This window comes from Carcharodon carcharias, chromosome 15 (genome assembly GCF_017639515.1).
Source record: "Carcharodon carcharias isolate sCarCar2 chromosome 15, sCarCar2.pri, whole genome shotgun sequence".
In the NCBI taxonomy this organism is placed as follows: Eukaryota; Metazoa; Chordata; class Chondrichthyes; order Lamniformes; family Lamnidae; genus Carcharodon; species Carcharodon carcharias.
In genome coordinates, this window is record NC_054481.1 from 110776385 (window position 1) to 110848473 (window position 72089).

At 44.3% G+C, this 72089-nt stretch overlaps 2 protein-coding genes across 4 annotated transcripts; one reads left to right on the forward strand and one right to left on the reverse strand.

The window, feature by feature from the left end:
* Positions 1-11082: 11082 nt before the first annotated feature.
* Positions 11083-42556, forward strand: slc45a1 (solute carrier family 45 member 1). 3 transcript variants are annotated; one of them, XM_041206590.1, is made up of 8 exons: positions 11083-11542; positions 12387-12479; positions 13310-13534; positions 16160-16863; positions 22395-22548; positions 23629-23805; positions 40500-40705; positions 42257-42556. In XM_041206590.1, the coding sequence occupies exons 1-8, from the start codon at positions 11146-11148 to the stop codon at positions 42518-42520; spliced, it is 2220 nt and encodes a 739-aa protein (XP_041062524.1). In that variant the 5' UTR covers positions 11083-11145; the 3' UTR covers positions 42521-42556. The 3 variants fall into 3 exon arrangements, with proteins under 3 accessions (XP_041062524.1, XP_041062525.1, XP_041062526.1); XM_041206591.1 differs by lacking the exon at positions 12387-12479 and having other exon boundaries at positions 22395-22572; XM_041206592.1 differs by lacking the exon at positions 12387-12479.
* Positions 42557-51801: 9245 nt separating this feature from the next.
* On the reverse strand, positions 51802-56785 carry si:ch211-222l21.1 (parathymosin). Its single transcript, XM_041207471.1, has 5 exons — positions 56588-56785; positions 54270-54344; positions 53517-53592; positions 53124-53224; positions 51802-52660 (listed from the first exon to the last, which is right to left on the reverse strand). The coding sequence occupies exons 1-5, from the start codon at positions 56630-56632 to the stop codon at positions 52592-52594; spliced, it is 366 nt and encodes a 121-aa protein (XP_041063405.1). The 5' UTR covers positions 56633-56785; the 3' UTR covers positions 51802-52591.
* Positions 56786-72089: the final 15304 nt, after the last annotated feature.

Consider the following 72089-nt stretch of genomic DNA (forward strand, 5'->3'; position numbering starts at 1 on the left):
AATGCACAGCACCTCATCCTTTATGTCCTACGGATGATGCGCTTGAGCGTGCCCAAGATTCTGTGCACTTGCCTCTGAGTTCCCCTCGAAGTTCAGGTCACCAGGTGCATACCTTTTAAAGGCAGTAGTGAAGCATGCTGTTCTGAAGTCACGCTGATGTGGGCGGTAAATTTCACTTGAGAGGATGATTCCAGCGAGCAGGGCTTATAATTAGATGCAAATGTATTAAAACGGAGTTCCCAACATTTGGCGGGAAATGTGGCCCGCCATTGAGTGCAGTGGACGATTGCAAACTGGTTTCACAACGGCATAAAGCCGATTTTTGGCCTTCTGGCCATATTGTACCGCCCGCCCATCATGTCACCTGACGCAATGGGGCCATAAAATTACAGCTTTTGTGTCACAGGCAAACTTGGATAACTGGCTCTCTATTGCATTATCTAAGTCATTAATAAATAGGGTGATTTTTTTTTTTTTATTCATTCATGGGATATGGGTGTCACTGGCAAAGCCATTTATTGCTCATCCCTCATTGCCTTGAAAGGGAGTGGCAAGCATTTTTCTTGAACTATTGCAGGCTGCATGGTAAAGGTACTGTTAGGTCGGGAATTCTGGGACTTTGACCTAACAACAATGAACAAGTGCTAAGGCATTTCCAAGTCAGGATGGTGTTTGACTTAGAAGGAAGCTTGGAGGTGGCGGTGTTCCCAACTGCCTGCTGCGTTGTCCTTCTAGGTGGTGGTGTTCGTGGATTTTGGAAATTCTGGAAATTCTATCAGGGAAAAAAAAATAGTTGAGGCCTCAACACAGATCCTTGTAGGTCAGACTAGAACTAGGGGACACAGTTTAAAATTAAGGGGTCTCCCATTTAATGAAGAGAAATTTTTTCTCTCAGAGGATCATGAGTCTGTGGAAGTCTCTGTCTTCCCCAGAGAGCGGTGGAGGCAGGGTCATTGAATATTTTTAAGGCTGAGTTAGATAGATTCCTGACTGACAAAGGAGTCAAAGGGCATAGGGGGTAGGAAGGAAAAGGGAGTTGAGGTGACAATCAGATCAGCCATGATCTTATTGAATGGTGGAGCAGGCTTGAGGGGCCAAATGGTCTGCTCCTGCTCCTAATGTGTTCGTTCATATGAATGACAGCACCAGTCACTTCCTTCCAATTCAAGAACATGCTCATTATTGCCCCTTAAAAGTTTTTGGTCACCTATTGTAATATCTCTTTATGCAGCTCTGTGTCCAATTTTGCTTGAGAACTCTCCTATGAAGCACCTTGGGACCAGGATTTTCCCCTCGGCGATTTAGGGCGGGGCCCGCTCGCCGAGGGGTAAATGACCCCTGACGTCATCCCAGTCCCTTTTATATATTCATGAAGGCGGGCAGACAGCGAAACCAGCTGCCCGCCCGCTGACCTGTCAGTGGCTAATTAAGGCCATTGACAGGCTGTTTAACCTTATTAAACATCCTGCCCGGCCAACCTGAAGGCTGGCGGGCAAGCCAGGAGCCCCAGCGGGCTGCAGATTATTAATGAAACTTCATCCACTGGCGGGATGAAGTTTCATGTTTTTTTTAAAAATTTAATAAATTTTATGTGTTTATTATTAACATGTCCCATCTCATGTGACATTGTCACATGAGGGGGGCATATTAATAACTTTAATATTTCTCTTTTTAGAGTTTACTTACCTTTCATTAAACTCCCTGAGCCAGGACTTTGCCTCCGGGAGCAGTGCATGCGCGAAAGAGCGTACTTTGACAGATGGGGATTTTCTCCACCCCCTGCACAGGAAGTCGGGCAGGCCACTGGGCGGGCCTTAATTGGCCCGCCTGCTCAAAATGGCGGCACGCCCTGTTTCGGTGGCGGGGTTCGGCTGTCCGCCCGCCAGCCAAGGGCTAAATTCTGCCCTGGGTCATTTTACTACTTCAAAGGCACTAACTAAATGCATGATGTTGTGTATTTAATTTGTACCATTCAGCATCAACTCCATTTTCCATTATATAGAAATACTAATTCAAATAACATAATGCCAGTTGCTTCCTTTTGCAGCATCTACTGTTGTCCTTTCCCATTTATCAAATGAATACAGCTTCCTGAAACTGAAAAATCTGCATTCAATGTCATATTTTTAATGAAATTTCCTCATTTAGCAGATGGCAACATACTGCTGAAACTGCGCTTTGCTGTAGGGTGAATCTCAGTTCAAAGGTCCAATGGTCACCACTTTAAAATTGGATCAGATTTCCCTGCTTAACAAACAACAGTTAAAGCTAAAATTACGAAAGTACAAGGAAAAGTCAATAACAATGTTGCAATTGTTGCGGTGGTGTGTTACAGTTCATTCAGAATGTCCATATTTCTGTGGCAACATACACTTTCAGCTGTGGCAACATACACTTTCAGATGCACGTTGTAGTCTGGAACCAGGGATAATAATGGTAGAGGCGCCAACATTCTTTCCATCACATGGCTGAACAGGAACCTCTCCCACTCTTCCCACCTGCCAACAGCATATATTGGAAGGATTTGCGGGATGATAGCCTGTTTGGCCACGTTACATGCCTTCCTTGGTCATCAAGTCCTGTAGTGGGAGTCAAACCTGCAGCTTCTAGCTCACAGGCAGGGACACTGCCCGCTGTGCTACAAGACCTCCACACATAAACAAAATGAGCAAACAAATTAACAAATTGACAGCTACTTAAAGGGGCACTGTAACAAAAGACAAAACTTCAAAGGAAACTTAATAAATCAAATTATAATGTGTTTCTGGGGATGATGATGCACTCCAGCTCCCGCAGCATCCACTGGTCATGGAAAGCCTCAGTGTGTCAGTGGACACCGCATGCTCCTTCTCCAGGGGCACCCGGGCGTGAACATAACTGTGAAATAGGGGCAGACAGTCAGGTCTAATGACTCTCTCCATGGCCCTCTGCCTGGACCTGTTAATGGCCAACTTGGCTAGGCACAGGAGCAGTCCAGCGAGGAATCTGTCCGATCGGCCCACCCTGCACCGCACCAGGTGGCCAAAGATCAGAAGCGTGGGGCTGAAGTGCAATCAGAACCTGAGGAACAGAATCTTCAGATAATCAAAAAGGGGCTGCAACCTCTGACAATCTATATACACATGGAATACGGACTCCTCATGGCCACAGAAAATACAGGTGATCTGGGAGCCCATGAAACATCTTAACCTATGGTTGCAAGGGACTGCAGCGTGCAACACCGCCCACGCCAAATCCCCAATGTAAAGAGAAGGACTCCCACACAGACAGCCCTCCAATGGGGGCCTCCCCACCTCCTCCAGACTGCAGGACAAATGCCAGGGCATGCCCAGATGGTTGACTAGGGTGAGGAGGTGAAGAGGAAACCTCTCCATGCAGAATGAAAAAGCACAGAGGAATTTCTGTGAGACGGCTCAAACAGTGGGGCCAAGGTTCCTGAGGGAGCTTTTGGACACAGAGGCAAAGAGAAATTCCGTCCGAATGGTGGTCAGTTCAGACAGAAGTCCACTGCTCGCTTAAACCTCCAATGTTTTTTTTATTCATTCATGGGATGTGGGCATCGTTGGCTAGGGCAGCATTTATTGGCCGTCCCTAATTGAGAAGGTGGTGGTGAGCTGCCTTCTTGAACTGCTGCAGTATATGTGGTGTTGATACACCCACAGTTTTGTTAGGGAGGGTGCTCCAGGCTTTTGACCCAGCAGTAGTGAAGGAATGGTAATATATTTCCAAGTTAGGATGGTGAGTGACATGGAGGGGAACTTCCAGGTGGTGGTGTTGCCATGTATCTGCTGCTTTTGTCCTTCTAGGTAGTAGATGTCATGGATTTGGAAGGTGCTGTCTAAGGAGCCTTGGTGAGTTCCTGCAGTGCACACTGCTGCCACAGTACGCCGATGGTGCAGAGAGTGAATGTTTGTGGATGGGGTACCAATCAAGTGGGCTGCTTTGTCATGGATAGTGTCGAGCTTCTTGAGCGTTGTTGGAGCTGCACTCATCCAGGCAGGTGGAGAGCCCAAACACAAATGACATACCCACACTCCACACTCCTGACTTGTGTCTTGTAGATGGTGGACAGGCTTTGGGGAGTCAGGAGCTGAGTTACTCGCCGCAGGATTCCTAGCCTCTGACACAGTCCTGTAGGCAGGGTATTTATATGGCTAGTCCAGTTCAGTCTCTGGTCAATGGTAACCCCTGGGATGTTGATAGTGTGGGATTCAGCGATGGTAATGCCATTGAATGCCAAGGGGAAATGGTTAGATTCTCTTGTTGGAGGTGGTCATTGCCTGGCACTTGTGTGGTGTGAATGTTACTTGTCAGCCTAAGCCTGGATATTATTGATCTTGCTGCATTTGGATATGGACAGCTTCCGTATCTGAGGAGTCGCGAATGGTGATGAACGTTGTGCAATCACCAGCAAACATCCCCACTTCTGATCTTATGGTAGAAGGAAGGTCATTGACGAAGCAGCTGAAGGTAGTTGGGCCTCAGATGCTACCCTGAGGAACTAAGGAAATATTAGCATACTTCAAATCAATCTGATTAACTTTCCTTACACAGGCACAAACACAAATGACATACACAAGATACACATGCACATTCAAAACAAAGACGAGTACAGATACAAACACAGTCACGCAACACATATACACAAAATAACAACATGTTTGATACAGTGCCTTCCACATAGTAAAGCATTCCAAAGCACTTAAACAAAACATCCATAACATAGACACACACGCACACAAAGACACAGACACACACACACAACACAGACATACAACTACAAGAACCTAACACCTTTAACATAATGAAACCTCCCAAGGCAGTTCACAGGAGCATTGTAAAACAAAGTATGACACCAAGTCACAAATGGAAATATGACAGATGATGACCAAAAGCTTGGTCAAAGAGGTAGATTTTAAGGAGTGATTTAAGAGAGGAAAATGAGAAAGAGAGGTGGCAGGATGTCGGGAAAGTATTCCAGAGCTTGGAGCCTAGGCGACCGAAGGTGCGGCCACCAATGGTGGAGCAATTAAAATCAGGGATGCACAGGAGGCCAGAATTAGAGGAGCTCAGATATCTTGGAGGGTTGCGGGGCTAGAAGAGATTACAGATATAGGGAAGGGCAAGGCAATGGAAGGATCTGAAAGCAAAGGTGAGAATTTTAAAATCAAGATGTTGCTTGATCGGGAGCCAATGTAGTTAGCGATAACAGGAGTAATAGGGGAACAAGACTAGGTGTGAGTTAAGACACGGGCAGCAGAGTTTTGGATGACCTCAAGTTTATGGAGAGTAAAATATGTAGGAGACCAGCCAGGACTGCTGGTTGGAACAGTCAAGTCTAGAAGTAACAAAGACATTAGGGTTTCAGCAGCACATGAAATGAGACAGGGGTGAAGTCAGATGATGTTACGGAGGTAGAAATAGTTTTCGTGATGGCACAAATGTGAGGTCGAAAACTCACCTTGGGGTCTAATGTGACTGGCTTAATCTCAGACTGTTGCTAGGGAAAGGGAGGGAATCGGTAACCAGGGGATGAAGTTTGGAGTGGGGACCAAAAACAAAACTTCATGTGAAAATTAACATCGTGCCTTTGGATGATTTCACCAAAGGAAAGCATGTAAATGAGAAATAGGAGGGGCTAAGGTTAGATCATTGGGAACACCAGAAGTAACAGCAGCAGGAAGAGAAATCATTGCAAATGATTCTCTGGTTACAATTATCCTGGAATCCACAATGATCCTGGAATAGTGAGCAGTTTTAACAGATGAGAGTAGGATCCAATAGTGTTTTAAATGATCTATCCAGGTCTGGCAGTGAAAGGCTAAATCAGTTGTCTACGATATCCTTTCAAGTCTACAACCCTTGACTTCAGAGAGCGGAGATGAGGGCTGCACTGGGGAACAGCCAGACTGAGACAAATTAATGATTTTATTGGGGACTAGGGCATCAAAAGTGGAAACAAGGATTTGGCGAAGCAAATTCAGAAATGTTGTGGCAAACAGAGGGCCAAAGACTTGACAGTTGGGATTTTGCAGTGAAGTTGTAAGTGAAATGGAGGGTCGATTTTTTTTTTTCCCAGGCACAGATACAGAAAGGGATAGGATTGGGATGTGAAAAGGGGATGTGGTGGTGAGTGACACAGAAAAATGATCAGAGATGGCCTTAACTGTAATTCATATGATGCAACTAGCAAGAACATGCGAGATGACAAAGTCAAGGGGTGGCCAAGAGTAGAGGCTAGGGATTTTAAATGGAGGGAGAGACTTAGAAAGGAAAGATACACAACACAGACACACACAGCATAGCCACACCCAAAACGGACACAGAAAACACAGACACAGCATAGATACACACACAAAACAGACAATATATGCACAACACAGATACTTGCAGCACAGATACACAGAACATAGACACACAGAAAACAGACACAGCATAGATACACACATAAAACAGACAATACAAACACAACACTGACATATAATAATCTAGAGAACATGGAGTTTGATAGAGAGGAAAAGATTGATGAGGATGGAGAAAGTGACAGAGAAGGAGTGGTCATAGGGACGGCGAGTTATGGGAGGAGAATCTGTTGAGGAGGGAGGGGTGGTCAAGTGGGAGGCAGTGATGGGGAGGGAGGCAGTGATGTGTGGGGGAGGGAAGGAGTGATAGCGTTGAGGGGGTATTGGGGAGGGCAGTTGATAGGGTTGAAGACTGGAGTGGAGAGGACAGGGAAAATAATTCTCTCTCACTGACTAAAATTCCCATCTGCTCTATCTTGATAATAGTCCCATCGACCACATGGTCACAGGACCTCATCCCTTTGGGGTTCCTCCTGCCTCCCCCCTGCACTCCTCTCAAGGCCACCTCCACCATCACTATCCCTGCTCCTGTCCACTCACACTTCACACACCACTCTCTCCATGCCCATTTCTCGAGGCAGCTACTCTGTTACTTACTGTCACATCCCCTCACTGACCCCAACCATGCCTTTCACCCCTCCTGCCCCCCTCCCCCTTTTGTTTCTTTCACTTGCTGCTGCTCTTTGCTGAACAAGTTTTCCCCATTTTAATTCTGTTCCAAAAAACAGTCATATTGGACTCAAAATGTTAACTCTGTTTCTCTCTCCCTAGACGCTGCCAGACCTGCTGAGTTTTTCCAGCACTTTCTGTTTCTTATTTTTAATTCTGCGGGCCTTGAATGCTGGGGTTTGCTCTCAGCTCTGCGATTGGTAGATTTGGGATCTATTATCCACACACAGGCTTTGTAACAAGGAAGCTTTGGGTCTGGACTCTGCATTCCCATTGGTCGATAAGGCTGCACCTGCCTCTTTGCTGGTACTGGTCCAGTGTCAGTGCCTGGGGCTGTCTCCAGGAGCTCTCACTGCACTGTGATGGCATAATGCAGGAGGGGGAGACAGAGAGAGAGAGAGATGGAGAGACAATGAGTGACTGAAGAAAGGAAACATGCAGGAGGAGGAGGAGCAGGCTAGAACTCCCCACCCCAGGAACAGGAGCAACCTAGCCGGAGGTAATTACAGCCAATCTCAGACTGAGCTTTTGTGCGCAGGCTGTTGAGAAACATGAGCAGCTTAAGCTGGTGAGGAGGATGGGTGATGGGGTTCCTGTTACTGTACAGCTTGCCTCTCCCTGTCACATGCTGAGACTGCTGTAGGATGAGGGAGGCTGCTTGGCGGAGGGGCTTTTGTTAACCTTGGGTATTTTGCAGCTGCCTTTTATTCAAAGCAAATAAATCAGAATATTGAAACAATGAAAGAGTGTGGGGATCTGTCAGGAGTGATCAAAGACACCAAGAGCAATCTGAGGGCGACTGCAAAAAACGGGAAGTAAATCAAGGTGTGAAATGCTGCTGTTTAAGGATTTACAATATTAAATTACATGAATTATTACAGGGAGATTTTGTTTTAATCAGGGAGAATAATTGATGCTATCAATTGTACTGTGAATTCTCAGCAACAATAAATTATTTTGTTTTAAAGGCACAGCTTAAATTGAAAGAGTTTTGCAGATTGCGTGTGACGTGCTAATGCAGCAGCGTCGCTGTGATAGAGGATCTATAGAGCTGCTCCATCGTGGCCTACTCTCCCTTCTCTGTCTCCGGTATCCCTCACACAGGGTAATAGCAGCAATGTGTCAGCTCTTTCCCGGGCAGTCAGCTGTGGAAACTGTTATTTTAGGCCTCATCTAAAGCATCGTGTTATTGGGCTCCTGGTTCTTTGCTGGTGATGTGTCAGGTGCAGGACTATAAACAATCTGAATGTTCAAACTAAACAAATGAGACTGAAAATATACAGCATTGGCACAATACAGATAGTTAAAGCAATGTGGCTTTTATGTGCATACGGATCATAACCAGCACATCTATCTATCATAAAAATCCCTTGTGTATCTGTGTAAGAGGGTGCACGGGTATGTGTGAGATTGAGATTAAGTGAATTTGTGACTGTGAATGTGCTTGTGAACATGAGTGTGACTAATTGTACATGTGAGAGTGTGTTAGTGTAAGAGAGTGAATGAGGGAATTCAAGTGTGTGTGTGTGAACAAGAGAATGTAAATGTGAATGACTGTGTGGGATAGTGTGTTTCCTGAGTGTATTCTCTGATCAGAGCTGTAACAAGTTCAGAGAGCAGCTCTGTTTCCTTATTTATTGCCCTCCTCCTTCCTCTCACTCCCTCACACTCCCCTCTGCTCCACGCTTACCCACCGCACTCCCTTCTCCCCTCTCCACTGGCCTCCCTCTGCTCCACACTATCCCCACACCCCTCCCTTCACACTGCCCTCTCCGCTATATGCCCTCTGCTCTGCACTCCCTCCCACACCCCCTCTCCCCTGTACTCCCTCTGCGCCACACTCCCGTACTGCACTCCCCTCGCCCCACAGTGCTCTCTGCACTCCCCTCTCCTCTGTACTCCGTCTTCTCTGCATTCCCGACACTCCCCTATACTCCCCTCTACTCCACATTCTCCCACTGCACACCCCTCCCCCACACTACCCTCTCTCCTGTACTCCCTCTGCTCTGCATTGACCCACACTCCCCGCCCCCTGCAGCCCCTCTCCACTGTACTCCGTCTGCTCCGCATTCACCCCCACACTTCCCTCTCCCCTGTATTCCATCTGCTCTGCATTCCCCCAGCAATCCCTTCCCCCACATTCTTCTCTGCTGTCCCCATACTTTCCCCACTCCGCACTCCCCCATCGCACAGCCCTCTTCCCTGTACTCCATCTGCTCTGCACTCCCCCCAACACTACCCTCTCCCCCGTACTCCCTCTGCTCTGCACTCCTCCACCAAACTTCCCTCTTCCTCATACTCCTTCTGCTCCACACTACACCCTGCACTCCCCTCCCCCCACACACCCCTCTCCCCTGTACTCCCTCTATTCTGCACTCCACCTGCACTCCCCTCCCCCCGCACTCCACCCACACTCCCCTCTCCCTTGTACTCCCCTGTTCCACATTCCCCTCCACCACCCCCTCCCTCACCCAGTCATATTTGCAGTTTGCAGTCATTTTCTGTTCACTTGAAGTCTATAGTCAGTCTCCAGGTCCTCATCAGAGATTGAGTCTGGTTCTTTTTTTTAACCTGCACCTGAATGACCTCCTTCTGTCACAGATTCCCACATCTCATTGGCAGATCCACCTGGGATCACAGAAAGGCCCCCAGATTGGGTATTTTGGTCTCTATGAAGTTGAGACTTCACGCTAAAGATGTATGCAAGCTGATCTCAGTCCAACTGATGCGATACAATTGTCCTAGTTTGGGAGCATGGGACAGTGTTAGTCCATCTTTTGTCCCTGGCTCACTGTAGAATGATCTCAGTGGAATCCTTAATGGAGTCTGGATCAGACTCCTACATTCAACAGTCAGCTGGAGAAGCGCAAAGGGTCCACACCTGAAAGAGTAACTTTCTCTCTTCACAGATGCTGCCTCACTAGCTGAATGTTTCCAGCATCTGCAGTATTTCCATTTGTGTATGGAGAAGAACAGCTTTCCTTTTTTTAATTTGGGGAGTAGTGGGGTGAAAAATGTCTCTGTTCAGTAACATTCCTATTAAACCATTAATCGAGTAAATTTTCCCTTCTTCTTTTGCCTTGATGACGGAGGGATCTTATCATCCAGGGAGCACCTTGGTGCTGTTATTGTGCTAACTGAGCATCCTGGAGCTGAATTAATAGTGGTGGGACCTTGTCTGGGGCCAGGAGAGCTTCACAGGATCTCCCTAGTGACATCAGATTCAATAACACCTCCAGGAGCAACAAACTCCCAATCATGTCACTAACAATCCTTGCTTAACCTGAACAAAATTGAAGAGGATTATTGGACACAGATCCTCTGCCACCTGCAGTGACTCCAGAGCTAAGTGCACTGCCATGTCAGTGGCTGAGACAAACAAACAGCAGTCCTCAACTTTGATTCTAAATCTCTGCTGGGGCAACACAGGTGGGGCTTTAATCTGCCACAGCATCTCTGAGGTAGGGAAGGAGTATGAGAGTTCTATGAGAGTCCCTGTGCCTGATCCCTGTGCAATGCTCTAGAATTAAATAGACTTTACAGCATGGATTCAGGCCTTTCAGTCCAAGATCTATGCCAGTGTATATGCTCCACGCTAACCTACTCTCATCTACTTCATCTCAGCATATTCTTTATTCCTCCCTCCCTCATGTGTTTATCCAACTTCCCCTTCAATTAACCCATGCTATTTGCCTTAACATGTGATGGCGAATTCTGCATCCTAACTACTCTCCAGCTAAAGACATTTCTCTGGAATTTCCAAATGAATTTATTAGTGACTATCTTATATTTACGGCCCATAACTTGGACTTCCCCAAAATGGAAACATTTTCTTTATGCCTGCCTATCAAATCCTTTGTCATTTTAAAGGTCTCTATTGGCTCACTCCTTGGTCTTCTCTTCTCCAGAGAAGCTGGAAAGTGCATGTTGGAGGGAGTTCCCCTCTCCAAATTCCCCAAATCTGCAGGACTGTATCATTGATTATGTGAACTATCAGGTGATGTAGTCTGGATTGTTAATCAGTTGCTTGTGAATGGATTACCATGTACATAACCCAGTTTTCTGTCTTTCCTCTGTAGAAAGAAGTTAATCGGAGGGAAGGTACCAGGGCAACATGATGACCTCCCCAAACACAACCACGCCCAGCGATGTCCTCTTTCCAAATCCAACTTCTCAGCCAAACTGGTGCCCCCCCACTTGCACCTTCCCCCATTCCACCGCCCAACATATTAGTCACCGTGCCAACAATTACAAGCGGCATCCCAAGAGAAGGAAGTTAATCCGGCCTTCTCCCCCTCCTCCTCCCAATACTCCCATTCCCATCGAGCTCATTGATTTCAGTGAGATCCCGCCACGACATTCCTTCTTGGAACTGCTTTTCAATGGGTGTATTCTGTTTGGGATTGAGTTCAGCTATGCAATGGAAACAGCCTATGTCACTCCTATCCTCCTACAAATGGGCTTACCAGATGAACTGTACAGCATGGTTTGGTTCATCAGTCCCATATTAGGTACAGTACATTTCTTCAATGTATATTCAGAGGTTGCTATGTGTAGTTAGAGACTGGGGCCTAGCCCTGATATTGGGTTGGCCACAGATGGAGGAACACGTGACTGTATCTGGACAAATGCTGTGTACTGAGGAGGCAACTTGTCCTCTAAAAAGAAAGACTTGTGGTACCAAGGAGTGACAAATCCCCAGGATCAGATAGTTTACATCTCAGGGTTTTAAAGGAAGTAGGTGAGAACATTGCAAGTGCCCTAACTAATAATCTTCCAAAGTTCACTCAATTCAGTAGCCATTCCTTTAGATTAGAAAAGTACAGATGTCAATCTGCTATTTAAGAAAGGTGAAAGAGGGAAACCTGTGAATTATAGACCAGTTAATCTAACATCTGTTGGGAAATTGCTAGAGTCTAGAATTAAGGACAAGATGCCTGAACGTTTTGAATATTTTCAGCTGATCAGAGAAAGAAAGGGAGAGAGAGAGAACTTGGATTTGTAAAGGGTAGGCCATGACTGATGAATCTACTTGAATTTTGGAGATGTCTGAAATAGTGGACAGGGGAATGGCTATGGATGTTATCTATATTGACTTCTACAAGATGTTTAATGAAGTCTGCTATAATAGACTGTTAGTTAAAGTTGAAGCTCATGGAATCAAAGGCAATTTATTGACCTGGTTAGGAAATTGGCTGAATGGCAGGAGACAGAGAGTAGGGACAATGGGCAGATACTCTCATTGACAGAATGCGGCTAGTGGTTCCATGCAAGGATCAGTGTTGGGGGAGTTGTGGGGGTTAGGGGTATTTGCAGGAGGGTCTCATTCTCACACCTGGTTGTTTGTGGTTGCAGGTTTCTTGGTTCAGCCTGTGTTAGGTGCCTGGAGCGACAGCTGTTCCTCTCGCTTTGGCCGGCGCAGACCCTTCATACTGGTTCTGGCAATTGGTGAGTTACAGGGAATTGGAAACTCTCAGAAGTACCTCAGTCCGAAGGAAAGGTTCATGGTTTTGGTCTGGGCTTCTGAAGTGGCCAAATGGATGCTATGGAAGGAATCAAGAGATTTGAGTGCATTATTGGTTCTCGGAGATGTAGGATTCAAGACCCGGGAACACTAGGAGAACATTAGGAGTGAGGACGGATGTTGGGGAACTTTCTCATTCAGAGGTTAATTGAGTAGGGAATAAATTACCAGGGGAGAATTTATATCAGACAGTAAATGGGGCTGAGGCAATTTGATATGGTTCTAGAGGGAGAAAGTATTGAGGGAAATGGGGAGAATGTGGGTAGGTATTGTTGAGGGATATGATAAGTTGGTAATGCTGCTTTGTGTTAAATGAGAAGGGTTTTGGTCTGTTTCTCTTGTGATGCCTGTTGTTCCTGCTTCAATTTTATTCTGAACATGCTGGTCCATTTCCAGTTTTGATCCTGGTTTGATTCCAGATTCTGGTTTGTTTCTGTTCCAAGTCTAATGTGAGTTTGATCCTGTTTCCAAGTTTGATCCAAATTTGATTTTGTATTGGGTTTGATTCTGTTCTGAGGTTGAGCCTGTTGTCAAGTTTGATCCGGGTTTGATTCTGTTCCTGGGGTTATCCAGGTTTAATTCCGTGTCTGTGTTTAATTTTGTATCCAAGTTTTTCCGTCTTTGATTCAGTTCCAGGTTTGATTCTGTTTTGGGGTTTAATCCTGGTCCTGGTTTGGTCCTGTTATCATGTTGTTCTGTTCTGGGTTTGTTTCTGCTCTGGATTTGATCCTGTTTCCATGTTGTTCTGCTCCAGGTGCACTGATTGGCCTCTCGTTGCTACTCAATGGTCAGGACATTGGTCTTGCTGTTGCTGACACAGTGACTAACCACAAATGGGGCATCATTCTGACTATCTGTGGTGTTGTATTAATGGATTTCAGTGCCGACTCAGCAGACAACCCGAGCCACGCCTACATGATGGATGTCTGCTGCCCAGAGGATCAGGATCGAGGCTTGAATATCCACGCTCTACTGGCAGGTGCATCTTGATTCATTATCATCATCTTGGTTGCTTCATGAGCTTAATGCGCCTCAGTCAGAGTCTGGGGTCCGTCCAGAGACTGGGGTTCAATCAGACTCTATTCCAGTATGACATTTCTATTTCTTGCACCAGCCCTTCAATTAACACTGACCTGGCCCTTCCCCATTCCCCTGTCTTTCCCCAGTCTCCTATCCTTCCCCTGTCTACTACCCTCCACATATATGGAGTGTGGCATCAAGGGGCCCTAGCAAAATGGAAGTCAGTGGGAATCAGGGGAAAAACTCTATAATGGTTGGAGTCATAGCTAGCAAAAGGGAAGGTGATTATGGTTGTTAGAAACCAATCATCTCAGCCCCAGGACATCACTGATGATGTCCTAGGCCTAATTTTCTTCACCTGCTTCATCACCTTCTCTCCAACATAAGGTTAGAATTGAGGATGTTCATTAATGACTGCACAATGTTCAGTACCATTTGTGACTCCTCAGATACTGAAGCAGTGGGCTGAATAATATGCTCCCAAATTGGGAGCATTAGACACTTCACTGAGTGAATATGGGGCATGATGAAGTTGGGCTCCGTTTCTGTATTCATCATCATGCTGGCTTGCAATAATATGGTAGGTGGGCGGGTCAAAAAGTCAGAAACTCAACCGCATTATTCAAATGGAAATTGAGAAGGCAATTAAGGTCAGTAATGATCGAACTCACAGCAATAATACATTGTGAAGACAATAATATGCCTTCAGGGTGAGAATCATGACAGGTGGGGAATCCATTTTTTGATGGATAAGCTTTTTTGGGTGGGTTTTCAAACTGCAGCTGAGACCAGTTAACACATCAGTGACTACAGGAACTGCTCACGTGAATGAGCAGAGGAACCTTTTGGAATTGTTTCATCAGGAGGACTCTGATTCAGAGGGCTGCATTTGCTAGCAAGCACACTGGAACAAGATTGCTCATACTGCTGCCTTACTCATCCTGGCTGACCTCATGAGGTCACTGAGTCCTTTGTGGCACTTGGACCAAATCCTTCTCACCATTCCCACACTGTTGACCTCTTGGGCCACCTCCTCCCACACAGCACGTGTCTGGCTGGGCTTCCTCCTCTTGCCAGTGGTTGGCATGAACTGGTCACATAAAAATGAACTGCACGCAGGAGGGCACCAAAGGAGGCCTCACTGAATCTGGAGGCTGGTTTGACCCTTCTCTCCTCTCGCTCTGATGGCACTAACCATTTATGTATGGAAACATATAACAAATGTACAACTCCTCAATTCCAAAGGATGGGAGACTTGCTGATTTTTTAAATTTCTGCCACCTATGAAGTTTGACATGGATTGCAGAGATTAGTTACAATTTAAGTGCAATTACCTGACCAGACTGGAAAATGCACAAATCTTACCTCTGTATAGTTAATTCACTAGATTGATTATCTGATGGGTCACCTGACACTGTCCCATGCCAAGAGGGAAAGTGCCGACTGTGACCTTGTTCCAGGTCACAGCGTGCAGCCTCTGAGACCAGGCATCTCACTCTCCAGCAGTCATTGGGCGAGATGGAGCTCTACAACCCGCCCTTGCTGCTAATTGGCAGCAATTAATGCATTATCAGGCACACACTGACGGCAGGCCCAGAAGTCAGAACACCAGTGACTTCTGCGTGCGGATCCCGCCGCCGACGTGCGAACATATTATTCTGCCCAGTGTGTTTGCATGCAGCAAGACCTGGACAACATTCAGGCTTGGGCTAATAATTGGCAACTAACACTCGTGCCATATGTGCCAGGCAATGGCCATCTCCAACAAGAGAATATAACCATCTCTCTTGGATGCCCAATTGCATTACCATCACTGAATCTCACACCATCAATATCCTGGGGATTACTATTGACCAGAAACTTAACTGATGCAGCCATATAAATATTGTGGCTACAAGAGCAGGTAAGAGGCTAGGAATTCAGGTGTGAGTAAACACCTCCCCAAATTCTTTCCACCATCTAAAAGCCACAAGCCAGGAATGTGATGGAATACTCTCCACTTGCCTGGATGAGTGCATCTCCAACAATATTCAAAAAGTTTGACACCATCCAGGACAAAGCAGCCCACTTGATTAGCACCCCTTCCACCATCTTGATTATTCAATCTCATTCAAGCAGCACACAGTGGCATCAGTGTGTACCATCTGCAAAATGCATTGTAGCAACTTGCCAAGGTTCTTTCAACAGCACCTTCCAAAGCTGCAACCTCTTCCACCCAGAGGAACAAGGGCAGCAGAAGGATTGGAACACTACCACCTGCAAGTCCCCCTCCCAGGCACACACAATCCTGACTTGGAATTAAATCGCTGTTCTGTATCTATACCAGATGAACTGCAGCGATTCACCACCACTTTCTCAAAGGCAATTAGGGGTGGGCAATAAATGGTGGCCTTGTGAACGATGCCTACAATGCAAGAATGAATAAAAAGAACATCCCCTACCCTCTATTTACCCCATGCTTCCACTTGCCCCTGCTCTTCGCTTTCCCTTGCTTCCGTTCAGTTTTATGTGGTGTTACTGGGACCTGGAATGATATTTGCCCAAATGCTTTGCTGCATTATATTTTTCTTTTAAATCTATCCAGGTCTGGGAGGTGGATTTGGTTACATCATTGGTGGGATCAAGTGGGACCGGACAAATTTTGGAAAAGTGTTAGGAGGTCAGCTTCGGGTTGTCTACATTTTCACTGCAATAACACTGACCATAACTACCATCCTGACACTGACCAGTATCCCAGAAAAGCGGCTGAACACACAGGGCAAAAGGAAGAAAGTGATGAAGAGCCCCAGCCTTGCTCTACCTCCCTCTCCACCAATGGTTCTCGAAGAAGGTGGAGGCCAGACTGCCAGTCAAAATGCCACGCGGATGTACACCAGCATGACTAGTCCCATTTCCCCACTGAGCCCCCTGACCCCCAAGTACGGGAGTTTTATGAGCCGCGACAGCTCTCTGACTGGGATTAATGAGTTTGCCTCATCCTATGGGACCTCTTATATTGACACTGTCCTCATCGACTGCTACACAGGGGCCAATGACCAGTACATCAGCTTTCCCAGACACACACTGAGCGCCAGTCTCCCCCGGATACCCGATGCAGTGGAAAATGAGGAAATGGGGTCCTCAGTGGTCAGTGAGAATACAGGGAGCCTGCAGGTTGCTTCGCTCGATGCCACGAGAAACCCAGCATCAGGAATTCTCAAAAGACCTGAAACTTTGAGCATTCCAAACAATTACCTTGGAAACGGTGGTGACAACAATCGGAGGAGGACAGTAACCTTCAGTCAACAGGTACAAACACTTCAGAGGGACAAACAGCAGTGAGGGGAGCAAACTGCACAGTGAGTGGGGAGAATCAGCCCAGTGAGGCCAAACTGCACAGTGAGGGGGCAAACAACTCAATGATGGGCAGAATCATTTAAGAGTTATCTTACAGGAATAATAATCCAAAGAACATTAGTTCAAATTCCACCAGGGGAGTTTGAGAAGTTTGGTTTAAAAAAAACCTGGAAAAAAAAGCCAGTGTCAGTAAAAATGACCACAAAGCTGTAAGGTCCTAACTGATTCACCAATGTTCTTTAGGGAAAGAAAGCTGCTATCCTTACTCAGTCTGAGCCTATATGTGACTTCAGTCCCACACCAACATTGTTGATTCTTAACTCCCCACTAAAGTGGTTACTTGGTCATATCAAACCATGAGTGGGTTAGTTAGGCCAAGACATTACTGGTCTTTAGCCAAAGAGACCACCACCTCAGTCAGACTGCTTTTAGTCAAGAAATTCCAGACCATTTTTGGTGCAGAAACAAAACAATCTGACTGTAGTAGGGCACCTGAGCTGGAGTTGGTTCTGCCTGAGTAATTTTCAGGCATGCTGAGGGAAGGAATAGGATCTTCCCTCATGATGTGAGACAGCTAGGATGCTGGCTCCTTCTGGAAACCTTGCCAGATCCAAGCAGCGTACAATCAATGGAAAGCACACCTGGTCCATCCCAGGAAAGCTTGTCATCTAACAGTCCTGGGAAAGTCCTACGCCATCTGGAAAGCAGCAGGGCTCCCCTCTATGGAATTTGGGAATCCCTGTGGGTCAGCTTCTGGGAGTATCATAAAAGGCACAAACATCTATCCCTGAGGTTGGGGGATCATTGCTGGTTCAGAGTTGCTGCAGTATCCTAATTTGAATGTCTGTGCTCTCTCACTGTTTCAGACCCTGAGCTCAGGCTCCATCAGACCTAGAATGTTCCAATCCAACTTTACCTTCAGTTTATCACCCTTCTTCTGTTCTGTAAACATTTTGTGATTCTACCACAGTCTGATTTACCTATTTGTGATCTCTCATCCCTAATGCAACTCAAATCTACACACTCAAGCATAATCAGTGCCAGTGCCTTTCCAATCCGGCTGTGGAACATGACAACAGAAAGTTGAAGATTCTACAAGCAGGAGAGTTCAAACGTGCACAATCAGCCCATTGAGCACCACTTACCAAGTATCAGTAAAATACTGAAAATCACAGTTTCAGTCACAAAAATGAAGAAGGCTACTTTCAGCAGCCTCCTCTGCCTCTTCCCTGTCACAGATTTTGCATTCTCTAACACAGATGATATATTTTACATATAATATAGTTTTAAAACAGTTGAATTGGTCATTATCACATTGCTGTTTCTGAACTTTCTGTGTGCAAATTGGCTGTTGTCTTTTCTGCATTACAACAGTGACTGCACTTCTAAAATAATTCATTTCTTGTACTGCGTGTTAGAACTTCCTGCGTTTGTGAAAGGCACTATATACATGAAAGTTTTTCTCTAAGGCGGAGTCTATTGTTAAGAAAAACCCAAAAGAAACAAAGGGAAGATTCCCAGTTCATTTGGATAGCAGTAAGTTTCTACTAACTGGCTGCTCATAGTAATGTGTGCTCCTTAAAGACATGCAAGCGATACTGTAACTGAAATTAAGGAAATGGCAGACATGCTGCATAATCACTTTTTATCAGTCTTTATAAAGAGGGAAGAGGAATAACTACCAGGGAGATGAAGAAACCGAGGCGCTGTGCAAGTCTGGTGAAACCCCTACTTTGTATGTGTTTGGATATCAGAGAGGGAGAGGTTGGGGCATGACTGTGGTAGCCCATGAAGGACAGGTAACTCACTGTCTAGGTACTTGGATGAGATAACAGAGACTAAAATCTTTAAAAGATTTAGCATTTCACAGACTGGGCTGGAGCTCCTTAGACATTTATCTGTTTTAAGTGTTTTTCAGATTACCAAGCCCCTTGAGTACAACAATCTTTATGCACAATTCACATGTTACTTAAATGCCTGGCTTCTTATTGTTCTTTTGCTGGCACTATGCCAAGGCTGGAGTTTACCACAGTTTGATCACCAATCGGATAATGAAAAAACCATCCATATCTGCAACCTTTAGCCCTTGAAACAAAAGAGCTACATGTGTTGGTGTCAGTCCCTTTAAGATGATTGCAAAGCCTGCAAAGGTTCAAAAAGGTTTGAGGCTGTGTAAAGTATGGTGTCAGTGTGACATATACATAGTTTGGAGTATAATTCACTTTCAATGACTGCAAAATTATCAGTCTCAATCTCAGGGGCCACAAATTGGGAAATTGAAATGTTTCACAATGGTAACTGAGGACTAGAAGGTACAGCATAGAAGATGATTTGTTCTGTATCTAACCAGTGCTGTATCTGCCCTGGGAGTGTTAGAGAAATGGCCCATTTCTTAGCTATTAAAATTGTTCCTTGTAAGTGAGGGGCTCAAATTCTACAGGACAAGAATTAAAGTTCGGATCAACAGGGAATATGCAATAACATTTTTAGAGAAAAGTTATAGAGGAAATTGTGGAATATATTAACAGGGAAGGACAATGAAACAGAGAGTGTAGGTAGGTTCAGGAGACAGTTACTGTAGATGTGTGTCTAGAGGACGAAGCAATCAAGAAACTTTGAGTTGATGGGTATGTAGGGTTGAAGGATTAGTTGAGAGCCACAATGAGAGTCAGCAGCTTCAGGAGAAAGAAAAGCTTGTACCTAAATAGTACCTTTCACAACCACTGGATATCCTAAAGCACTTCATAGTCAAGTACTTCTGAAGCGTAGTCACTTTTATAAGGAATTCAGGCATGATAAATAAGTCTGTCAAATTGTAGCAAAGTGGAAAGGTTTATAAAGCATGAAATGTGACCTAACAACCTATGCAGTAATTAACACAGCTTAACAGTTTATACTTTCCTTTTCGGCTATTGACTAGATTCACCTTGTAAGCTTCTCAAACTTCTGTGGTTTCTTCAATCTTCTGTGAACTGCTCAGACATATGTAGTTCATTGATCCTGGGTAGGGGCAGTCCCTTCCCTTTGGATCTTTCTTCTCTCCGCTGCAATGAACATGGTTTCGACCTCCTTTCTTATACTCTAGACAGTTAATTAGTCCCCTCCTCCGCAAACCATTTGAGTCAATTGACCAGTTACCAGGGCACATAATTGATATTTAATTGGTCCCTAGCATCCAATGTTAACTGTTGATCTACCTTGAGCCACTTGGTGATGGGTTACTGTGACTCGGCAGGTGGCAAGGAATGTCTCAGCAAAGCCTGGGAGAACACACAGGCCGGGGCTGGCCTCGGCCTCATTGGCTCAGCCTATCATATTGGTGCATTGCCACCTACAGATGTTGTTGAAGCAGTGCAGAGAACAGCCAATGGCACATTAACTATGGCTGCAATTTTTGGAGTGACCACTTGCCTAACTGCGCAAATCTGAAAAATAGAAAATGATCCACTGAATTATTTCATTGGAGGTTGTACTTCAGGAGTCTTTCTCAGAGTGAGAGCTCACAGCTATATGACTGGTACCTTAGCCTGCCTTGGCCTTGGCGTAATTGCAGCTCTCACGAAGATGGGAAAGATGGAGGGTTGGCCTTTAGCAGGACCTCCAAAATTTGACAACAGCTCAAGCAGTGCAAACTATTGTAATATAGTGCATCCAGTCCAAAAAAACAAATATATTTCTAAGTAAGAGAAATCACACACATCCAGACACCTTATCAGTTATATACTAGTTTTGACTAGTTTAGTAGTTGCATGCATTTACAAACATATATGCAAACTAAGGTTACAAAGGTTCAAACAGACCCAGATTTTTGTCCTCGGGTTGGATGTGTAGAGTTGGGAAATGTCCCCCTATGGTTGACCCAGCCTTTAAAAATGTCCACCCACAGGTCGGATTTTCAGTTGGGGGATGTGGGCTGAAATAGGAGTCGGGGCAGGAAACCCTGGAGTGTGGAGGCTGCTGGGTGTGGAGGTGGGCTGTGCAGAAGGCAAAGGAGCCCTCCAACCCTCACCCCCCCTCCACACACTCCCTACACCCCATCCATGCCAACCTATGCCAATCCATGCACCCCACTTACCCACCCCATGATCCCTCAAAACCCCTATGCCAACTCATGCCCCTTACCCAACCCCATGGCACCTCATACCACCATGTGAACAGTGCCAACTCATGCCCTCCACCCACCACTCTTTGCCCTTACCCCCTCCATGCCAACTCACCTCATATCCTTGGACACTTCCTTGACAGCTTTGACAGCTAGACAGCTCTTTAACAGTTCTTTGACAACTGGACCATTCCAAAGAGTTTGTGCATAAGAATACATAATCATGTTCACTTTTAACAATCCCAAGGGTGCCTTACCTCTCCCAAAGGGGTCCCCGTACCCAACCAAAGGAGTACCATACATCTCCAAAGGTGTACCCTGGCTACCCAAAGGAATCCAGCAAGTTCAGACCTTCTCTTCTTACCTGTTCTAATCCGCACACTTCGTGTTTCACCCTCTTGGCCTAACAAAATCCCACTTCAGTGGAGGCAGCTGATGATTTAAATGGTCAGCTGCCTCTGAGAATTATGCATGCACGAACCCTGGCTTGACTCCACTCCCGCCTCCGCAAAGATGGGAAATGCCGGTTTGAGGTGGGACTTAGATATTTCGGCCATTTCTGGGATTTTCGTCACAATGGAGAGACTGTCCCTCATGGCAAAAATCTGGACCTTAGCATCTAAGCTGTTGTACTTCAGGTTATACAGACATGTGCTGCATAAACTTGAATACATGGTTTAATTCCCTTACAAAGCATGATTTTCTCATACACTATTCTACTGTAGGGAAACACAGCAGCTCATTTGCACATAGCAAGCTCTCACAAACAACAATGCAATAATGACCAGATAAACTTTTTTTGTGATATTGATTGAGGGATAAGTACTGAGTTTGGGACTCCTATCTCAGAAAAGACAGTGACCACATTAAAAGAGGTCCACATCCCAATGTTTGGGTACTAGTGCACAATTACCAATGCTCTTCTAATAATAATATGGGATTTTTAACTTACACCTGAGAATGCAGACAGGGTCCCAGTTTAATGTATGATCTGAAATATGACACCTCTGACAGTGAAGTAGTCTGCCAGTACTGCACTGGAGTGTCAGCCTAGATTGCTGTGCTCAAATCCTGGTGGTACGAGTGCTAACAACTGAACCAAGGATGGTTTCTGAATCCTAGTGAGTGTCAGCACCTTCAGGAGAGGAAGGGAGCTGAACCCCAGTGAAAATCAGCACCTTCAGGAGAGAAGGGGGGCCTGAACACCAGTGAGAGTCAGCACCTTCAGGAGAGGAGGGGAGCTGAACCCCTGTGACAGTCAGCACCAGGAAAGGAAGGCAGATAACTGAAAAGGTACAGAACTGCAGAATGAACTGACAAACTCCTATGTAGAGAGGTTGATGTGCTCAGATTGCAGTGACTGAGTTTAATTTTGTTGCAGGTTGCGAATATCTTGCTGAATGGAGTGAAATACGAAACTGACTTGAATGGATCAGGAGAATTATCAGAAAGGCCTCTCTCCACATCCTCCTTGTTCTCATCAATCTGTCAGATGCCAAAACCGTTGCGGAATCTGTGTGTTAATCACTTCTTAGGTACAGTCTCTCACTGTCTGTTCAGTAGTCATTGAATGTCAGGCTGGTAAATTCTGAACTGGGAGGATGGGTAGGGACAGATGGGTGAAATAGGAGAGAGATCGAGCACATCCCACTAAGACAGCAATGACGTTGCCTCTCCCACAGCCCTGACCCAGCCCTACCCCAAATTCACAAATAACATTCTCTGTGACTGTGACCATGGTGCTCTATCCCTCCTCATCCTTCTCAACCTGTCTGCAGCCTTTGACATGGTCGACCACACCATCCTCCTCCAATGCTTCTCCTCCATTGTCCTACTCAATGAGACTGCCCTCGCCTTCTGTCTTTCTTACCCATCTGACCATAGCCAGAGTATCTCAAGCAATGGATTCCCTTCCTTTCCCTGCACTGTTAACTCTGGAGTCATGGTATCTATAAAGGTGGGTGCATGGGATATAAATTTAAGTTTGTTTTTGCAATCTCTGATCTGCTCATTGTATCTGTGACCAGCTGTAGTTCTGTAGTGCCACCACCAGGTGTCAAATGACTACAGGCAGCCTTCCTCCCTAAGACACTGCTCTGGGTCCCAACACCCAGCACCACTCTGACACCATCATCCACCAGTTTCTCACGCCCATGTTCTGCTGTGTGGTCGTTCTGTTCTGTATGGCACTGGTGATTGTGCAGCGGGACACAAACGTTGGGATGTGGACCTCCTTCAATGTGGACATTGTGTGGTTTGAGATAGGAGTCCCACACCCATTCCCACTGACCACTATTGCAAACGTAAAAATGCTGAGAAAGACTCTGAAGTCTCAGGAGAAATTGCTATATCATACTTAATTGGCAAAAGAACCAAATGTCTACACCGCACATTGTTGAGCTGGAAGCAGATTCAATTTTTTTTTAAATTTCGATAAATACTTGAAAGGGAGAAATTTGCTGGGCTATGGAGAAAAAGTAGAGGAATAAGACGAATTAAATTGTTCTTTCAAATAAGCACAATAGGTCAAATGGCCTTCTATGATATTGACTGTCTGGTCTCTAGTCCTACTCCTGTGCTTCGTGTCTGTTGCCTCATGTGTTCTGTCTCTGCAGGCTGGCTTTCCTTTGAAGGCATGCTGCTTTTTTACACTGACTTCATGGGGGAGGTGGTGTATGGAGGGGACCCCAAGGCCCCTCGTGACTCAGAAGCATTTCAGAACTACAACGCAGGAGTGAGTGTGGGCTGCTGGGGTATGTGCATCTACGCATTCAGCGCTGCGTTTTACTCAGGTAGGGCATTCGATATCCTGGTGTGTGGGACTCTGCTCCACACAGGTTCAACTGCCCGAGTATTTTCCATTGTTCTGCCAGTATAAGTGTGTTAAATTGATTTCTGGAGTACTCCATAGTTGAGTAGGGGTAAAAATGTCCATGCACTAAATCTCTGTACTGCACATCAATAGATGAATTAAACTGCAACACCACACCTCAATGCCTGGACATTCTATGCCATGACTCAATGACACTACTTTCTATACCATGACTCAATGACTAGACGTTCTTTACCAGGAATCAATGACTAGATGTTCTTTACCACGACTCAATGATTAGATGTTCTTTACCATGTCTCAATGGCTAAACGTTCTTTACCACAACTCAATTACTAAACGCTCTTTACCTCGACTCAATGACTAGACGTTCTTTACCACGACTCAATTACTAAACGCTCTTTACCTCGACTCAATGACTAGACGTTCTTTACCACGAATCAACGACTAGACGTTCTTTACCACGACTCAATGACTAGACGTTCTTTACCACGAATCAGTTACTAGATGTGCTTTACCCACGAATCAATGACTAGACGTTTTAAACAGCGATTCAATGACGGGACGTTCTTTACCACAAATCAATTACTAGATGTTCTTTACCATGAACCAATGACTAGACGTTCTTTACTATGAACCAATGACTAGATGTTCTTTACCACGACTCAATGACTAGCTGTTCTTTACCATGTCTCAATGGCTAGATGTTCTTTACCACGACTCAATTACTAAACGCTCTTTACCTCGACTCAATGACTAGATGTTCTTTACCATGAATCAGTAACTAGATGTTCTTTACAATGAATCAATGACTGAATGTTCTTTATCATGACTCAGTGACTAAATATTCAAAATCACGATTCACTGACTAGATGTTGTATACCAAGACATAATGACTCGACATTCTTTACCATGACTCAATGACTAGACATTCTTTACCACTACTCAATGATGAGACGTTCTATACAACGACTCAACGACTATATTCGAAGCCACCACTCAACAACTCAATGTTCTATACCACAACTCAGTGACTAGACTTTTTTTAATTACAACTTAGTGACTAGACGCTCTTAACCACAACTCAACAACCAGACATACTATACAATAACTCAAAGATTAGACATTCAATACCAGGACTCAATGGCACCACCTTCTTTACCACGACTCAATGACAAGATGTTCTTTACCAAAAATCAATGACTAGACGTTCTTTACCAGGAATCAATGACTAGATGTTCTTTACCACGACTCAATGACTAAACGTTATTTACCACGATTCAATGACTTGACGTTCTAAACCGTGACTCAATGACTTGATGATCTTTACCAGGACTCAATGACTAGACATTCTAAACTAGGACTCAATGACTGGATGTCCTTTACCGTGACTCAATCTTCTAAACCATGATTCACTGACTAGATGTTGAATACCAAGACACAATGACTCGGCATTCTTTACCACAACTCAATGACTAGATATTCTAAACCACTTCTCAATGTTTGAAGCCACCACTCAACAACGCAATGTTCTATACCACAATTTAGTGACTAGACTTTTTTTACTAGGACTCAGTGACTAGACGTTCTTTACCACAACTCAACAACCAGACATTCGATACAACGATTCAATGACTAGACATTCAATACCAAAACTCAATGGCTCGACTTTCTTTACCACGACTCAATGATTAAATGTTTTATACCATGACTCAATGACTAGAAATTCTTTATCACAAATCAATGACTCGATGTTCTTTACCATGACTCAGTGACTAGACGTTCTTTACCACGACTCAATGATAGACCTTCTAAACCGCGACTCAATGACTAGATTTTCTTTACCATGACTCAATGACTAGATGTTCTTTATCACAAATCAATGACTAGACATTCTTTACCACAACTCAATGACTAGATGTTCTTTATTACAAGTCAATGACTACACTTTCTTTATCATGAGTCAATGACTAGACGTTCTTAACCATGACTCAATGACTTGGCGTTCTTTACCACGACTCAATTAAAAGACATTCTAAACTGTCACTCAATGACTAGATGTTCTTTACCACATATCAATGACTAGATGCACTTTACCACAACTCAATGACTAGACATTCTTTACCACAACTCAATGACGAGACATTCTATACCACAACTCAACGACTTTATATTTGAAGCCACCACTCAACAACTCAACGTTCTGTACCACAACTTAGTGACTAGACTTTTTTTACTAGGACTCAGTGACTAGACGTTCTTTACCACAACTCAACAACCAGACATTCGATACAACGGTTCAATAACTAGACATTCAATACCAAGATTTAATGGCTCGACTTTCTTTACCTCAACTCAATGATTAGATGTTTTATACCAATGACTCAATGCCTAGAAGTTCTTTACCACAAATCAATTACTAGATGCTCTTTACCACGATTCAATGACTGGACATTCTTTACCACGTACCAATGAACTAAACATTTTACACCATGGCTCAATGACTAGACATTCTTTACACGTTTCAATGACTAGACATTCTTTACACGTTTCAATGACTAGACATTCTTTACACGTTTCAATGACTAGACATTCTTTACCACGAATCAATGACTAGATGCTCTTTACCGTGACTCAATGACTAGACACTCTTTACCACGACTCAATGACTAGATATTCTTTACCGTGACTCAATGACTAGACATTCTTTACTACGTTTCAATGGCTAGATTTTCTTTACCTTGACTCAATGACTAGATGTTCTTTATCATGAGTCAATGACTTGATGTTCTTAACCATGACACAATTAATAGTCGTTCTAAACCGTAACTCAATGACTAGACATTCTTTACCACATATCAATGACTAGATGTTCTTTACCAGGATTCAATGACTAGATGTTCTTCACTACAACTCAATGACAAGACATTCTAAACCGCAACTCAATGACTAGACGCTCTTTACCACGATTCAATGACTAGACATTCTAAACTAGGACTCAATGACTGGGAGTCATTTTCTGTGACTCAATGGCTAGACATTCTAAATGACGAGTCAATGACTAGACATTCTTTATCACAAATCAATCACTAGGCGTATGTTACCTCGTTACAATGACTAGGTGTTCTAGGCCATGAATCAATGATTTGACGTTCTATACCATGACTCAGTGACTAGACATTCTACACCATGACTGAATGACTAGACGTTCTAAACCACAATTCAATTACTAGATTTTCTTTACCATGACTCAATGACTAGGCGTTCTTTACCACGAATCAATGACTAGATATTCTTTACCGCGACTTAATGACTAGACATTCTTTACCACGTTTCAATGGCTAGATTTTCTTTACCATGACTCAATGACTAGACATTCTTTATCACGAGTCAATGACTTAACGTTCTTAACCATGACTCAGTGACTAGGTGTTCTTTACCATGACTCAATTAATATACGTTCTAAACCATGACTCAATGACTCGATGTTCTTTACCAAGAATCAATGACTAGACATTCTTTACCACATATAAATGACTAGATGTTCTTTACCAGGATTCAATGACTAGATATTCTTTACCACAACTCAATGACAAGACATTCTAAACCGCGACTCAATGACTAGACACTCTTTACCACAACTCAATGACTAGACATTCTAAACCAGGACTCAATGACTGGGTGTCCTTTACTGTGACTCAACGGCTAGACATTCTAAATGACGATGAATGACTAGACATTCTTTATCACGACCCAATGACCAGACATTCTATATCATAAATCAATCACTATGTTACCTCGACGCAATGATTAGGTGTTCTAGGCCATGAATCAATGACTGGATGCTCTTTACCACAAATCAATGACTAGATGTTCTTTACTACAATTCAATGAGAAGACGTTCTAAACCGCGACTCAATGGCTGGATGCTCTTTACCATGATTCAATGACTAGACGTTCTTTACCACAAGTCAATGACTTGATATTCTTAACCACGACTCAATGACTAGGCATTCTTTATCACAAATCAATGACTCGACATTCTTTACCACAATTCAGTGATTAAATATTCTGTCACTGAATATTTCAATGATTAGATGTCTTTTACTACAACTCAATGTCTAGATGTTATACGCTATGAACAATGACCAGACATACTAAACCATAACTCAATATGTTCTATACCATGACTCAATGACTAAATGTTGCATGCCACAACTCAATGACCAGGCATTCTATGCCATGACTCAATGCTAGACATTCTATACATGATGCAATGTTAGACATTCTATACCATGATTCAATAACTAGAAATACTAAACCACGACTCAACGATGTGACGTCCTAAACAATGACACAAAGATTTGATGTTCTTTACCATGTTTCAATAACTAAATGTTCTTTACCATGACTCAGTGACTAAATATTCTAACCCACGATTCACTGACTGGACGTTGCATACCAAGGCACAATGATTCGACATTCTTTACCACAACTCAATGACTAGATGTTCTAAGCCACGACTTAAGACTTCATATTCTATACCACAGCTCAGTGACTAGACGCTCTTTACCACGAATCAATGACTAGACATTCTAAACCATGACTTAACGATTAGATGCTCTTTATCATGACTAATTGAAGAGACATTCTTTATCACAAATCAATGACTAGATGTTTTTTACCACGACTCAATGTTCTAAGCCAGGACTCAATGACTGGATAAAGGCAAAATACTGCGGATGCTGGAAATCTAAAACAAAAACAAAAAATGCTGGAAAAACTCAGCAGATCTGACAGCATCTGTGGAGAGAAAGACAAGAGTTAACATTTCCTCCAAATAAAAGGTGTGGCTATGGGTACCTGCATGGGCCCCAGTTACGCCTGTCTCTTTATGGGGTATGTGGAACATTCCTTGTTCCAGTCCTACTCAGGCCCTCTCCCACAATTCTTTTTTTGGTACATCGTTAACTTTTGGTGCTGCTTCATGCTCTCATCTGGACCTGGAAAAGTTTATCAATTTTGCTTCCAATTTCCACCCCTCCATCACTTTCACATGGTCCATCTCCGACACTTCTCTTCCCTTCCTTGACCTCTCTGTCTCAATTTCTGGTGATAGACTGTCCACCAATATTCATTACAAGCCCACCAACTCCCACAGCTACCTCAACCATGCCCCGCTTCCTGTAAGGACTCCATCCCATTCTCTCAGTTCCTTCGCCTCTATCACATCTGTTCTGATGAGGCCACTTTCCAAAACAGCACTTCTAACATGTCTTCCTTCTTCCTCAACTGAGGTTTCCCACCCATGGTAGTTGACAGGGCCCTCAACTGTGTTGGACCCATCTCCCGCGCCATGGCCCTCATACCTTCCTCTCCCTCCCCGAACAATGATAGGGTCCTCTTTGTCCTCACTTTTCACCCCACCAGCCTCCACATTCAAAGGATCATACTCCGCCATTTCTGCCAACTCCAGCATGATGCCACCACCAAACACATCTACCCTTCACCCCCACTGTCAGCATTCTGTAGGGACCATTCCCTCCGGGATGCCCTGGCCCAATCCTCCTTCACCTCCAACACCTCAACCCCCTCCCACGGCATCTTCCCATGCAATCGCAGAAGGTACAACACCTGCCCCTATAACTTCCCCCTCCTCATCATGCAAGGGCCCAAACACTCCTTTCAAGTGAAGCAGTGCTTCACTTGCACTTCCCTCAATTTGGTGTACTGCATTTGCTGCTCCCAATGCGGTCTCCTCTACATTGGAGAAGCCAAACGCAGACTGGGTGACCGCTTTGCGGAATACCTTCGGTCTGTGCATAAGCATGACTCAGACCTTCCTGTCACTTGCCATTTCAACACACCATCCTGCTCTCGTGCCCACACGTCCTCCCTTGGCCTGCTGCAATGTTCCAGTGAAGCTCAACGCAAACTGAAGGAACAGCACCTCATGTTCCAAATAGGCACTTCCGGACTTAACGTTGAGTTCAACAACTTCAGACCATGAGCTCTGTCCTCCATTCTCACCCCATTTTTATCCCCTTTTTTCCAATGTTCATTTTTATTTATTTAATTTTTCCACTTATTTTAATTTATTTTCATTTTTATTCATTGTTTTATCCCCAACTTTTAGCCTATTTTCGATCTTTTTTCCGACCACTGTCCCCACCCTCCACCCCACCCCCACTAGGGCCATATGTCACTTGCTCATGTTGTTCTTTCCAGAGTGCTAACTCTTGTCCAGCTATTATCACATTCTGCTTTCCATCCTTAATGTCACCACTAGCACCTCCTTTAGCCAGTACCACCACCATCAACACCCCTTTGATCTTTTGTTTATGACACCTTTGGCAATCTCTCCTTAGCCTCCACCTATCGCTGGCCTTCTATCTAGCTTCACCTGCTCCAACCCCCTTAATCAGTATAAACTTCACCACATTTTTACTTCTCTTAGCTCTGAAGAAGAGTCATATGGACTTGAAACGTTAACTCTGTCTTTCTCTCCATAGATGCTGTCAGACCTACTGAGTTTTTCCAGCAATTTTTTTTTTGGTTAATGGTTGGATGTCCTCTACCGCTACTCAATGACTAGATATTCTAAATGATGACTCAATGACCAGATGTTCTATATCACAAATCAATCACTAGGCATATGTTACCACAACACAATGACTAGGCATCCTATGTCATGAATCAATGATTAGACGTTCTAAGCCACAGCTCAATGACTAGAAGTTCTATATCACGAATTAATGACTCGACATTCTTTACCACAAATCAATAACTAGCCATTCTATGCCACGAATCAACGACCAGATGTTATTTACCATGTCTCAATGACTAGATGTTCTTTACCATGATTCAATGACTAGACATTCTAAACCGTGACTCAATGACTAGACGCTCTTTACCGCAACTCAATGACTAGACGTTCTTTACCACAAATCAAAGACCAGATGTTTTAAACCACGGCTCAATGACTAGATGCTCTGGCGTCGTGTATTGTTGGTTGGGTGGCCATATTTATTGTGGGTTGGGTGGCCATATTTATTGTGGGCTGGGTGGCCTTGTTTATTGTGGGCTGGGTGGCCTTGTTTATTGTGGGCTGGGTGGCCTTGTTTATTGTGGGCTGGGTGGCCTTGTTTATTGTGGGTTGGGTGGCCTTGTTTATTGTGGGCTGGGTGGCCTTGTTTATTGTGAGCTGGGTGGCCTTGTTTATTGTGAGCTGGGCGGCCTTGGTAATTGAGGGCTGGGTGACCACGTTTATTGTGGGCTGGGTGACCACGTTTATTGTGGGCTGGGTGACCACGTTTATTGTGGGCTGGGTGACCACGTTTATTGTGGGCTGGGTGACCACGTTTATTGTGGGCTGGGTGACCACGTTTATTGTGGGCTGGGTGACCACGTTTATTGTGGGCTGGGTGACCACGTTTATTGTGGGCTGGGTGACCACGTTTATTGTGGGCTGGGTGACCACGTTTATTGTGGGCTGGGTGACCACGTTTATTGTGGGCTGGGTGACTATGTTTATTGTGGGCTGGGTGACCACGTTTATTGTGGGCTGGGTGACCACGTTTATTGTGGGCTGGGTGACCACGTTTATTGTGGGCTGGGTGACCACGTTTATTGTGGGCTGGGTGACCACGTTTATTGTGGGCTGGGTGACCACGTTTATTGTGGGCTGGGTGACCACGTTTATTGTGGGCTGGGTGACCACGTTTATTGTGGGCTGGGTGACCACGTTTATTGTGGGCTGGGTGACCACGTTTATTGTGGGCTGGGTGACCACGTTTATTGTGGGCTGGGTGACCACGTTTATTGTGGGCTGGGTGACCACGTTTATTGTGGGCTGGGTGACCACGTTTATTGTGGGCTGGGTGACCACGTTTATTGTGGGCTGGGTGACCACGTTTATTGTGGGCTGGGTGACCACGTTTATTGTGGGCTGGGTGACCACGTTTATTGTGGGCTGGGTGACCACGTTTATTGTGGGCTGGGTGACCACGTTTATTGTGGGTTGGGTGGCCTTGTTTATTGTGGGCTGGGTGAGCATGTTTGCTATGGGCTGGGTGAGCATGTTTGCTATGGGCTGGGTGAGCATGTTTGCTATGGGCTGGGTGAGCATGTTTGCTATGGGCTGGGTGAGCATGTTTGCTATGGGCTGGGTGAGCATGTTTGCTATGGGCTAGGTGACCATGTTTGCTATGGGCTAGGTGACCATGTTTGCTATGGGCTAGGTGGCCATTTTTATTGTGGGCTGGGTGGCCATTTTTATTGTGGGCTGGGTGGCCATATTGTCTGTGGGCTGGGTGGCATGTTTATTGTGGGTGAGATGGCCATGTTTACTGTGAGCTGGGCGGCCTTGTTTATTGTGGGTTGGGCGGCCATGTTTATTGTGGGCTGAGTGGCCCCTATTTATTATGGTTTGGGTGGCCCTGTTTGTTGCTGTTGGCTGGCCATTTTTATTGCTGGTTGGGTGGCTAATTTTATTGTGGGCGGGGTGGACATGTTTATTGTGGTTTGGGCAGCCATGTTTATTGTGGGCTGATTGACCATGTTTATTGTGGGCTGGGTGGCCAAGTTAATTGTGGGCTGGGTGGCCATGTTTATTGTGGCTGGGTGGCCATGTTTATAGTGGGCTGGGTGGCCATGTTTATAGTGGGCTGGGTGGCCATGTTTATAGTGGGCTGGGTGGCCATGTTTATAGTGGGCTGGGTGGCCATGTTTATAGTGGGCTGGGTGGCCATGTTTATAGTGGGCTGGGTGGCCATGTTTATAGTGGGCTGGGTGGCCATGTTTATAGTGGGCTGGGTGGCCATGTTTATAGTGGGCTGGGTGGCCATGTTTATAGTGGGCTGGGTGGCCATGTTTATAGTGGGCTGGGTGGCCATGTTTATAGTGGGCTGGGTGGCCATGTTTATAGTGGGCTGGGTGGCCATGTTTATAGTGGGCTGGGTGGCCATGTTTATAGTGGGCTGGGTGGCCATGTTTATAGTGGGCTGGGTGGCCATGTTTATAGTGGGCTGGGTGGCCATGTTTATAGTGGGCTGGGTGGCCATGTTTATAGTGGGCTGGGTGGCCATGTTTATAGTGGGCTGGGTGGCCATGTTTATAGTGGGCTGGGTGGCCATGTTTATAGTGGGCTGGGTGGCCATGTTTATAGTGGGCTGGGTGGCCATGTTTATTGTGGGCTAGGTGGCCATGTTTGCTATGGGCTAGGTGGCCATGTTTGCTATGGGCTAGGTGGCCATGTTTGCTATGGGCTAGGTGGCCATGTTTGCTATGGGCTAGGTGGCCATATTTATTGTGGGCTGGGTGAGCATGTTTGCTATGGGCTAGGTGACCATGTTTGCTATGGGCTAGATGGCCATTTTTATTGTGGGCTGGGTGGCCCTATTGTCTGTGGGCTGGGTGGCATGTTTATTGTGGGTGAGATGGCCATGTTTACTGTGAGCTGGGCGGCCTTGTTTATTGTGGGTTGGGCGGCCATGTTTATTGTGGGTTGAGTGGCCCCTATTTATTGTGGGCTTTGTGGCCCCTATTTATTGTGGTTTGGGTGGCCCTGTTTGTTGCTGTTGGCTGGCCATTTTTATTGCTGGTTGGGTGGCTAATTTTATAGTGGGCGGGGTGGACATGTTTATTGTGGTTTGGGCAGCCATGTTTATTGTGGGCTGATTGACCATGCTTATTATGCACCGTGTGGCCAAGTTAATTGTGGGCTGGGTGGCCAAGTTAATTGTGGGCTGGGTGGCCAAGTTAATTGTGGGCTGGGTGGCCATGTTTATTGTGGGCTGGGTGGCCATGTTTATTGTGGGCTGGGTGGCCATGTTTATTGTGGGCTGGGTGGCCATGTTTATTGTGGGCTGGGTGGCCATGTTTATTGTGGGCTGGGTGGCCATGTTTATTGTGGGCTGGGTGGCCATGTTTATTGTGGGCTGGGTGGCCATGTTTATTGTGGGCTGGGTGGCCATGTTTATTGTGGGCTGGGTGGCCATGTTTATTGTGGGCTGGGTGGCCATGTTTATTGTGGGCTGGGTGGCCATGTTTATAGTGGGCTGGGTGGCCATGTTTATAGTGGGCTGGGTGGCCATGTTTATAGTGGGCTGGGTGGCCATGTTTATAGTGGGCTGGGTGGCCATGTTTATAGTGGGCTGGGTGGCCATGTTTATAGTGGGCTGGGTGGCCATGTTTATAGTGGGCTGGGTGGCCATGTTTATAGTGGGCTGGGTGGCCATGTTTATTGTGGGCAGGGTGGCCATGTTTATCGTGGGCTTGGTTGGCCATGTTTATCGTGGGCTGGGTGGCTCTGTTTGTTGCTGTTGGGTGGCCATGTTAATTGTGGACTGGGCGGCCATGTTAATTGTGGACTGGGCGGCCATGTTAATTGTGGACTGGGCGGCCATGTTAATTGTGGACTGGGCGGCCATGTTAATTGTGGACTGGGCGGCCATGTTAATTGTGGACTGGGCGGCCATGTTAATTGTGGACTGGGCGGCCATGTTAATTGTGGACTGGGCGGCCATGTTAATTGTGGACTGGGCGGCCATGTTAATTGTGGACTGGGCGGCCATGTTAATTGTGGACTGGGCGGCCATGTTAATTGTGGACTGGGCGGCCATGTTAATTGTGGACTGGGCGGCCATGTTAATTGTGGACTGGGCGGCCATGTTAATTGTGGACTGGGCAGCCATGTTTACTGTGGGCTGGGTGGCCTTGTTTGTTGCTGTTGGGTGGCCATATTTATAATGGGCTGGGTGGCCATATTTATAATGGACTGGGTGACCAGGTTTACTGTGGGCTGGGTGGCCATTTTTACTGTGGGCTGCGTGGCCTTGTCTACTTTGGGCTGGGTGACCATGTTTGCTGTGGGCTGGGTGGCCTTGTTTATTGTGGGCTGGGTGGCCTTGTTTATTGTGGGCTGGGTGGCCTTGTTTATTGTGGGCTGGGTGGCCTTGTTTATTGTGGGCTGGGTGGCCTTGTTTATTGTGGTCTGGGTGGCCTTGTTTATTGTGGGCTGGGTGACCATGTTTATTGTGGGCTGTGTGGCCTTGTTTATTATGGACTGGGTGGCCTTGGCTATTGTGGGCTGGGTGACCAGGTTTATTGTGGGTTGGGTGGCCTTGTTTACTGTGGGCTGGATGACAATGTTTGCTATGGGGGTGGCCATTTTTACTGTGGGCTGTGTGGCCTTGGCTATTGTGGGCTGGGTGACCATGTTTGCTATGGACTGGGTGACCATGTTTGCTATGGGCTAGGTGACCATGTTTGCTATGGGCTAGGTGGCCATTTTTATTGTGGGCTGGGTGGCCATATTGTCTGTGGGCTGGGTGGCATGTTTATTGTGGGTGAGATGGCCATGTTTACTGTGAGCTGGGTGGCTTTGTTGTCTGTGTGCTGGGTGGCCTTGTATATTGTGGGCTGGTTGACCATGTTTGCCATGTGCTGGGTGGCCTTGTTTATTGTGGGCTAGGTGGTTATGTTGTCTGTGGGCTGGGTGGCCATGTTTATTGTGAGCTGGGTGGCCATTTTGTCTGTGGGTGAGATGGCCACGTTTATTGTGGGTGAGATGGCCATGTTTGTGTGAGCTGAGTGGCTATGTTTGCTGTGTGCTGGGTGGCTATGTTTTGCTCTGGGCTGGGTGGTCATGTTTATTGTGGGCTTTGTGGCCCCTATTTATTGTGGTTTGGGTGGCCCTGTTTGTTGCTGTTGGCTGGCCATTTTTATTGCTGGTTGGGTGGCTAATTTTATAGTGGGCGGGGTGGACATGTTTATTGTGGTTTGGGCAGCCATGTTTATTGTGGGCTGATTGACCATGCTTATTATGCACCGTGCGGCCAAGTTAATTGTGGGCTGGGTGGCCATGTTTATTGTGGGCTGGGTGGCCATGTTTATTGTGGGCTGGGTGGCCATGTTTATTGTGGACTGGGGGGGCCATGTTTATCGTGGGCTGGGTGGCCCTGTTTGTTGCTGTTGGGTGGCCATGTTTATTGTGGACTGGGGGGCCATATTTATAATGGGCTGGGTGGCCATGTTTATTGTGGGCTGGGTGGCCATGTTTATTGTGGACTGGGCGGCCATGTTAAATGTGGGCTGGGTGGCCTTGTTTATTATGGAAAAACTCAGCAGGTCTGGCAGCATCGGCGGAGAAGAAAAGAGTTGACGTTTCGAGTCCTCTAGTTCCTAGTTCTGTTGAAGGGTCATGAGGACTCAAAACGTCAACTCTTTTCTTCTCCGCCGATGCTGCCAGACCTGCTGAGTTTTTCCAGGTAATTCTGTTTTTGTTTTGGATTTCCAGCATCGACAGTTTTTTGTTTTTATATATGTTTATTATGGGCTGGGTGACCATGCTTGCTATTTGCTTGTGGCCATGTTTATTGTGGACTGGGTGGCCATGTTTATTGTGGACTGGGTGACCATGCTTGCTATTTGCCTGTGGCCATGTTTATTGTGGACTGGGTGACCATGCTTGCTATTTGCCTGTGGCCATGTTTACTGTGGACTGGGTGACCATGCTTGCTATTTGCCTGTGGCCATGTTTATTGTGGGCTGGGTGGCCATGTTTATTGTGGGCTGGGTGGCCATGTTTATTGTGGGCTGGGTGGCCATGTTTATTGTGGGCTGGGTGGCCATGTTTATTGTGGGCTGGGTGGCCATGTTTATTGTGGGCTGGGTGGCCATGTTTATTGTGGGCTGGGTGGCCATGTTTATTGTGGGCTGGGTGGCCATGTTTATTGTGGGCTGGGTGGCCATGTTTATTGTGGGCTGGGTGGCCTTGTTTATTGTGGGCTGGGTGGCCTTGTTTGCTATGGGCTGGGTGACCATGTTTATTGTGATCTGGGTGGCCATGTTTATTATGGCTGGGTGACCATGCTTGCTATTTGCCTGTGGCCATGTTTAGCTGACTGACAATTTAATCCTGATTATAAGTTTGGCTTTGGCATGAAGGTTTCTGTATGAAGGCAGAAAAAAATAGAAAATATTGATTTGCAAAAGAAGAGCATCAACACCTGGAAAGCTAAATGCTTTCTGAGATAACGGTCTCTGTCCAACATGTAAAAACCTGTCTTTCCTCTTTCAGTTGCTGGTAGAACCGCGTGAATATCCAGACTTTTCTGTTTGTTTTTAACGTTTTCAACATTATTCTGTTTTTGTATTGTCCCTATTAATGTACACAAGCTGTGGGGCACCCCTGAGGCTCAGGTAATTCTCAATTGGCCAGTCACACCCCTGAGCTCTTTCTCAGTACAGAGATTGCGAAACATATTTAGCTCTCAAATTCAACGTGACAAAAAACAAGATCTGAATCTCAGGGAAATTGAACCACAACCTTTATCAGAAGCTATGATTTTCTTCAGAATATGGAATTACTTAAAGTGTCATCTTGAAAAAAGTAATCCCTAATTCCAGTAAATCATTAGGCAACTGCTTTACACCCCAGTTACCTATTGAGGATCCTCTATATTCCCCCAGGTACCCATTGAGAATTATCTACGTGCCACTAGTTACCCACAAAATATCTTCTCTATGCTCCAGCAACCCACTGAGGGTCTGCCAGCTTTTGAAGAACTTAACGTTGAAGTTAGTTACTGAGCTCCCCAGATTGACATTGGTGAAAGTAGTGACTAGTATGCAACGAATGTACAATCATCGCCCAATGAACTGTTACCCAACACATCACCACCTAACACACTGCCACCCAATGCACCAGGGCCCAAACATACCACCTCCCATCACACCGTCACCTCCCACATCATCACCCAACACACCGTCACCCAACACACTGCACCCAACCATCACCTTCCATACCGTCACCCAACCCACCGTCACCCAACCCACTGTCACCCAACATGCCATCATCCAACACACTGCCACCCAACACACCGTTATCTAACACACCGTTACCTAACACACTGCCACCCAACACAATGTTACCTACCACGCCATTACATAACACACCACCACCCAACATGCCGTCACCCAACACACTGCCACCAACACACTGCCACCCAACACGACATTACTTAACATACCACCACCCAACACACTGCCACCAACACACTGCCACCCAACACGCCATTACCTAACACACCGTCACCCAACACACTGCTACCAACACAACATCACCCAACACACCACCACCCAACACACCATTACCTAACACGCCGTCACCAAACACACCACCACCCAACACACCATTACCTAACACGCCATCACCCAACACACCACCACCCAACAGGTCATCACTCAACACACCGCCACCCAACTTACTGTCACCCAACACATTGCCATTCAACACACATCCACCCAACACACAGCCACCAACATTGAACCATAGAACACTACAGCACAGAAAACAGGCCATTCAACCCTTCTAGTCTGTGCCAAAATATTATTCCGCTAGTCCCATTGACCTGCACCTAGTCCATAACCCTCCAGACCTCTCCCATCCATGTACCTATCCAATTTATTCTTAAAACTTAAGAGTGAGCCCGCATTTACCACGTCAGATGGTAGCTCGTTCCACACTCGCACCACTCTCTGAGTGAAGAAGTTCCCCCTAATATTCCCCCTAAACCTTTCCCCTTTCACCCTAAAACCATGTCCTCTCGTGTTTATCTCTCCTAATCTAAGTGGAAAGAGCCTACTCGCATTTACTCTGTATATACCCTTCATAATTTTGTAAACTTCTATCAAATCTCCCCTCATTCTTCTACGCTCCAAGGAATAATGTCCTAACCTGTTTAATCTTTCCCTGTAACTCAACTCCTGAAGACCCGGCAACATCCTAGTAAATCTTCTCTGCACTCTCTCAGTCTTACTGATATCCTTCCTGTAGTTAGGCGACCAGAACTGCACACAATACTCCAAAGTTGGCCTCACCAATGTCTTATACAACCTCACCATAACATTCCAACTCCTATACTCAATACTTTGATTTATGAAGGCCAGTATGCCAAAAGCTTTCTTTACAACCTTGTCTATCTGTGACGCCACTTTCAGGGAATTACGTATCTGAACTCCCAGATCCCTTTGTTCCTCCGCACTCCTCAGTGCCCTACCATTTACTGTGTATGTCCTACCTTGGTTTGACCTTCCAAAATGTAACACCTCACACTTTTCCGCATTAAATTCCATGTGCCATTTTCTGGCCCATTTTTCCAGTTGGTCCAGATCCCTCTGCAAGCTTTGAAAGCCTTCCTCGCTGTCCACAACGCCTCCAATCTTAGTGTCATCAGCAAACTTGCTGATCCAATTCACCACATTATCTTCCAAATCATTGATATAGACAACAAACAACAATGGTCCCAGTACAGATCCCTGAGGCACACCACTAGTCACAGACCTCCAGTCTGAGAAGCAATCATCCACTACCACTCTCTGTCTTCTCCCACACAGCCAATTTCGAATCCAGTTTACAACCTCCCCATGGATACCAAGTCTCTGAACCTTCTGAACTAACCTCCCATGTGGGACCTTGTCAAAGGCCTTACTAAAGTCCATGTAGACAACATCCACAGCCTTTCCTTCATCTACTTTCTTGGTAACCTCCTCGAAAAACTCTACAATGTTCGTTAAACACGACCTACCACGCACAAATCCATGCTGGCTATCCTTAATCAGCCCTTGGCTGTCCAAATAATTATATATCCAACATGCCATCACGCAATACCGCCACCCAAGACACTGCCACCCAACAGACCACCACTCAATACACCACCGCTCAACACACCGTCACCAAACACACCGCCACCAAACACACTGCCACTCAACACGTCATCACCTAATACACCATTACCCAACTCGCCGTTACCCAACTCGCCGTTACCCAACTCGCCGTTACCCAACTCGCCGTTACCCAACTCGCCGTTACCCAACTCGCCGTTACCCAACTCGCCGTTACCCAACACGCCGTTACCCAAAACGCTGCCCTGAACACACCGTTATCCAACACACCGTTACCCAACACGCTGCCCTGAACACACCGTTATCCAACACAGCGTTAACCAACACACTGCCCTGAACACACCGTTACCCAACACACCGTTAAACAACACACTGCCCTGAACACACCGTTACCCAACACACCGTTAACCAACACACTGCCCTGAACACACCGTTATCCAACACACCGTTAACCAACACACTGCCCTGAACACACCGTTATCCAACACACCGTTAACCAACACACTGCCCTGAACACACTGTTATCCAACACAGTCACCCAGCATGCCGCTGTTCAACACACTATCAACCAACACTGTGTCACCCAACATGCTGTCACCCAACATGCCCCTGTCCAACACACCGTCAACCAACACTGTGTCACCCAACATGCTGTTATCCAACATGCCACCAACCAACACGTCACAATCCAAAGCGGTCATCTAATGAGATGGAATTACATAAAAATTATCTTTGTTTCTCTCTACATGGATGCTGCCTGACTTGCTGAATATTTCCAACATTTTCTGTTCTTATTCAGATTTCCAACTCTTGCAGTATTTTGCTTTTGCACTATTATCTGATACAGAGCACCCAGAATATGACAACCAATAAACTACCATCCAAAGTATGACAACCCAATATACCTAAACCCTGACCACCAGCAGCCATGTAGCTGGTATTCTATCACCTGTTTCTTATTTTCTACAGCACTCCTGGAGAAGCTCGAAGAATATTTCAGTATCCGAACTCTATACTTCTTTGGCTACCTTTCCTTTGGGATTGGCACTGGCATTGCCACTCTGTCCAGGAACAGCTATGTTCTTTTATCGCTCTGTGTTACATATGGGGTGCTATTTTCTTCACTTTGCACTCTACCCTACTCGCTGCTGTGTGAATACTACCAGAGCAAAAAGGTATAAACATAACAAAAGGTGGACACTCAAATAATACAATTTATATGCTTACAATATGACAGAATCCAACTGGTACCTTGAGTATCTTGAGGTTGTGGGATATTCTGGGGAAAATGGAAAACTTTGGGAGCTATTTTAGGCTCTACTACCTTGAACAGTTTCAGACTGGTATTTGTAAGTCATAAGATCATGAAGAAAGGGGCTTGCTCTCTCCATCCTCCTCAGTACCTGCCCTGGGAGTGTTTGGGACATGTAAAATGAGTTTTACCCTAAATCTAACCCATTCTGCGCTTGTCTTGGAAGTGCTCGATGGGTCAGTGTAGAGGAAGTTTTGCTCTGGATTTAACTTAAGCCGTACCAGTCCTGGAATTGTTTAATGCTTAATCTGGGATGGGATTTAGAATTTTGGGTCAGGATTCTGACATTGGGATCAAATGTGGGTTGGAACCTTGATTTTGCCTGGACTGGCAATTTAGTGGCCAGAAAGCCAATAGGAGCTCCTTCAGCATGGAAGGAACTGCAGCATGCCCTAGTGGTGGTGGTTGGGGGGGAGAGGGGGGAGAGGAGAGAGGGAGGGAGGGAGGGAGAGAGAGAGAGAGAGACTCTGTCTTCAGGTGCTATTGGGCCACTTTTACAGAGGGGAAGCCCCCCTTCCTCCCCCAACAGGGCGGTCTGTAGCCGCAACTGTGGCAAGTAAGCATGGGGAAGGCTTCCACATCCTCCAACAATGCTGGCCCCCATCCCCGGTCTGCTGCCAGGAGGTCACCTCCAGGCAGCTCTCCCGACATCGTGAGGGTCCACAGGATGACTGGAAAATTCCAGTTGGTCTCTGATCTATGGCCTTGATTGGCCTGTTAATGAGTTTGACAAGATACCTGCTGTTTGTGGGCGGGTAGCTGTTCCACTCCTGACCTGACCTTCCCCAAACTGATTCAGGGGGCAGTATGGTGCCGGTAATCTGGCATACCAGCCGGCAGCATGAAATTAGGTACAAAAATAGAATTACCTGGAAAACCCAGCAGGTCTGGCAGCATTGGCGGAGAAGAAAAGAGTTGACGTTTCGAGTCCTCATGACCCTTCAACAGAACTAGGTGAATCCAAGGAAGGGGTGAAATATAAGCACACACCTTAAACCAGCTTATATTTCACCCCTTCCTTGGATTCACCTAGTTCTGTTGAAGGGTCATGAGGACTCGAAACGTCAACTCTTTTCTTCTCCGCCGATGCTGCCAGACCTGCTGAGTTTTTCCAGGTAATTCTGTTTTGGTTTTGGATTTCCAGCATCCGCAGTTTTTTGTTTTTATAGCATGAAATTAGGTGCCAGCTTGCCTCCATTCCTGCCCCATCAACTCATGAAAATCCTCCCCATGGTCTTCTGAAATTGTGTTTAATTCACCTTCACCTTGGTATACAGAATATTAACTAGCGTGTTTAAATATTATCAAAGCCTCTTGTTTGGGAATTGTGCCATAGATCACTTGTAATGATGTTGATGCTAATAGATTTCTTTCCCTGACACACAGTATAACAGTTGTTGTTATTTTTGTCTAGTTTGTAGGACCGAATGCAAATGGGACCAAGCGGGGGATGGGTGTGGACATTTCACTCCTGAGTTGCCAGTACTTCCTTGCACAGGTCATCGTTTCCATAGTGATGGGCCCCCTAACATCAGTTGTGGGCAGTGCCAATGGGGTGATGTACTTTGCCAGCCTGACCTCCTTCATCGGGTGCTTATACTCTTCTCTGTTTGTGATTTACGAGATCTCTCCCGATGATAACGGTGAGGAGCAAACTCCCCTACTTGTGAACGTCTGACTCTATGAGTTCCACTTTCAATATGTTCAAGGAACTAGCTCCTAAAATAATCCTCTGAATATTCCCACTTTCCCCAAAGTCCCACAACCTCAAATCATCATTACTCAAACAGGAACAGAAACAAAGAAGATTAATTCCTCTTTTTTTTATTGGTGCTGGTACCTCCCAGATATAAATATATATAATAATATAAAAGCAATGCTAATTAGTAAATTAGTGCCAATAACATGCATGGATTGCAAGTGATATGGTTCGACTCCATTCAGACATGTGTGAGACGGTTAATGTGACGCCCTAGCCAAATGTTGGTCATGGAAGAGATGCTTTGTTGCCAACAAGCAGTCAACCAAGTATTGAGGTGGCATTATGTCCCTGTTTCATTTCCAGCCCTTAAAGACTCATCAACTTTGGCTCTTTCCTAAATCAGTGCCCCTTTCACAAGGTGAACACTATGGAAAGTGCTGGGATTTTGGTAGAGTTTAAAAATTGTTATACAAAAACTTCTCAGGAGAAACAATGCAGTGAGTCTTCATATCGGGCAAGTTGGCACACATACTAATACTGCCCCTCTGAAAATCCCAGCCAGCAGCTTTCCAATACTTGGCCATGGTATATGAAGTTCTTCAGCTTGTACAAGGACTCAGAGTTTCTCCCCTACTGTGTCCACCAAATTATGAGAAACACCCAGTAAATGTAGGCGTTGAATTCAGAATAAAACTTAAGGAGTCCCCAGAATTTATTCAGTTTGACTCACTGAACACACAGAACAGGACAATCTCATCTTTGATCTTCCCTCAGTTAACCAATCTCAGCTGGATGGCAACAGCAGCTGCAATTTGCCTCAGTGCCCTAGGTCAGGGAAGGATGTACCAGCCAAGGCTCCCACTTAATGATTGCTATCCAGTGACTGGTACAGGACAGTGGGCATACATAGGCATTGGGTAAGGGCAGGATCAGTGATGCTCTCTGTGACCAGGTAGACTGTCAATATTTCAGCTGTTTCACAAGTTGCTCACTAAATGCTCAGTACCATAAGCAGTGACTACTTTAGTGATGTTTAGGAGAATGTCCACTGAACGCATCAAGGAGCAGGAAAGGAATGCTGATGATGGTTTATCCCCACACTTTTAATGCTAAAGGAATCTGACGTTTAAACAAGTTGCCTTCATTTTAAAAATAAGCATCACTGCAAGTACACTGACATACAGGTGTACTGTATATATGTACAGACAATGAGTTCATGCATATGTACCTCAGGTATCTGGGCAAGTACAACATGGGTTAGATACAGAGTAAACCACCCACTATACTGCCCCATCAGACACTCACAGGGCAGATACAGCACAGTTTCCTGTTGATACTATAAATAATAGACTTAATTGAGCATTCTTTTTGTGAGCACAGTCTCCCCTCTCAGGGGTCAGATTATACTTCCCTGTTGCTGGTGTAGAGAATAGAATCTGAACGCCTTGCATTGGAAAGTGAGCCAATATTTCTTGCCTCCCAGTAGAACTTCCTTAGGGTGATAAGGCTAGGGGAGAATGAGAGACACACATGATAGGGAACCTGATTAGATTATTTTGATTGAGTGATCCCCAGTTGTGTTGATGTAATTGAAATCATTACACAGGGCAGGACTATAGGAGCAGCTAACACTGTCCTGCACATTTACCAGATCAGCCCTCATGGTTTGAATAAGAGAAAGAAAAGTTTGTCCATAAATGTATGAACCATTGCTCTACTTGTTAGATAGGAACTGACTGCACTTGTAAAAGGTATTTGACTTGAATATGAATGACACAGTAAGTACCTTGGTTAAAAAAATGAAATTAAAAAGATCTTATACAAGCTATTGTTCTCTTATTTATTTAATTTTACAGAGCTATGTGAACCTGGCACTACCCAGTTTCAATCCCTGGTCTAAGCTGAGTGAGTTGATCTCAGCAGTCCCTTGACTGTAACGCTACAATTTTTCGCTGTACCTTTGGATTAATGGAATAATCAGCCAAGACTCTTGCTCCTGATTATTAACAAATTGGAATGAAGGTATTGGGTTAAGAATCTGATCAGGCTTGGATATGATGCCCACTAAACTGATTTACATTGGTTTCTTATACTGGCCCAACGTAAATCTTCTGCTTCACACCAGTTTGAATCACCATTAATTCCCCTGGGATCAGACTAAGGAGCTTTGCTCTCTTTATGCTGAGATTTGTGCTTGCAGATTATTGCGAGCAGGTTGTACACTTTTGAAACCCTTCCTCAATGCAGCTGTTGTACACCAGAGGGTGCTAGCGATACACCACTCTGGCCATCAACCTCTCAGTTCACCTCAACCCCTGCCCCTTTTGGTTTGACTTCGATCACCTGAGTTTTGGTTGTATATTACAAGCTGCACCTGGTGATTATAAACAAGACATAATTAGCTAATTTCTGAAAAATAGGGAGGTAGGAAAAGGGAAGGCTCATGGAGCTTTCTGTCGTTTTTATTGGTTCTGACAGCAGCATCATTTTTTAATCCTAATTCCCTGACATTTCTCCATATCCCATAATGCTCTTACTTTCCTGAGGACAATGTACCCTGTCTCATTTCTTCTATGCTTATTGGTGTTAAGGTGTGGAGAACTGCCTTGTTACAGGCCACTGTCAACACGACTCTGCAATGTCTGGGAATTTGCTGAAACTGTCTCTCAGTGGGATAGTCTTTGGTCTTGGTTTTGTGTCTACAATGGTAACAGAGGCAGGGAACAGCTTCTGATCAACTTCCCTACTTTTCTCAATGGTAGGTCCAGACAACTAGAGGAAAAAAAAGCTAAAGAACAATGTCAGAATCATACCATGGATGAGGGACTTAAGTTCTGTGGAATGACTGAGATTTGGGGTTGTTCTCCTCAGAGCAGAGAAAGGCGGTTAAATGTCAATATTATGACAGTTTCAAAAGCGAAGAGGGTCTTGAGGCTAATGAGAGTCAGCACCTTCAGGAGGAGGGGGAGCTGTACCCCTGTGAGAGTCAGCACCTTCAGGAGAGGAGGGGGAGCTGTACCCCAGTGAGAATCAGCACCTTCGGGAGAGGAGGGAGAGCCGTACCAGTGAGGGTCAGCACCTTCAAGAGAGGAGGGGGAGCTGTACCCCAGTGAGAGTCAGCACCTTCAGGAGAGGAGGGGGAGCTGTACCCCAGTGAGAGTCAGCACCTTCAGGAGAGGAGGGGGAGCTGTACCCCAGTGAGGGTCAGCACCTTCAGGAGAGGAGGGGGAGCTGTACCCCAGTGAGAGCACCTTCAGGAGAGGAGGGGGAGCTGAACCCCAGTGAGAGTCAGCACCTTCAGGAGAGGAGGGGGAGCTGTACCCCAGTGAGAGCACCTTCAGGAGAGGAGGGGGAGCTGAACCCCAGTGAGAGTCAGCACCTTCAGGAGAGGAGGGGGAGCTGAACCCCAGTGAGAGTCAGCACCTTCAGGAGAGGAGGGGGAGCTGTACCCCAGTGAGAGTCAGCACCTTCAGGAGAGGAGGGGGAGCTGTACCCCAGTGAGAGTCAGCACCTTCAGGAGAGGAGGGGGAGCTGTACCCCAGTGCGAGTCAGCACCTTCAGGAGAGGAGGGGGAGCTGTACCCCAGTGAGGGTCAGCACCTTCAGGAGAGGAGGGGGAGCTGTACCCCAGTGAGAGTTCAGCACCTTCAGGAGAGGAGGGGGAGCTGAACCCCAGTGAGAGTCAGCACCTTCAGGAGAGGAGGGGGAGCTGAACCCCAGTGAGAGTCAGCACCTTCAGGAGAGGAGGGGGAGCTGTACCCCAGTGAGAGTCAGCACCTTCAGGAGAGGAGGGGGAGCTGTACCCCAGTGAGAGTCCGCACCTTCAGGAGAGGAGGAAGAAAAGAGAATAAAACATGAATGTATTGATATGAAATTTCCTCAGTCAATTTATGGTGGGCGTTCGATAAATATCTAGATTTGTTCAGTTTCTGATAGGACCTTCCACCATGTCAGAGCTTAACTGCCAGAAATCTAATTCAGCCAGATCAAGCTTTTTTTCAGATTTGTGCCATCACTATGATTGCACCTCCATAACAATGCCCAGCTTTGCATATGTTCAACTACTGCTGAAACCTTCATCAATGCTACGTTAACTCCTGACTCAACTATTCTCATGCACTCCTGGCTGGTCTCCCACATTCTCCCCTCCAGAAACCTGAGGTCATCCAAAACTCTGCTGCCTGTGTTTTAACTCGCACTTAGACCTGTTCACCTATCACCCCTCTGCCTACTGACCTACACTGACACAACCAGTCTAGCAACGTCTTGATTTTAAATTTCTCATCCTTGTTTTCAAATCCCTCCATGGCCTTGCATCTCCCTATCTCGGTAATCTCCACCAGCCCTGTAACTCCCTGAGATATCTGCACTCCTCTAATCCTGGTTTCTTGAGCATCCCTGATTTTAATAGCTCCACCATTCAGTTACTTAGGCCCCAAGCTCTGGAATTCTTTCACTGCACCTCTTTTCCTCTATAATGTTTGCCTCCTTTAAGACACTCCTTAAAACCTACCTCTTTGATCAAGCTTTTGGTCATCTGATCTAATATCTCCTTATGTGGCTCGGTGTCATTCATGGAGAATCAGTGTTGCTAATTGGCGATCTCTTGTGTGATCCACCGCAGCCTAGGATAATTAGACACAGTTGTAAGTTTAGCACATAATAGAAAAACACATTCTCATTTTGCCAAACACAGAGACCCACCAAAAAAGCACGTTACTCTCAATGCTTAGGTTGCCTCTGATAGCAGATTCTCCTGAAGCTGTTGACTCTCACTGGGGCTCAGGTCCATTTCTCTCCTGAAGGTGCTGACTCTCACTGAAGTTCAGATCCATTTCTCTCTTGAAGGTGCTGACTCTTACTGGGGTGCAGGTCCCCTTCTCTCCTGAAGGTGCTGACCCTCACTGGGGTTCAGCTCCCCCTCCTCTCCTGAAGGTAATGACTCTCACTGGGGTACAGCTCCCCCTCCTCTCCTGAAGGTGCTGAATCTCACTGGGGTACAGCTCCCCCTCCTCTCCTGAAGGTGCTGACTCTCACTGGGGTTCAGCTCCCCTTCTCTCCTGAAGGTGCTGACCCTCACTGGGGTTCAGCTCCCCCTCCTCTCTTGAAGGTGCTGACTCTCACTGGGGTACAGCTCCCCTCCTCTCCTGATGATGCTGATTCTCACTGGGGTTCAGCTCCCCTCCTCTCCTAAAGGTGCTGACTCTCACTGGGGTACAGCTCCCCCCTCCTCTCCTGAAGGTGTTGACTCTCACTGAGGTTCAGGTCCATGAGCATCAATGGCAACAATATTCGATTTGCTGCTGATTTCCGCTAACTGTTGTTCAATGGAAATTTAAGGAAATTTGTTGAATTAATTGGATGTTTAATACTTTGAAAGGACCAACTTTTTTTTAAAGGTAGATAGAGCTAAGCTTGACCCTGCCTTTGTCCGTCATTAAATTCTTCAGAAGCCATATCTGAAACTGAAAGCAGTGTGAATTCAATGCAAAAACCTGAATGTTAATTAAAGCAAAGGAAGCTAGTGCATACTTGTTAAGGGAGCGATTGGGGGCGCAGGGTGGTGGTGGTATGGCTGTGGAGGAAGCATTCAGTACAAAGTGGAGTGGCCTCAGGATCAGAAGTCAGGTTCTGTGTTTTTAATCTGTTTCAACATTAATCACTTGTTAAGTAACAAGAACTTTCCACCAGGATCCCTTTCTTTAAAATAATTTTTCAAAACAATGAGGGCTAATTTTAGTAAACCAAGTATGTGAGTCTATAGTCTCTGCAGGTATTTTAAAATTCATTCTCGGGATGTGGACATTGCTGACATTTATCGTCCATCCCCAGTTGCCCAAGTTTGATACAAGTATGATCGGCTTGCTAGGCCATTTCACATAGTAATTAAGAATCAATCACTTTAGTGGAGGACTAGAGTTAAATTGGTCCAGACCAAGTATGGACTACCCTAGAAAAGCAACAAAAAAAATCCATACAGCTATGCTCATTACACCCATGTTGTGCACACCTATGTTCCGCAGACCTATCTTACATGGACCTGTGCTCTGTACATCAGTGTTCTGCACATCTATGTTCTATAACTCCGTGTTCCATACACCTGTGTTCTTTACACCCATTTTTTGTACATCAGTGTTCTGTTCACTTGTGTTTTGTACATGTGTTCTGCACACCTGTGGTCTGTAGACCTGCTCGTGGTCCAAGTTGGTCAAGCAGCGGAGAGCATACATGAGCTTTGAACTGTTAGAAAGCACGGTTTTAGCTGGATACATGTCCACAGTAAGGATAGATTCAACTGGTGCTTTTTATAATTTCAGGGCATCTCAAAACACTTTGCAGCCAATACAATATTTTTGAACTCTAGTCATTATTGTTATACATGGCAATAGGCAGCCATTTTGTGCAGAAAGGTTCCACAAAAAGTAATAAAACCAGGTTATCCGTTTTATCAGAGAATGTTGGTTGAAGGCTAACTATTGGTCAAGACACCAAGAAAAACTCCCTGCTCTTTTTCCATGGGATCTTTTATCCAACTGAGAGCATGGTTTGACATCTCATCCAACAAATACCAACTCTGACTTCCAGATTACATGCTGGAGAAGGGGGATGGGGGCTTGAGTCCACAACCTTCTGACCCTGAGGCAAGAATGCCACCACAGATAGAGCTTAGCTTGACTCTGCCTTTGCCCATCATTAAATTCTTTGGGGGCCATTTCTGAAACTGAAAGCAGTGTGAATTCAATGCAAAAACCTGAGTGTTAAAGCAAAGGAAGCTAGTGCATAATTGTTAGGGGAGTGATATCAGAGTGGTTGCGGGGGCGCAGGGTGGTGGTGGTATGCCTGTGGAGGAAGCATTCAGTACAAAGTGGAGTGGCCTCAGGATCAGAAGTCAGGCCCAGTGTTTTTAATCTGTTTCAACCACTTGGATATAGAAACTCAAATGCAAATTATTTAAATTTGCAGTTAACACTAAACTGGGAAGCGGTGGTGTAGTGAAGTCTGAGAAAATAGTCAGGGACCTACTAAAGGAGTTAAATAAAATCTGTAGATTGGTAAAACAGCAGGAAATGTAATTTAATCCAAATGTAAGGCACTGCCTAATGGAAGGAAAATGGGAACAAATATATGTCAGATAATGCAGAACCCAGGAATGGTGGAGCCATCACTACAGAGCTACAAAAAAATTAAGAATGTTGAAATAAGTGGTTAAATGAGGACAGGCCTTGTCCTGTGTGTCCAGTTTATAGTCATCAAGATGTGTGAAACCTAAGGTCAGCCCAAGTAGAGAAATAACACATGGCCATTTCAAATCTTCAGAGAATTGGGTTAATCCATTTCAGGTCATTTTTTTTGTCAGTTTGCTGATCCTGGATATGTAATTATCCTCTCTATTTAACAGTATATCTGTCAAAGGATCCCATTTGTCCTTAACTAGAATGTTATAGCACAAAGAGGATGTTAGCACATTGTGTGCTGGCTCTCTGAAATAATTAAATCACATTTCTTTATTTATCCACTTCCCTTTCAAAAGTAACTGGATTCTGCTTGCTCTTGGGCATGAAACACTTCAACCATGTGAACACATTTAGATTCACTGACCATGACATTGAACTGTATATCTGTCACATTCTATTTTCCATTTTCGTTCTGCCCTCATTTCCCTTAAGTTTATCTAAATCCCACATCAATGAACTGAAATCATATTAGAGTCAATTAGCCAAGTACCATAATTTCCATGCAGTGTCATGGTAACTTACTGAATTAGGTTCAATGGTTTCCTCAGCCCACTGGTTGACTTTAGTCAGTTCTGCATTGCCAAATTATTGAAATCCCAGTAGGTACATATAGCATTTGTGTACACATTTGTATTGTCATATTTCAGCCCCATTCTGAGCTAGTGCTCTGCTGCCCTGTAATGTATCCACATCACCATCATCCCTGACCTCCACTGACTGCCAACCCAACATCTAAATGTACAACTGCCACCCTTACAAATTCTGGCCTTTGGTGCATCCTATGAGAGCTATGCTTTAAAGCACCTGGACCCCTCCCAAATTTCCTTACTGAACCTCTCCACCCCTCAATGCTATCCTGTGCATCCTATCAATGCTATCAATCCTATCAATGCTATCCTTTGGTGCATCCTATGAGAGCTATGCTTTAAAGCACCTGGACCCCTCCCAAATTTCCTTACTGAACCTCTCCACCCCTCAATGCTATCCTGGACTTTTGATCACACTCAATTATCTCCCAAGCCAATGAAGTCTACAACTGCAAACTGTATCTCTATAAATAAAGCTTGCTGTGATCAAAATCCTATATTTGTTTGCTTCAGCAATTTTAAGTTTTGACACTGGGGAACTAGCAGATAAAACAAATTCCATCTAGACATCATCAAAATGCAGGACACAAACTGAACTTGTCTACATATGAACAGTAAGATCCAATCATGTGAAGTAACAGTGTTGGAAAGGATCTGAAAGCATCAGGAATCATCAGAACTCTGCAGGTGTTGCCTGACTTGCTCTTTCAGATCAACAGCAGTCACAATATATTGCTTTTGTTCAATTGGGAGAACCTATTTTCTATTGTTTACTGTGGCTGTTCAAGCACTAGTCCCCAGTCCCATGGAGGTACCACCTGATAGAGTACATTATACATTAGAATAAGCAAGTGGCCAAGGTGCATGAGAACAAAGAGGATATTAGGTGTTACAAATAGTTGACCAACTTATCTAGTCATCTTTCCAGAACTTGGTCATCAGCATGTAGAGCATGCAAACAGATTGAATAGGGTTAACATTCATCATTTGAATAATTTAAGAAAACCATGCTATGACTTGTATTCAGTATTTCTAGCATAGGCCATTCAGCCCAACTTGTCTCTGCTATTTAAGCTCCACCCACCATCTAACCATCAATACTGAAACCTTTCTCATGTACTTATCCAACCCTTAAAACCCTGTTGGATTATTTTCTGACCCGTGTTTATGGTACCTGTGTGAAGACCTATTTGAAAGCAGAGCCTATAGTGCCGACACTACTAAAATTAAGCAAAATTTGCGACCAGACAAGTAATAAAACCCGAGTTTAAGATTAATAGCAGACTTAGATTCAGTCTGCAGAAGACAGACAGAAGGAAGTAAGCACTTACACAATGAGATCATGGGGCAGGGGGAAATAGCAAAACAGCATAGTAGTGACAATAACGAATACAATGAAAGAAAACTCTTGTCCTTCATACAAACTATTCAGACACTTTTTTTTTTTACAAAACCCAAAGATTTATTTATAGTACTTAACCAGAATATACAAAGTAGTGGTCAAGCATGAACTAATGAGGTATACAAATTTAACCTTGTTCAATATGGAAAAAAATGATACTACTTAATCAAATTACTTTTTTAAACCACATACAGGGTTTTAAGCATAGGTTACAACGAGTTCAAAAAGAAATTTACAAATTGAACCTGTCAATTTTTGCTGGAAGTTTTGTTTTTGCACCACAAACAATATCAAACAGCGACAAATTGTGGAGCTTGAAGAATGTTAAATTTTTTTGTTACATTTTTGTATTTTTGTACAGAATAGAAGACCAGGTTTATCTCCCCCCCCCACCCACCCCGTTAACAAGACCTATATCTTTGGCCTTCATTGCATAAGAAGCTCTACCCTAAACACAATTTACAAAAAGAAAAAAGGGCAGTTATTTATTTTCTTCTCTTGAAATAAGAACATGGTCAGTCAACTGTAAAGCATGTGCTTCTAAAATGTACAAATCCAAGTTCTAAACCCATTTCAAAACAGACCAGAAAAACATTTATTACAGCATTCAAACCCATTACAAATGTGGTTGTACAAAGACCATATAATAAATAACTTCATAAAAAAAATATTCCCCAGAGCAATGCCTTGGACAGGTGTTACAGGAACCAGTTGTACAGTACAATATAAAACCCACACTGCAAATGTACATTTAAAAAAGCACAATCTCTACAATGTGAACCTGACCACACCATCAAGATATAAAAATTCAAACAAAGGAATGTTTAAGCTTCTGCCTTGGGTTCTGTCGACTCTCCATTTTCTGATTTTTGCCTCTTCTTTTCAACTTCACCCTGGAAGAGAAAAGCAAATTAGAATGTAGAAAATAAAATTTTGGGAAATCATTGCAAGTTTACTGCCCTGGGCTGCAGTAGCAAGCTCTGGCCACTAGATGAAACACGAAGGCTCCCAAGTGGCAGATAGTGGTACAGCAGCATTTCAGTTTCTCTAGTGAACAGTCTCAACTTCAGGACAGCCTGTAGCATTTGCAAACTCAGTCTTTTAATTTAGCTGTCAATTTCTTAAAATGCCATTAAAAGGCACATTTTGGAACCTATTTTGCATGACCAAGGGAATAAGCCTGGAATGCCTATAGACAAAGCTTTAAGACTACTGCAATGTGAAGAGATTTGATATGTCTTGTTGAGAGATCACAGGCTGACTCCCATAATTCAGTGTACCACTGAAGCAATAAATTTTGAAACATGCAAATGACTATGCTGCTCTACTTTAAAAGTTAAACTGATCTGTACATACCTGCTCCTCTGCTGGACGCTTCACTGCATGTCCATCTGTATCATCTTCCTCCTCAGCACCCTCTTCCTCTTCACCATCCTCCTCTTCACCTTCACCCTCAGCTGAAGATAAAACTAGCTATTTACCAAAATCTTTTACAAAGCTCAAATCAGAATGTGACCTTCCAGTGTATCAGGATACGATTACAAACAAAATAGTTAATCACCATCCAAAATGTTTCCAGTATTTTAGTCGCAATTAGAGGAATTCTCTTGAACCAAAATAGATTGATCAGTCTTATTTAGAAAGATTTTCCCTTTGCAATAAGAGTCTTAATAAGAATGACTTTACATGGTAGACATTTTCAAGTCTAACTGTAGCATGAGCAGTTTTCTCAACATTCCTTCTACTTACCATCTTCCTCTTCCTCCTCTTCCTCATCTACTTCCTCTGCATTTTCATCTGTGTGCTCAGCCCCATTCTCCTCCTCCTGAAACACAAGCAAATCATTAGGGGGTAAACAAGCAGTAAACCTGAACTTTTTCCAGATGCATGCTTGATGGAAAACAGCTCTACAGGTAATATTAACTGGGTGCCAGTTACTACCGAACACCCTGCTCACTTACCCACCCTGCTCAAATTATGTTAATATTTAAGAGACGGTACAGCTGTATTTAGGTCTGGTCACACTTCAGTTTATGGTTTAGCATACTCTGTTACCTACTTAAGTGTTTGCATGGAATGCATCGGAACAGAGAAAGGCCATTTAAGGCACCTTTATAAAAGTGCTTAGTAATAATACATGAGACAATCTTTTCATACTCGACTCTGCTAAAGACTACTGTGGTTGTACTGTTAGAGCAGACAGCAACTAGTTAGAACAAAGTTGACAAGTCACAAAACCCCAAATTAAAATTGTTTGCTGGATGTTGGAACGTTTGACACCTGGGGCGGTAGTTGGAGAGACACTATTTGGCGGTTCACTTAAAATGTCTCGGAGGGTCTGTAGTTTGGGTTCTTGAAATGTAATCCAATTTATTAAACCTCGGGTAACTAAAGAGTATGTCTTTTTTAAACTGAACTGAAACGCAGAGATCCGTTTGACAAAAATTCAACCAGCGACGCTATTTGAAATTTCCCCCACCGCCACACAATGTTAATACCTACTGTTCCATTTGCCGGTGCATCTCCGCTGCCGTTTTCTTTCTTCTCAGTTTCTTCCACGGCCTTTTCTTTCAGGTCCTGAAATCACAAAAAAAAAGTTTAGAAACGTGCCGGTCTATGCGAGTTTTCAAAAGATTTCAGTGACCATCCAGCAATTTGAATCTACAAATAAGTGGTGCATTTTCCGTCTTCATTTACCTTTTCGTGGCAAACAAATCACCATCATTGCCTTCAATCCATTGGCTGCCGATGACACGGGAACTTGCGCTCCGCCAATCGGCAGCAGTGCACGTAGCAAGCGGAGTTGCTGAGGCTGGGCTCCAGGAGGGGAACTGATCTCTCAAGCACCGGAGGCACCAGCAAAAGATGCAGCTCTCGCAAACTCAGAGGCCACCACGCACTCAGTTAAAGTAAACTGCAGCACGTTATATTCCCCCCCAGGTATGATTGAAAGGAGGGAGAAGCAACACGAAGTCGGCAGCTCCTTGCCTCAATGCACAAAGCGCAGGACATATTCCAATAAAAGGTTATACGTAGGCTCGATTTTCTAGAAAACGTTTTTGGCACCGATTTTATAAGCAGGATCGCTGCTGTGCCCCACTGTGCAGGCAGGAAACAGCAGAGCCACTGCTATCCGACGGCCAACTTATTAAGCCGGTCTCCCCTGCTACAACGGGGCTTCCACATGCAATGGAAGGGGATGCACCCCCTGCCATACCACGCACTGGCGTGGGGGGTTGCAATGGTGCAGCTACGGAGCTTGGACCGGCCGCACCGCTCTTCCTTCCCCTTTTCAATCGCCCCTCCTCCCACCACCACCACGCGCTCTTCCCTCTCGGGTCCCAGGTGGGCGCGCGCCTGCGCACTAGCGGCCACCCCCGCTGGGCGGATAGGCCCCGCCCCATTGGGCCGCGCGCACATCTCTCCCGCCGTTTTCGTCCAAGCGGAAAAATTCGGCGGCTGCAAAGAGCGGGAAGCGGGAGCGCGCGCGGCCCCGGCGGTTGTTTTGACTTTTTTTTTAATTTTTATTTTCAAACAGAAAACAGACGCGGCGCCGGGGGTGTGTCTCCCCCCTCCCTCCCAGTCACCAACCGCCAGGCATCGGGCAAAACCCCCTCTCTCCCTCCCCCCCCCCCCCCCCCCTCACACCCGGATCATCGAGCGCCCACTGCCCGGCTCTGAGGCAAGCAAACCAGCGGGGGTGGAGGAGGGGGGGGGGGAAGAGAGAGAGCGTGAGTGAGAGAGAGAGAGAGGAGCGACCACCACCACCGAGAACCGAATCCTCTCTCTCTCTTCCCCCCCCCCCCCCGAGCGGAGACGGGGTCCCGGGAGAGAGCGACAGGCAATGAAGGGAGCGATGGGGGTAACGGGGTCCGCCCGGGGGGGGGGGGGGGGGGGAGGGGAAGAGGGAGCGTGCGGGGACCTGGGGGGATGACGGGGGTTAACGAGGTCCCGGTTTTTTTTTTGGGAGGGGGGGGGGCGGGGGAGGTGAAGTGAGGGGTGAAGCGGAGTCCCGGGGGGGGTTAACCGGGTCCCGGTTTTTCGAAGGGGGGGGTGAGGGGTGAAGCGGGGTCGGGGGGTAACGGGGTCGGGCAGTGAGCGGGTCCCAGGCGGATGAGCTGAGCTGAGTTGAGGCGAGCGCGGGAACACGGAGCCCGCGGTCCATTTCATCCCACAGACACCGGCTTTGATCACCACTTACCCCGCACGGAGCACCCACACCCCCTCCCCCCTCCCCCCCCGGGAACCTGTAACCCCAAACCCCACCCCGGTGGGAGGGAGGGGGGGGGGGGGGGAGAGAAGAGAGAGAAGGGAACCGTAAAAAAAAACCTCCCACCTCGAACAGGAATCAGAGCGGCTCCGGCAGCATCTGTATCTCCGGGTCCCGGGGACAAATAACTTCCCAACTTCTTCCAGATAAAACTTAAACCCCAGCGGGTCCGGGGGGGGGGGGAGAGGTGGGAGGGGGGGAGAGAGAGAGAGGTAGGGGATTGTGTGGTGAGGGAGAGAGGTGGGGGGGGGGGGGGGGGGGGGGAAGAGGAGAGAAACCCCGCCGCCACCACCAGAGCCCCCAAAACAGGATCAAATTCCCCCCCCCCATCCTGAAACCCTCCCCAACTCTGGGTACCAGATGATTCCACAGTTAAGAGATGCCGACAACTAGTGCGCCGCACGCTTCACACAAAGAGAAATTTGAGATAACAAAGGAAACACGAGGGGGGGGGGGGGGGGGGTGGTAAAAAATTACCCAAGAAAGAAAAAAAAATGCCGAGAAAATTTATTTTTAAATTAATCCCTTTTTGGTAAAATAAACTGCTCACCTTGGGCTTGACCTCTTTGGTGGTGTCCACTACGGTATCTGCCATTCTGAGTGAGTTTAGGGTCTATATAAATAAAGGGTATTTTTTTTTTTAAATTGACCTAAAAGTAGGTGAAGGCTGATTTGCCCCTTGTGACTTTAAATAATTTCCTCAGTATATCTCCCTTTAACTCTCACACGCTGTGAGGAGGAATGAGGCGCCGTTCACCGCGCTCACACTCTTAATACCTCCGCTCCCGGACAGGCAGCCCCGCCCACTCCTCCTCCAATTGCTCAAGGAAACTATCCATCAACCGCCGTGCACCGCCTCCCCCTCCAGCTGGTTGGATTTATGCAAATACAGTGCGTCGTGATTGGTGCCCCCCTTATTATTACCGTCACGCCTCCGTTGCGCTGACTGGCTGTATGCTAATTATTATTTTCCTCTCTTTTCTTTTGCAGCTGGTCCCTCCCTTCCCGAGCTGTCAATCACCCGGAACAGGTAATTCCTATTGGACCATGTCGCTGACGTTGCAAACCATAATTCAATCAGCCAGACTTGTGCCCTGGACCTTGTCATTTACTCCCCCAAAGATGCCAATCACCAACAGGGGGAACTTGCAATTGGAAAATGTGATTCACCCTGTGTATTGATTGGCTCTTGATGTAGCAGCTCCGCCTACACTTTTAATAACGCTCGGATCTGTCACCATCTTGACAAGAGGCTCCCTTCTACTGGTGTTTCATCTGTCAGTTATTCACGTTCTTCATTCTAATTGGCAGTAATATAAAGTCTTGCCTTCCTTTCATTCGCATTGGCAATCTCTCAGAATATCCCAGTTTGATGATTAATCTGATTGGTGCCTTTTTAATGGTCATCTTCTATAATTGCCACTTGTCCAGAAGACTGTCGTGTCGGAGCTTTTTTTTAAAAAACAGTTTGATTGGCATATTTTTTCTCTCTCTACTCACTAATAAGATCCATTTCGTGATGTGCTTACGCCGTTATGGCAAACTGAGTCAATTGTTGCTGGATGTTTGCAAATGAATAGCCAAATACTAGTGACTTGACTAACCGTATGTAAATATTATGTATATTATAATCTTACGTTTGCATCTTAAAACGATCATTTACAATTAACTTTTGTCAAGGAAACCAAAGAACTTTCAACAAGTAAATCATTAACACTTACAAAATATTTGATTCTAAGTGGCGAGGCATACAAAATGTGTACTGTATATAAAAATACACCATGATGCCGGAACTTGTATCCAACTTATAAATACCAGGTTATTTTATACTAGCGGTGATTTGCAACGATATTTACAGACTGATTATGACAGTTGCAGTGTTTTCCCGGATCTTACAACTAGTTTAAAATTTAATGTAAGAAATTGTTGCCGTCTGGTTTCCTCCTTGGAATGAATTTCGGCGGCATATTATGTTTACGCCACATTTAATCAGGTGTAACTCTCACCTTTCGCACTCACCGTTGGAGAGATGAATTCGCTTGCTCTTATGCAGGAAACTATAACACAATGGGGGAAAAGTTAGAATGCAGTGTATTTATTCTTAGCAGGTATTGACTCGAATCACTGCAGTGGCAGTTTTAAAACATCCATGGCGGCACTTTCTCTTCATTCTTAAAAATTAAATTTGACAAAACACCATAGTTCTAACATGAGTTTTGCAAACAGACGTAATGGTTTGTGCGATCGTATTATCCTGGGACAATGTAGCTTTTTACACGACACACCATGCTGGATAATTTGGTATTTTAAAAGGGTCAGTCTCTCAATTTGTTTCACTTTTCTTCCTTTTTTTTCAAAGGAAACATTTACATTAAGTTTATTCATTTTTTTCATATTTCCGGTGACGCCGGATACATTTTGAAGTTCATAAGCTTCTTTCGGTAACTAATTAACCGACAGGAAGTCCTTGTTACCTGTTGTACCAACAGGTTTTACCTGGCAATGGCCGTTTAAGCACAGCGACTTCGATCACTTTTTCCCGCCTTTGGCAGCCTGCCACCTATTTACTCGCGTGGAGAAGTTCCTTTTGTTTGATTATGAACATAGTTTCCAACAGTCACGCAGTTCGAAACTGTTGCAACACTGTCTTGAGCAAATTGGCCGTACTCGTTTCTTATCACTTTAGTACTACAGTGTATGTTTTTGCTTTAATAAAGGCTCTTTTTAGCAAAGTACTTGTTAACTTACTTTCCTTCACAAGCCAGCCAATAACGTTGTTGGGTGAGTTTGGTAAAAATTAAAAATATATAATCATCACGAAGTTTCTAGTTCAGAATGTTTTTCAATGCGCACATTTTGCACTTGGACTGATGTCACTTGATTTGATACCATTTAACAATCTCATACAATTTGATTCCAATCACTTCATTGAAATCCACACTCATTCCACTCTCCCTTACTCTCATTCATTCTTTCCCGAGATTTCAAAATTGTTGAATTACTCTCCTCAGTCTTTCCTTCCTTTCTACAATTTACTGGTTTAAACAAAACAAGCCTGATGTCATTAACTACCACCTCCCGATTAACGTGGTCTCCTTTAGCTTTTTAGCCTTGATGGTGCCCTTCACCTCAGCCTTTTGATTAGAAGCAGTTTTCCTAAAGCAGATCTGAGCCAAGCCAGAGATTTGAGTCAAAATAAGTAGAAATAATCACCCTTTCTATGCAAGTATAAAAGCAAAATACTGCTGATGCTGGAAATTTGAAACAAACAGAAAATCCTGGAAAAACTCAGCAGGTCTAACAGCATCTGTGAAGATAAAAACAGAGTTAAATGTTTTGGCTTAACTCTGTTTCTCTCTCCACAAATGCTGATAGACCTGCTGAGTTTTTCCAGCATTTTCTGTTTCTGTTTCTGTTTCAGCCTTTCGATGCAGTTTTGTTTGATATAATTATTCTATTGAGGGGCTGCTTACCTGTAATAATATAAAACCACAGACACCAAGAAGATTCCAGTTTTGCTCTCTGGTCTGTGCTTTATTAACTGATTTCATTTGAGGCAATACAGTAGTACAGAAAACTCAAATTGGCCTTAGATTAACTTGTCAAGAAAGAGGAAACAATGTGTATGGTAAAACATGATTTTGACTTCCCACCCACCCTCAAATAGCTTGTTAGCTCTCACTTTTAAGTTGGCATATGAAAGATGATCATTTGGGCAAGATACTGACTGGAGTATTACCAGTTCCTTTTGGAGAGGAGAAAAGAAAATTCAGACTGAGAAATTACTGTACTGAAAAATCCTACTGGATCCTATGCAGAACTGTAATATGTTCCATCACAGAAGATGAACGACTTCCCAAACATATTTTGTACACAACTATTTTAATATAATGTTAAATAAATAGTCCATATAGCAGCAATGATTAGAAAGCATTCTTTTCCTATTGTGTGTAGTACATGACCCCAAATATGGTAAATCCCCATTGTTGCTTATTTCTCTTTGTCCCACTAGAACTGCCCCAGTTATAATTTGCTGTATGTTTCCAGACTATATCTCTCCATTTTTGAAGCAATACTTTGACCTAATGCAATTCATGGTTAATAACCATTTCTGCTACAGACGGGCCAAGTTTGGTGTTTCACTTTTATGTATCACGAGAGCAATAGTGTCACTCGCTGACTTGCTGTTAAAACAGGCAAATGGTCTTTATGTGAAAAGTGTATGGGCAGTGGCAGTCCAGCTCCTAGTAAGCCATGAGCAGGACAAAACTGTCCCTTACTTGGCACTAATTTAAAACACTTTTAGAGGCCACAGAATGGCTGGTGGGGGAAATGGAAAAAAGTCACACTGATGTCGTAAGGGTGCTTGCTCTTTGTTAGGATTAAGGCACAATGTTGGGGTAAGTATGTGAGTTTTACTCTGTCTGACACTGCTATATTTGGCTGAAGAAAAGAAAGGGATAGGTTAGGAGAGATTATTTTATGCCAATGATTGTTAGAAAATAGAATGCCTTACTGGAAACAGAATGTGTAATAGCTTTCAAAAAGTTAGTGGATAAATACTTTTAAAAGATAAAATTGAGAGGATATGGGAAAAGGAATGAGATCTAGGACTTTGTAAATAATTCTTTCAAAGACCTGGCACAGGTGTGATGAGCTGAATAACCTCCTCCTGTACTGTAAGTTTCTATGATTTGGGAGTACTTGATGCTGATACTAGCTGCCTGAAATGAGAAATGTTTCACCCCGTAACCCCCCATCCCCCACAACTCTATCACCCCCTGTCTTTCTGAGTATTAAAATAAAACAGACGTGAGCTTTCCCAAAGCTCGCATGTCACACACCAGAAGGTTACAGGTTTCATTATTGACCTGATGACTGATCACAGCTTGAAAACAGTTAGAACTCTACAATTAACTTAGCATCCTGGCTATGGAACAGGAAAATCATCCTTTCTTGAATGCCATCCAGTAACCCTTGTTCAACTGTGTATATCTATATTTGAGGATAGATTTGAGTTTGACTGTGATGTCCTCTGCGGTTAAATAGTCTGCCAACCATAAGGCTATTGACAACTGTAGGATTGCAACTCAGTAGTATCTTTAGAAGAGAAAAGGTGAAAAAAAGTCAAATATTTGAAAAAAATGAACCAACAATTTCAAAATATGAATGCTGTCATTGTTGAACCCCAGATTAGTAAGGAGCTGTTTGCAGCATGTGGTAAGGTGATCAGTTTACAGGTGGAGACTGATTAAGCCAAATTACAATGTGGCCAAATCCAAATAGTCTCTGCAGCAAGGTGGGAACCAGTATGTATTTTAATAGGCCATTGTTTTATATAGAGACTGAGCTAAACTGAACCTGGGGAAAATGTTTATTCCAATATATACTATACAAAAACTACATGGCACAGCTCCATTTGCAGAACATGTGGACTTTGGCTGATTGCAGACCTTGTGGTATCTGTTAATATTGGGGTAACCTTCCATTGTTTCTCTTTTCCCATGCTAGCTATTATTATGCTTCTTTAAATCTGTAAAATCCTAGTTGTCCTCAATAGATGATAAACAGGCGATCGTGGATATGGCACTTGTTTCCCTGTTTTGTCTTACATACTTATAATGGCTGCAGTGCTAAGGATTGTACAAATATAGTCCAGCCAAGCCTCTCCAGAAGCCAAACCTATGAGAACATGGACAGAGCACACAGAGACCAAGAACAGGAGGATTAAAAACCGGTTCAAGTCCAGGCCACACACTTCAGTTCTGTGTTTCTTGGTTGGATTTGTCTTTTTTCCCCCAGTAGGAAGGGTGTAAAATAACTGCTTTATTGCACCATTTTGCATCCTAACTTAATAATAATTGCTTGTATATTTAAATGTTTTTATCTATTCCCTGTAGTGAACTGCAGTGTAAATTCTTGAAATATGCAGAAAATTATATCATTTTCTCTTGCTAATATTGTTTCCCGTTCAAGACACTGGCCTCTTAAGGTACCTATGTAAGTGGCCATATTTTGTGTATGAACTAAGATAGTGAATGTTGGGAAAATGACTAATTGTGGTAGTTATCACAACTTAACTTGCTCCTGGTTGTTGAATAACTCTCTGGAGTTGTAATCCTGGCTGATTTTTCTTCAACTCTGAGGCCAATTGTAGTTGAGATCGATTAGCTCACATAGACTGAAAATTAAACAATGCTGGCACTGATATCCTTGTGGGACATTTGTTAGTGCTATTGGCGAGAGTTTAAACTAACTGGCAGGGGTATGGGAACCAGGAAATATTAGCAAGGAAAAACAAGGTACACAGAAAATTGGGAGAGGAAGATGGCACTAGAGTAGGAAATAGTATGGTATTAGGTGGGGTCAGAGTAAAAGGGAATGAAATAAGGTCTAAAATTAGTTTACTGTGCATGTATGTGAATACACAGAATGTGTTAAGTAAGGTTGGTGAGTTTCAGATGCAGATAGCCAAATGGAAATATGACATCATGGCGATAACGGAGACTGGCTCAGAAAAAGATTGGGTACAAAATATTCCTGGGTACAAGGTGTTCAGGAAAGATAAGGAAGGAAAGAAAGGAAGTGGATAGCAATACTGAGTAAGGAGAACATTACAGTACTTGAGAGAGAGGATGTCCTAGATGGATCAAGGATAGATTCTATCTGGTTAGAGCTAAGAAACAATAGAGCTACCATTACATTGTTGGATGCATTCTATAGGCCACTGTCAAGTGGGAAAGATATAGAAGAACAAGTTTGCAATGAAATTACAGAAAGGTGCAAGAACTGTAGAGTAGTTATAATAGAGCACTTTAATTATCTGTGGCCTGAACTAGTAATAATGTAAAGGGCAGAGAGGGGGAAGAGTTTGTGAAGTGTGTTCAGGAGAATTTTTTAGTCAATATGTTTCTGGTCCAGAGAAAGGAGACACTGCTGGAGCTGTTCTGGGGAATTAGGTGGGTCAACTGTTAGTAGAGGAACATTTAGGGGACAGTGATGATGTATTATAAGATTTAGGTTGATTATGAACAAGGACAAGGAGCAATCCAGAGAAAAAATAATTAATTGGGGCCCGGCCAACTTCAGTGGGGTGAGAACAGATAAATTGGAATCAAATATTAGGTGGCAAAACTGTATCAGAACAATACAATGAGGAAACAGTTCGAGCATAGTCAAGGTACAATCCCTAGAGCTCCCTGGATGATGACAGTGGTAGAGAGTGTGAGGTAATTTGACATGAAAGCTGTAAGGAAAATTTGTCATTTCTTTAAAAAAATTTGTGAAATTTGTAATTGTTTTTAAGAATGTTTGAAAAGGACTTAAGAGTTTGCATTAATTGTAAAGGGATCAATTGTAATTTTCTTGGAGAGCCTTGACCTGGAAGCAGTAGCATCAGGATGGAAATTAAGAAGGAAGCCATGTAGCTGGCAGACACAATGGAGAGCTGTAGAGAGCTGCAAGCAGAGGGGCTGGAGGGTGAAGGTGATCAGCACATAGCTGCAGACACGGAAAACAGTCAGACAAAAAGAGGAACAAAGAATTTGTGTGAGGGGAAGTCAGCAGAGCTCTACAAAAGGGTTTCTGTTTGGCTGCAAAAAGAAAAATAGAATTCGAGAAACTTTTGGGAATGCAATGCACAAGCTAGCTAATAGGGACTAATTCCTAAAAAATGGTGTGAATATCTCAGGCATGCAAAAGAACTGTGAGTTTGTATCAGAGACCGGATCATGAACCAGGCATTATTGGTTGGCCAGTTGAAGAGGAACTCTGGAAAACTACACCATCAGGACTGTCGTGACCCTAGGGGAAAGAGGATTCGTAGAAGTGTGCCTTCCTGATGATAATCGTATCCATGAAACTTGGAGGTGAAAGCTATTGCTAGATGGAAGCCTGACCTACCCTGCACAATTATAGAACAGCATATTGTGGAACTGTGTAGCTGTTTTGTGTCATATGTCTGCAGTAGTGTTGCAGGTACTTGTAGTTGTGTAAGACATATCTGTTGTATTGATTATTTGAAGTATCGTTTGCCTGTTAATTCATGTTTAATTTATGTTGTTTCTGATTTGTGTTAAAGTAGAAGTTACAAAAAGTGAAATTGTGTTGGTAATTTCTTCATTTGGGGGTCATTCAGTAAATTTGATTAATTTGGCTAATGGTTTCCCCCAAGATGACCATAACAAGAGAAAGATAAAACAGAAAAAGCATGCATATGACAGATGTCAGGTGGATAATACAACTAAGAACTCAGGCCAAATATCGAAAATTCAGAGGGGAAGTGAAAAAATAAATAAGAGAATCAGAGAGAGAAGGAGTATGAGAAGAGACTGGCAACTAACATTAAAGGGAAACAAAAGTCTTCTATAGTAAAAAGGTGGTACACAACACAAGAAATAGGAGCAGGAGTAGACTATATGGCCCATTGAGCCTACTCCACCATTCAATGTAATCAAGGCTGAACTTGGGCTTCAACTCCACTTTCCACTCCACTTCCCATATCCCTTGATTCCCTGAGAGACCAAAAATCTGTCTATCCCAGCCTTAAATGTATTCAATGATGGAGCATCCACGACTCTCTGGGGTAGAGAATTCCAAAGATTCAAAACCCTTTGAGTGAAGTAATTTCTCCTCATCTCAGTCCTAAATAATCAACTCCTTATCCTGAGACTGTGCCTTCATTTTTTAGGTTCCCCGACCAGCTGAAACAATCTTTCAGTGTCTGCTCTATCAAGCCCCCTCAGAATCTTGTCTGTTTCAATGAGATTGCCTCGCATTCATCTAAACCCCAGAGAATATAGGCCCAAATTACTCAGTCTCTCATTATAGGAAACTTTCTCGTTCCAGGGACCAATTAGTGAATGTTCACTCTCCCGTCTCCAATGCAAGTATATCCTTCCTTAAATATGGAGACCAAAACTGCAGTCAATATTCCAGTTGTGATCTCACCAAAGCCCTGTACAATTGTAGCAAGACCTCTTTATTCTTATACTCCAATCCCCTTGCAATAAAGACCAGCGTGTTATTTGCCTTCTGAATTGCTTTCTGTACCATGTAAGGTTTTTGAATTCCTTGTATGAATATAACCAAGTCTCTTTGAACATCAATACTTACAAATTTCACACTTTTTTAAAAAAAAGGAAGAATGGGGATGATTAGGGACCAAAATGGGGATACATGCATGGAGACAGGGAATGGCTCAGAGGCTAAATTAGCACTTTGCATTGAGTTGACCAAGTTCTGCTGCCCAAGTCATAGTTAAAGAGGGGGTAGTTGAGACACTGGATGGGTTAAAAATTGATAAATAGGAGATATTGGATAGGTTGTCTGTCCTTAAAGTTGAAAAGTCACCAGGTTGAAATGCATCCAAGGATACTGAGGGAGGTAAGGGTGGAAATTGCAGAGGCACTGGCCATAATCTTCCAATCTTCTTTAATTCCAGGGATGGTGCCAGTAGACTGGAGAATTGCAAATGTTGTACCATTGTTCAAAAACGGGTACAAGGATAAGATCAACAACTACAGGCCAGTCAATTTAACACTGGTGGTGGGGAAGATTTTAGAAATGACAATTTGGGACAAAATTAACAGTCACTAGAACAAATGTGGATTAATTAAGGAATGCCAGCATGGATTTATTAAGAAAAAGTCATATTTAACTAACTTGTTTGAGTTTTTTGATAAGGCTGATAAGGGACATGCGGTTGTTGTGCTGTACATGAACTTCCAAAAGGCATTTGATAAAGTGCCACATAACAGGCTCCGACAAAGTTGAAGCCTATGGAGTAAAAAGGAAGTGGCAGCATCAATATGAAGTGGCTGAGGAAACAGAGAGTAGTGGTGAATGGTTTTTTTCTGGACTGGAGGAAGATATATAGTGAGGTTCCAAAGGGATCAATGTTAGGACCACTGTTTTTCTTGATCTATATTAATGACCAAGACTTTGGTGTACAGGGCACAATTTGAAAATTTATGGATGACACAAAACTTGAAAGTATTGTGAGCTGTGAGGAGGATAGTGATAAACTTCAAGAGGTCAGGCTAGTGGAATGGGAGAAAAGTGCAGATTAAATTTAATGCAGAGAAGTGTGAAGTAATTCATTTTGATGGGAAGAATGAGGACAGGCAATATAAAACGAAGGTTACAATTCTAAAGGGCGCAGAGAGACCTGGGATTACATGTCCACAAATCATTGAAGGTAGCAGGACAGGTTGAGAAAGCTGTTAATGAAGCATACAGATCTTTGTTTTTATAAATAGGGCCATGGAGTACAAAGCAAGGAAGTTATGGTGAACCTGTATAAACCCTTGTTCAACTTCAATTGGAGTATAATGTCCAACTCTGGGCACCACACTTTAAGAAGGATGTGAAGACATTTATTGCAAGGGGGATAGACTATAAAAGTAGGGAAGTCTTGCTATACAATTCTACAGGGCAATGGTGAGACTACATCTGAAGTACTGTGTTCAGTTTTGTTTTCCTTACTTAAGGAAGCATATACTTGCATTGGAAGCAGTTCAGAGAATGTTCACTAGGCTGATTCCTGGATTGAAGGGGTTGGCTTATGAGGAAAGGTTGAGCAGGTTGGGCCTATATTCATTTTAGTTTAGAACAATGAGAGGTGACCTTATTGAAACATATAAGATTCTGAAGGGCTTGACAAGGTAGATGATGAGGATGTTTCGACTGATGGGGAAATCTAGAATTAGGGAGCACATTTTAAAAATAACAGGCCTCTCAATTAAGATGGAGACGAGGAAGAATTTATTCTCTCAGAGTCTTTAGTCTTTGGAATTCTCTTCCACAGAGAGCAGAGGGGACTTGGTAATTGTAAACATTCAAGGCTGAGTTAGACAGATTTTTGATTGACAAGGGAGTTAAGGGGAACAAGCAGAAAAGTGGAGTTAAGGCAACAATCAGATCAGCCATGATCTTATTAATAGGTGGAGCAGGCCCAATTAACCCAATGGCCTACTCTTGCTCCTATCTTTTATGATCTTATTAGAGAGGGTGCAGAAAAGATTAATGAGAATGGTTCCAGCAATGAGGAACTTCAGCTACTTGGATAGATTGGAGAAACTGAGGCTGTTCTCCTTGGAGACAAGAAAATTAAGAAATTCAGTAGAGGTTTTCAAAATCATGAGGAATCTGCACAAAGTAGCTAGGGAGGAACTGTTCCTTTGGCAGAAGGGGTGAGAACCAAAAGACACTGATTTAAGGTGATTGGCAAAATAAGCAACATTGTCATTTGTGTGGTTAAGATCTGCAATGCACTGTCTGAGATTGGTGGAGGCAGCGTAAATTGGAGTCTTTAAAATAGAATTGGATAATTATCTGAAGCGAAAAAATTTACAGGGCTACAGGGAAAAGATGGGGAAGGGGGATTAGGTGAGTTGCTCTTCCAGAGAGCCAGCATGGACACAGTGGACCAAATAGCTTCCTTCTGTGTAGTAACCATTCTGTGATTCTATGTTTCTATGCCACAAGTTATATGCTGCCTTTACCCGCTAAGCAAATACGGAATCTCATTATATTCTGGTTGTTTATGCATTCACTGATTACATTGCCACATGTAGATTGTACTGAGCATCCTGTGGCCACCAATGTTATGATGTACTTTCCCATCTTGGCTAAATTTCCGGATTAATAATCCAAAGAGTGTGATATCAAACCCATTATGGCTGTTTGAGAATTTGAATTTAGTTTTAAAAAAATGTGAAAATAAAAAGATGGTATCAATAATGTCATCAGGTTGTTATCAAAACCCAACCAGTTTACCAACCTCCTTTATGAAGGAAACCCTAACCCTTACCTGAACTAAGAAGGATGTACAAAATAGGAGCAGGGGTAGGCCATATGAAAGAAAGACAGAAATACTTGCATTTATATAGTACTTTTCACAACCATCAGACATCTCAAAGCACTCTAGAGTAAATGAAGTACTTTTAAGTATAGTCACTGTTGTAATATAGAAGATGTGGCAGCCAATTTAGCGCACAGCAAACTTCAGCAAACAGCAATATGATAATTGAAACAGAAAATGCTAGAAATACTCAGCAAGTCTGGCAGCATCTGTGGGGAACTGGAAGAACTATCCTTGACCTGAAATGTTAACTCTGTATCTCTCTTCACAGATGCTGCCAAACCTGTTGAATATTTCCAACATTATCTGCTTGTATTTCAGATTTCCAGTTTCCACAGTATTTTGCTTTTGTTTCAGTAATGTGATAATCACCAGAATATCTGTTCTCTTGAGATGTTTGATTGCACTGGAGAGGGTGCAGAGGAGATTTACCAGGGTGCTGCCTGGTCTGAGGTCTGAACTATGAGGAAAGATTGGATAGGCTGGGGTTATTTTCCTTGGAGCAGCGAAGGTTGAGAAGGGACCTGATAGAGGTGTATAAGATTATGAGGGGCATAGATAGAGTGCACAGGGAAGCATTTTTTCCATTAGTAGAGGGGTCAATAACCAGGGGCCAGAGATTTAAGGTAAGAGGTAGAAGGCTAAGAGGGCAGTTGAGGAGAAATGTTTTCACCCAGAGGGTGGTGGGAGTCTGGAACTCACTGCCTGAAAAGATGGTTGAGTCAGAAACTCTGGTAACATTTAAGAAGTATTTAGATATTCACTTGCATTGCCAGAGCCTCCAGGACTATGGGCCAAGCACTGGAAAATTGGATTAGTGTAGTCAGATCTTTGTTGACCGGCGTGGACACGATGGGCCGAATGGCCTCCTGTGCTGTAAACGTCTGAGTCTATGTTGATTGAGAGGTAAATATTATCCAGGACATTGAGGATAACTTCCCTGCTCTTGTTTGAGATAGTCCAATGGAATCTTTTCTGGCCACCTGAGCAGGCAGAGGGGGCCTCAGTTTAACATTTCAATTGAAAGACAGCACCTTTGACAGTACCGTGCTGGAATGTTAGCCTTGATTTTTGTGCTCAAATCCTGGAACAGGACTTGAACCTGGAACCTTGTGATTCAGGTGCTACCAACTGACCATGGCTGACACACTATCAAGCCTCCTCTACCATTCAATATGATCATGGCTGCTTCAACTCTACTTTCCCACCCACCCCCATATCCCTTGATTCCCTGAGCGATTATTGCTATCTATTTATTATCTCAGGATGGTGAACTATCCAACTTTTCCTTTAGTGGTTTGGATGTCATTGAACTCTTGAATAAATTATGTTAGGAATACACTGGGCAATGATTTATTTTTAAAGCATTGACCAAATAGTCATAATTTTATGAATAAATCACTCTTCAATTACAACATTTTAATGGCCGTTGTAGTTGTTAACCTATAAAACTGTCAATCATCCACATGGTGTGGCAAAAGCCTCCAGGTTCAATCCGTTTTAAGTTTACGATCTGATAGCCACACTTACATATTTGATAAAAAGGTAATTTCCTAACTAAGAAGTATTGAGAATTTGTCACTATTTCTCCTTATGAATTTAACAAAAAACTTCCACCAAAGAAACTGGTTCACATTATTGATAATAATATTTCATTGCTGGAAAATGGAATAATTTCATGTTTTTCCAGTCAGTAATTTTTACCAAGCACTCCCAGATACTTCATGGGCTCCCTGTGCACTGTCGTAACACAGTTCCCCCTTATTACAGGAACATAGGAGCAGAAGTAGGCCATTCAGCCCATCAAGCCTGTTCTGTAATTCAATATGATCATGGCTAATCATCCACTTCAATGCCTTTTTCCCCACACTATTCCTATATCCCATTATGTCATTGGTATTTAGAAATTTTTCAGTCTCTGCCTTATACATACTCAATGACTGAGCTTCCTCAACCCTCTGGGATAGAGAATTCTAAAGATTCACGGCCCTCTGAGTAAAATAATTTCTCCTCATCTTAGTCCTAAGTGGCTTCCCCCTTATTTTGAAATTGTGTCCCCTGGCTCTAGACTTCCCAGCCAAGCGAAACATCTTACCTGCATCTACTCTGTCCATCCCTTTAAGTATTTTGTAGGTTTCAATGAGATCACCTCTCATTCTTCAAAACTCTAAAGAATATAGGCCCATCTTCCCCAATCTCTCTTCACAGGGCAGTCCTGCCATACCAGGAACCAGTCTAGTGAACTTTGTTGCACTCCCTGTATGGCAATAATATCCTTCCTAAAGTAAGAGAACCAAAACTGCACACAGTGCACACAGTACTCCAGGTGCCATCTAACCAAGGTTCTATACAGTTGAAGCAAGACTCCGCTAGCCCTGTACTTGAATCCTTTTGCAATAAAGGCTAACATACCATTATCTTTCCTAATTGCTTGCTGCACCTGCATGTTAGCTTTCAGTGACATTGACGAGGACATCCAGGTCCCTTTGTACGTCTGTACTTTCTAATCTCTCACCATTTAAGAAATACTCTGCACATCTGTTCCTCCTACCAAAGCGGATAACCTCACAGATTTCCACATTATATTCTATCTGCCATGTTCTTGCCTACTCACCAAGTCTGTCCAAATCCCCTTGAAGCCACTTTGCATCTTCCTCACGACACACATTCCCACTTAGCTTTGTGTCATCCGTGAACTTGGAAATATTACATTTGATCCTCACATCAAAATCATTGATATATATTGTGAACGCTGGGGCCCTAGTACTGATCCTTGTGGTACCTCACTAGTCACAGCCTGCAACGTGAGAATAACCGTTTATTCCTACTCTTTGTTTGCTGCCTGGTAACCAATCCTTATGCTTGTATATTACCCCTTATCCCAGATGCTTTCATTTTGCTAACCAACCTCCTTTGGGGGACTTTATCAAAAGCCTCTTAAAATTCAAACATACTACGTCCACTGACTCCCCTTTACAAATTCTGTTAGTAACATCCTCAAAAAACTCCAACAAATTTGCCAAATGTGATTTCCCATTCATAGATCCATGTTGACTATGCCCCATCAAACCATTATTATCCACGTGTCCATTTATCCTTTAGAATAGATTCTAACATTTTTCCTACTACTAATTTAAGGCTAACAGGTCTGTATTTCCCTGTTTCCTCTCTCCCTCCCTTCTTAAAGGATCTTAAATAGTGGGGTGACCTTCCAATCTGCAGGAACCTTTCCAGAATTTGTAGAATTTTGGAAGATGATCACCAATGCATCCAATATCTCCGTAGCTACCTTTTTCAACATTCTGGTATGTAAAAACTTACGGACAAAATTTTCCCCCGGTTGTGGGGGAAGAATGGGAGTGGGCGCGAGCGGGCGGGTTCCAAATTAGTGCCCCCGGACGGGGGTGTGCTGCCATTTTACGTGCGTTGACCAATTAAGGCCCGCCTAGCGTGACATCTGTCCATAAGCTCCCTGTGTGGGCGGTTGGGGGGGGGGGGGGGGGGCGGTGGGGTGCGGAGAGTCGGGGAGTAGATTCCCTGAGCCGGGAGTACACTTCCTGAAGCTAAGTGCTGCCTCAGGGAGATCAGCTTAGATTTTCAACTTTTAATAATGGAGTTTAAAAATTTTCCCTGCCATGTCCCCTCATGTGACACTGTCACATGAGTTGGGACATGTCCATAACTTTTATTTAAACCTTTCGTTAAAATTTAAATACCTTCATGAAACCTTATCCCACCAGTGGATGAGGTTTCATGTTTTTTCACAAGCCCGCTTGGGCTCCCAGCCTGTCCTCCAACCTTAAGGTTGGACGGGCAGGTCCATTAATGAGCTGAATTGGTTTTCTAATGGCCTTAATAGGCCGTTGACAGGTCAGCGGGCGTGCATCCTACTCGGCTGCGCCCCCACCAACCTGAAAATGGAAATGACCACACAGTTCCACCCGACGACACCCCACGTCATTTTATGCATCGGCAAGTGGACTCCGCCCCCACTCACCGACTGGAAGATCCTGCCCTAGGTTCCAGGGATTTATCAACCTTCAGTCCAATAATTTCTCCAATACAACCTTCTTACTAGTACTAATTTCCTTCAATTCCTCATTCTCCCTAGTCCCTTGGATCTCTAATTCTGGGAGATTTCTTGTAAATTCCTCAGTGAATACAGACACAAGTTAATCATTTAGCTTCT

What these genes read in the sequence shown, in the direction of transcription:
- slc45a1 (XM_041206590.1), top strand. Translation starts at nt 11,146, where the DNA reads ATGATGACCTCCCCAAACACAACCACGCCCAGCGATGTCCTCTTTCCA. An exon ending in GTTCATCAGTCCCATATTAG is followed by an intron (nt 11,543 to 12,386) that starts GTACAGTACATT and finishes TTGTGGTTGCAG; the next exon opens with GTTTCTTGGTTCAGCCTGTG. An exon ending in TATCCACGCTCTACTGGCAG is followed by an intron (nt 13,535 to 16,159) that starts GTGCATCTTGAT and finishes AAATCTATCCAG; the next exon opens with GTCTGGGAGGTGGATTTGGT.
- si:ch211-222l21.1 (XM_041207471.1), bottom strand. Translation starts at nt 56,632, where the DNA reads ATGGCAGATACCGTAGTGGACACCACCAAAGAGGTCAAGCCCAAG. An exon ending in CCAAAGAGGTCAAGCCCAAG is followed by an intron (nt 54,345 to 56,587) that starts GTGAGCAGTTTA and finishes TTGTGATTTCAG; the next exon opens with GACCTGAAAGAAAAGGCCGT. An exon ending in AGCGTCCAGCAGAGGAGCAG is followed by an intron (nt 52,661 to 53,123) that starts GTATGTACAGAT and finishes TTTCTCTTCCAG; the next exon opens with GGTGAAGTTGAAAAGAAGAG.